General features: G+C 47.1%; 4 protein-coding genes across 6 annotated transcripts in view; 3 read left to right on the top strand and 1 right to left on the bottom strand.

The window, feature by feature from the left end:
- The first annotated feature begins 5,290 nt into the window (after positions 1-5,290).
- Positions 5,291-20,948, top strand: ZNF8 (zinc finger protein 8). 3 transcript variants are annotated; one of them, XM_063092042.1, is made up of 5 exons: positions 5,291-5,437; positions 9,987-10,113; positions 10,380-10,475; positions 15,997-17,485; positions 20,328-20,948. In XM_063092042.1, the coding sequence occupies exons 1-4, from the start codon at positions 5,372-5,374 to the stop codon at positions 17,436-17,438; spliced, it is 1,731 nt and encodes a 576-aa protein (XP_062948112.1). In that variant the 5' UTR covers positions 5,291-5,371; the 3' UTR covers positions 17,439-17,485; positions 20,328-20,948. The 3 variants fall into 3 exon arrangements, with proteins under 3 accessions (XP_062948112.1, XP_062948111.1, XP_062948113.1); XM_063092041.1 differs by lacking the exon at positions 20,328-20,948 and having other exon boundaries at positions 15,997-17,799; XM_063092043.1 differs by lacking the exons at positions 5,291-5,437; positions 9,987-10,113; positions 10,380-10,475; positions 20,328-20,948 and adding an exon at positions 10,490-10,546 and having other exon boundaries at positions 15,997-17,799.
- Positions 20,949-26,694: 5,746 nt separating this feature from the next.
- On the top strand, positions 26,695-37,782 carry LOC134373940 (zinc finger protein ZFP2-like). The gene is given in 7 exon segments (XM_063092027.1): positions 26,695-26,740; positions 27,866-27,922; positions 30,376-30,452; positions 31,801-31,927; positions 32,209-32,298; positions 35,411-36,843; positions 36,845-37,782. Coding segments are annotated over 7 exon segments (2,265 nt in total). The 5' UTR covers positions 26,695-26,721; the 3' UTR covers positions 37,307-37,782.
- Positions 37,783-48,311: 10,529 nt separating this feature from the next.
- On the top strand, positions 48,312-59,589 carry ZSCAN22 (zinc finger and SCAN domain containing 22). Its single transcript, XM_063092053.1, has 4 exons — positions 48,312-48,387; positions 49,179-49,235; positions 54,276-54,785; positions 57,009-59,589. The coding sequence occupies exons 3-4, from the start codon at positions 54,383-54,385 to the stop codon at positions 58,076-58,078; spliced, it is 1,473 nt and encodes a 490-aa protein (XP_062948123.1). The 5' UTR covers positions 48,312-48,387; positions 49,179-49,235; positions 54,276-54,382; the 3' UTR covers positions 58,079-59,589.
- Positions 59,590-69,265: 9,676 nt separating this feature from the next.
- The window catches only part of A1BG (alpha-1-B glycoprotein), a 4,581-nt gene continuing 3,136 nt past the window's right edge, over positions 69,266-70,710 (bottom strand). The window contains exons 7-8 of the mRNA XM_063092054.1: positions 69,772-70,059; positions 69,266-69,426 (exon numbers count right to left, since the gene is read on the bottom strand). Coding sequence (XP_062948124.1) covers positions 69,419-69,426; positions 69,772-70,059 — 296 coding nt within the window. The 3' untranslated portion in view covers positions 69,266-69,418. The remainder of the gene's footprint in view (positions 69,427-69,771; positions 70,060-70,710) is intronic.

Below are 70,710 nucleotides of genomic sequence, written 5' to 3' on the forward strand. Positions count from 1 at the left end.
CAGTTTGTCTACTGAGGTTCTTAACTAGAAAATCATCATTTAGGTCCCAGAAAGTCTCTATTCTTTAATTGGGTCCCCCTTTAAATAGATGAGTTGTATGGTATGTGAACTATATCTCAATAAATCTGTTTAAAAAATAATAAAGGGCTTTATATGCTGGTATGAAAAGATCTCCAGGATACTATTACATGAATAAAAGCAGGAAAAATTTAACGTGTAATAATGACCCCTTGTGTAAAAGGATGAAAAAATATTGCTGTGGATTGATTGAATTGTGTCCCCCAAGGTTCATGTATTGGAATCTTAATTTCCCACTGTAACTGCTGAGGGTGGGAAATACTATTATGGTGATTGAAAGGTGGAGCCTTGAAGAGGTGATTAGATTGTAGGACTGTGCCATAGTGAATGGATTAATAATGGTGGTCATGGGTGTGGTTCTGAGGGCTTTAAAAGGAGAGCACATGAAAGATTAATGCCTCTCTGCTCCACCATTTTCCACCATGTGAGATCCCTGCATTGCTGTAAAGCCACCTCCAAGGAAGGCTCTCACCATATGTGTTCTCTGGACTTTGGACTTCCCAGCCTCTGAAACTGTAAGCAATAAATTTCATTTTCTTATAAATCACCCAGTTCAGGTATTTCTGTTATAAGCAACAGAAACAGACTAATATAAACATTTATACATGTTTACTTGTGAACACATAAAATATCTCCTGAAGAACACCCAAGGAATGAAAAATAGTGGTTGCCTAAGAGCAGAACTGGTGGTGGGAGTCAAGGGTAAGAGACATTCATTTTTACCTTATGGATTATTACCTTCTCAAATACATACTTTTTACATTTTTAAAAACGATGAGGGCCTGAACTAAGGCAATTGTTGTGGAAATAACAAGGAAAGGGCCAGAGGAAAAGACTTTTAGGAAGTAAAATTCTACAAGCCTGTTTCACTTTTCTGATACATGTAACAAACATTCCAAAGTAGTAGTTTATGGTTTTTTAAATTTCTCAACATTCTGAGTTGAGTGGGATCAGCTGGGTAGTTCTCATTTAGGGCCTCTCATGAGATTTCAGTTAGAGGCAGCAAAAGCTGAAGTTGTCTGAAGGTTTGACTGGCTGGATATCCAAGGTGGCAATTGTTGCTGGCTGGCTGCCAGCTGGGAACTTTTCTCGAACTGTTGACTCCAGTGCTCACACTGGACCCCTTCACATAGCTTAGGCTCCTCTTGGGATGGGTTCCAAGAGGGAATGCCCCAGGAATGAGCATTCTAGGACACCCAGGCAGAATCTTCAAAGCTTATTATGACATAGCACCAGAAGTCACACATCATCACTTCTGCCACATTTTATTGGATAAGCAGTCAGGGCCACCCCAGAGTCAAGACAAGGAAAAATCTACCTCAGTGGGAAGCGACAAAGAATTTTTGGCCATCTTTAGTCCACCAGAGAGCCTCAATGACTGGATCAGGAATAATAGAGAAGAAGAAATCTAGAGTGACCCTCACATTTATGATAAAGAAAACTGAGTGGCATGGGGATGACCTAAAGGGGTTTTAAAAAGGAAAATGCAGATGGGAACAGAGTGAGCTCTCAAGGCTGGACAAAGGTGTGCAAGGGGCCTCCAATCTGTCCACTTGGGCTGTTCCACGTTTGTGTGACATCAAGTATTACTGTCTATCTCAGAAGACACTGAAGTCTCCATTCGAGGTGGCTTAGAGGTAGAGTTGGAATTCTCCACCACTGTCATATTAGCTTTTGAGTCAGGGTAGGCTATACTGATGTAACAAATGGATCCCAAATCAATTGACCCCAACGGTAAAGAAGTTGATTTCTCTGCTTAGAGCAGGGATTTCAAGGGAACAGACAGCTATCCTCCAGGGGTATTGCACAAAGGCTCTTAACGTTTTCCTTCCCGTGGACTCATTTACCAATCTGACGAAGCCTAGGGACCCTTTCTCAGAATTGTGTTTGTAAATGCATAACATAAAATGCATAAGATTACAAAGGAAGCAAATTATATTGAAGTAAGTTATCAAAATACTTAAAAAGAAACCGTTATAGTAATACTCAGGCTTCATTACTAATGCATTAAATGACATGATTTAGTGTGATCCTAATAACTACCATAATTTTATAGTGATGAGTGAAATATTTCAAAATATCTGTAATACTTTCCTGTGATATGAAAACGTCTGATTTCTGTTGGTGACAAAGTCACTGTGGCTTGTGGCCAGCACTGAAAATGAAATGGAGAAGACATTTCTAGTGTTTATACATAAAAGGTGTCTCTTCCTTGAGACTCCCACCCAGGAGACCCACTCCCAGGGCCATGAAGATGAGCTTGTGACCGGGGCTGGATCAATCATAGGTTGGCCACGCCCATTAGCCAAACTGAGCATGTGAGCCAATCAGAGTCCTCCATCTCCTTAACTATACCCATTAACTCAGGGCTTGCCAGTGACCCAGGCTGAGCCTATCAGAGTTCCCTGGTCCTCTCAGTCATGCTCACTGGCCCAGGGTTAAGCACATGGCTGAGGGTGAATCCGTCCGGATTTCTGATCCCCCCCAACCTGCAATCTGGAAGGTTTCACTTACGCGGCAAAGGACCAAGTAGACACAGAAAGAACTTACAAACTTTTAGTAATGCGTCGTGAGCTTGAGAAGCCAGATTCAGTCTCCTGGAGGCTGCCTGATCAATGATTCCCACAGCAGCCACCGCCACCTGATCAGGTGGGTGAAGATGCTTGTCCAAAGACAAAATTACAACAAATTTAGTTAAAGATATAATTGGCTTTTATTCACAATTTATGAATCGCGGCAGCCTTTATTCTGCAAAATAGAGGGAGGGCTCCCACTGGGCAGTGACAAAATAGTGGGTTTTGTAAGGTGGGAACAAGGAAAGAGAACAATAGGAAAAAAAGCTTACTGGTTATGTCACAGTCAAATAAATATATATATATCTACAAATGAATCTCTAAGAAAACGTTTTATTTGGGGAAAAGAGAATTATAGTCTGGGACATACACAGAGACGGGGGTGGTCTCTAGTATGTCCAAAGAATAAAGAAAGCATTGGGAGTTTTATTAGAGAAAGAAATACTATGTATTGTTTTGAAAGAAAGCTCATTGGCACTAGTGAAGTTTTTGGGAGTTGGCAGGCTTTGATTGGTGAGTGACGGTGGTAGGTAAAATTAATCTTGGAGTCAGCAGTTACTAGGTAAAACTAGTCTTAGGATTGCAGCAGACTGTTTCTGCAGCTGGGCTTGTAGAAAATTTTTCTTGGAGCGGGTGTTAGGTTCCCCCAGTCTTTTTACCCCCTGGTCCCTTAACTCTGATTTACTTCGGGTATAACAGGAATCACTCAATTTGTATAACCAACTTTCACAGTTAACATCAGGTTACTTTTCCTGTAAAGGGTTAAAGCAGAAGGGGCTTCCTTACTATGCTGATTCAGGTAGACTGGAATCTCTTGTTTTCAGGAAAAACGAGTCTGTTTGGGTATCTACCTGCTTCCTTAAAGTTTCACTTCGATTATGTGGCATTTAGCATGAGTGACTCCGTTTTGGTCTGGTCTGTTGGGGCCAGTGCAGGAGCTCAGTCCAAGCAATGGCCTCCCACAATTTTGTTTAACACCTCTAACATCTGTTCCTCCACCTAGTGCTGCTGACCCGGTTGGGCTGGGCCCTGTGTGGGACGGCAGGGGAGATGCCCAGCAGAGAGCACAACAGATACGGGGCCTGAGGGGAGGGAGAAAGGGACAGAGGGAAGACAGGGATGGGAGAGAGCGTGGCCATCTTGAGCCCTTTAGGAGCCAGCTGCTTCACCCGGCTGACGACTACAGTCTTTCATCCATTTAACATGGTGTAAACAGTCACGTTCGTGGTTTATTTCCTGTTCCTCCCAGCATACTGTGGGGTCAGGCAGGTTTCTCTGTTCTCTTCCCTGCTATGTGCCTGGTTCTTAAATATTTGTTGTGGTTCGAATGCATCATGTGAACACCTGCTTTTTCTTTTCTCTTTTTTAATAAACGTTTTAGTGGACTCTAAGACTCACAGAAAAGACACATCATAAAGTGAATACCCTACACGGAGAAACAGGATATGGCCAGCTCTCAGCATCTTTGTATTTCCCCTTCGGTCACCAGCTCCCATAAAGTCTATTATAAACAAAACTCTCGTTTGTTTTTCAGGGGCTGGCAGGTAAGGGGATCCAAACCCTTGACCTTGGTGTTACAAAGCTGTGCTCTGACCAACTGAGCCAACTAGCCTGCCCCTGTATTAACAAAACTCTTAAATGTTCATGTAATGTTGATGCACGTGAATATGGTTTGCCCTCCATATCCATGGGTTCTGCATCCATAGATTCAACCACTTGCAGATCGAAAATATTTTTTAAAAAGCAAACAAAAAAACCAACCAAAAAAAAAAAAACACTGCATCTGTACTGAACACATAGACTTCTTTCTTGTCATTACTCCCTAAACACAGTATAACAACTATTACATACCATTTACATTGCATTAGGCGCTATAAGTAATCCAGAGAAGACTTAAAAGTTCTGTGTATGGGAGGATGTGCATCCGTTATACACAAATACCGTGCCCTTTTATATCAGGGACTCGAGCATCCGGGGATTTTGGTATCCGTGGGAGGTCCTGTAACCAATCCCCCATTGATACCTAGAAATGACTGTATGTTTTAAGTAAACCGAGAGTATACACGGCAAAACGGGAAAAGCCCAGGCCGCCTCCTGTTCATTACCAGCTAGGCAGAGCAGTCCCCAAGATTTTAAATCAGGCCGTCTCATTCCAGCCTGTACAGATGGGCGTCTGGAAGTAGGAGTGCTAAAGCGAAGGTTGCAAGACGCTGCCGCCCTGCCCGCCATTAAAACGCTGCTGCTCTGTGCTCCCACTAACCACGCAAATGAGTAGGGTTCCGCCCAACCCCACCCTCAGCTCCTAGGATATAAGGAGAATACCCCACCCCTCCCCTCTTCAGAGTCCGCCCGTGTGTCCTCCCCGGGGACTGGGGCGCCAGGTTACTCCTCACGCGGACCTGTACCACAGGCGGTTAGTGGCCGCTGTCGCCCACCAGAACAGGCTGCTTGAGCGCTCCCATTGGCAGGAGGCCCGGCGGGCGGCGGCTCCCATTGGCCTGCGGCCAGAATGCCTTCATTTGTCGAAGTCCCACTGGGCGGAGGCTCCTATTGGTCGGGTGCTGCGGCTCGCCGCACGGCTTTCTGGGAGTTGTAGTCGCAGCGTCGCCGGCTCAGCCGCCATTGTCCGGCGGGTGGCTAGTCGGGTGTTCCCGTTGGTGGGGGCGGCTCTGTGATTTGGGGGTCGCCTCGGGCGCCTGTCCTCAACCCGTCGGTCCAGGATGGAACCCGAAGACGAAGCGGCAGCAGCGGTGATGGCCGCGGGGCCACCGGCGGCACGGCTTCAGGTGACGATAATAACAATAACGATGGTAGCAGGCTCCCGGCCAAGCGTCTTCTCCCTTTAGCCTCGCGACGCGCGATGCGGAAGACACAGCCGTTATACCCTTTACACACGGGGAAACAGGCGCAGGTTGGGGCGTGGCGACTGGGCCGGCTGGTCAGGGGTGGAGTAGGGATTCGGAGTTGGGATTCGAACCTGGGCCTTTTGGTCCCCGACTGCGCATGCTCGGTGTCGTGGCCTCCCTTTCCTCTGGTGGGGCTGGGGGTAGTTCCCGAGGAGGACTGGGAGGCCGTAGCTCCCGCCTTCAGCTCCGCCCGCGCCGACACCCTTCCCCCCGCGTGAAGGGGTCGTCCTCCGTGGCGACGGGTAATAGTAACAGAGTCGGCCCGTCGCCGAGATGGCGGGTGTTTATAGAATTTTATCAAATAGAGATGCTCTAATGTGTTGAGTCAGCCGACCCCACGGGGACCCCCGCACTACGACGCCCCTACCCTGGAGATCGGCACACCTCTTAGGGGTAAGGGCAGGTCACCAAAGACCGAGTTATTGTGTTGGGAACGACTACCACGGTCACTCCCTGCGGGGCTATGGAAGAACTACGGTCCTGGGCGGTCAGTGTGTGTTAGGGCCATCTAGCCATCAAAGCTCCAGCACTTCTAGACAAAGTGGCCGCTGCCTGCATTCTTAAAGTGCTGCCTCCGCATGGCAGGAACCAAAAATAATTCGTATTTCCACAAGTTCTGCAACTTTGAGATTATCTACTTTCGTGTGTGTGTGTGTGTGTGTGTGTGTGTGTGTGTGTGTGTGTGTGTGTGTGTGTGGTTTGTTTATGGGGATTTGCATGATTCAGATTTGGTATACAAGGTGAGACTATTGATAATCTTATATTGCAGGTTTTCAGATGTTCAGTTTGTCCTTAATGTGGTTGAGGGGCAGGGAATGAGCAGTAAGAAAGCTTTGAGAGGAAGTGTATTAGTTATCTGATGCTGTGTAACAAACAACCCAAAACTCAGTGGCTTGAAACAATGATAAATATTATCTCACAATTTCTGACAGTTAGGAATTCTGGAATGACTTAGCTGGTAGCCCAGGCTAATGAGGTTATAGTCAAGACGTCAGCCTACCTGTTGGCACCTGACTCTTGATGGAGGCTGGAGGATCCACTTCCAAGATGGCTCACTCAAATGGCTGTTGGCAAGAGGCCTTAGTTCTTCTCCATGCGGGCCGCCCTATGGAACTGCTTGGGTGTTCCTACAACGCGGCTTCTGGCTTCCTACAGACTAATGATCCAGGAGAGGGCAAGGTAGAAGCTGCAGTGCCTTTTGTGACCTGGACTCATAATTCACACTCTTTCATTTTCTCAGTACTCTATCAGTTACACAAGTCAACTTTGCTCAGTATAGGAGCGGACTGCTCAAGGCTGGGGAGCATTGGGGAGCCATCTTGGAGCCTGGCCACTACAGGCAGCAAGGACCAGAAGTGGAGTGCTTCAAGATTTAGTTATGTGTGGCTGCTGTAACAAATCATTGCAAACTTGGTGGCTCAAAACCACACACACTTATTCTTACAGTTCTAGAGGTCAGAAGTCTTTTTTTTTTTTTTTTTTTTGTGACCGGCCACACCGCACTCAGCCAGTGAGCGCACCGGCCATCCCTATATCGGATCCGAACCCGCAGCGGGAGCACTGCTGCGCTCCCAGCGCCGCACTCTCCCGAGTGCGCCACGGGGTCGGCCCTAGAGGTCAGAAGTCTAATATCAGTTTCACTGTGCTGGAATCAAGGTGTGAGCAGAGCCATCCTCCCTACTGAGGCTCTAGGGGAGAATCTGTTTCCTCGCCTTTTTCAGCCATGAGAGCTGTAGACCTTTCATTCCTTGCCTTGTGGCCCTTTGTCCATCTTCAAACCCAGCAGTGTAGCATCTTGCTTCAGTGGTCACATTGTCTTCTGTGTTCTATAGTCAAACCTCCCGCTGTCTCCCTTTTATAAAGACACTTGTGATTGCATTTAGGACCCACCTGGATAATCCAGGATAATATCCCCTAGTTTTAAAATCCTGATCACATCTGGAAAGTCCCTTTTGCCGTATACGGTAATATTCATAGGTTCCATAGGATCTGGATATCTTTGGGGGCAGTATTTAGCCTGCCTTAGTCAGGCTGAGAGGGGTCATCCTGTACTCAAAGGTTAGAAGGAGCCATTGAAGTGTTTTAAGAAGGACTAGTGTGGGGTTGGAAAAAAAAGCACTCAGGCATCTGGGGGTAGGAGTAAGAGAGATACTGAGAGCTGAACTAAGGCAATGGAAAAAAGAGATCTGAGAACAGCCTCTCCCCTCCAGACCCCAGCAGTGCTGGGCAAGTGGAGGGCTGCAGGGATCTGAGGTAGAGCAGCTGGGAAGGTCATGAGACAGAAAGGAGTGGGCTCCTGTTAGGATTCTAAGAAGGAAGCCAAGAGAAGGAGTGAAGGACCTGTGTCATGCCACTGGGAGGTCTCATGGCCTGGACAGACCAGTACCAAGTGGATCTGGTGTCTGGGCTGTCACCAGAGATCCTGCCAAGTGGGTGATAATGGCAGGTGGGAGCAGGAGGCACAGGAAACATGTATCAGGGTTGGTGGGTGTTCTGAGTGGAAGGCTAGGATGTGGGGACAGGAGTAGAAACCTCTGTTCCCAACCAAATGCTTCTGTGTGTTTCCTGTTAGAGTCACATGCCACCTGTAATAAAATTTCTTTAGTATTTTTAAATCTACTCATGCTTTTTTAAAAGGAAATACTCTTTTTAAATTGAAGTATGTGGTGTGTGGTTTTGATTTGCATTTCCCTGATGACTAAAGATGTTGAGCATCTTATGTGCTTATTTGCCATTTGTATATCTTTTTTTATATCTTTGAAGAAATATCTGGTCAGATTATTTGCCCTTTTTAGTTGGGTTGTCTTCTTATTGAGTTGTAAGAGTGTTTATTTATTTTATTTTTCTATACTTTGGTTGGGGGGGGTTGTTTGTTTTTTGGGTTTTTTGTTCATTTGGTTTTGGCAGCTGGTTGGTACGGGGATCCAAGCCCTTGACCTTTGTATTTTGTTGCATGTGCATTTGGTTTTATAGCTAAGAATCCTTTGCCAAATCCAAGGTTACAAAGATTTATTTCTATGTTTTTATCTGAGAGTTTTATAGTTTTAGCTTTCACATTTACATCTTTGATCTGTTTTGAGTTAGTTTTTAGTATATGGTGTGAGGTAGGAGACAGCAGTGGTTTGAATATGTCCCCTGAATTTCATGTGTTGGAAATTTAATCCCCAAATTCGTATGTTGATGATATGTGGAGATGGGACCTTTGGGAGGTAATTAGGATTAGATAAAGTTATCAGGGTTGGACCCCCCATAATGTGTCTGGTGGCTTTATAAGAAAAGGAAGAGAAACCTGAGCTGGCATGTTCCTGCCCTTTTGCCGTGAGATGTCCTGTACCGTGTTATGGCCCAGCAAGAGGGCCCTCACCGGAAGGCAGCATCTTGATATTGGAATTCCCAGCCTCCAGTACTGTAAGAAATGAATTTCTTTTTCTTTATGAATTACCCAGTCTGTGGTATTCTGTTACAACTGTAGGAGACAAACTAAGACCAGGGACCATCTTTGTTCTTTTGCATGTGGCTATCAAATTGCCTTGTAGGAAGAGTTTTTCAGTTAATTAATCCCTATCACAGCCTCAATGGGTGGTGCTTTGTAGACATGGAAACTGGGAGGCCAAGGGGGATTTGTACTTGGTGCCTTTTGGGGAGGAAGTGGCTGAGCTAAGACTGATCCAGAAGCATATGGCTTTCAAGCATGGACGTACCCAGCCCACAGAATGGTTCTGTTTGTGGGACGTGTTTTGGATATGTTATATCAACTTATAAAAATTAGAATTTTTTACATAAAAATCTGATCTAAATTACAGCCTCCCTCCAAAGATTGGCCATTCTGACCACATGGGGCCTATATTGCCCCACAGTCAGTCAGTTCTGAGTCCCTGCTGCCCCTTCAGTCAGGACACATACCCCCTATCACCTCCAGCCCCACCACTCAGAGGGTAAGTGCCCCTGTGGCTCTTAAACTGGCCCTCTTCAGTGATGTGGGCCCAACCGTACACTCCTCTTTTCAGGAAAGATAATGAGCCTCATTTGTGTCTAAGAATTACTGAGTATATCAGTTAGTTGTTGCTGTGTAACAAACTATACACAGCAACAACTGTGTCTTAAAACAGTAGCCATTTCTTTAGCCCACAGACCTGCAAGTCAATGGTTTAGTCCGGTCTCTGTTGGCACCCTTACCTGTCTGATCAGTTGTAGGTCAGCTGTGGTTGGCTTTGTTGATCTTGCTGTGTCCTCACACATGTCATTACTGTACAACCCACACCTACATGTAGCAGCCTAATAGGAGCTCAGTGAGGCCTGACTCTCATCACTCAGAACGTTTACTCTCTCAGGACACTGGCCTGCCTGTTTTCTCTTTCCTCATTCTTCCTCTGCCAGAGAGCACTGATGGGGACAGTGCAGCTGATTGAGGATGTGTGTGATGTTTCAGGAGCCAGTGACTTTCCGGGATGTGGCTGTGGATTTCACCCAGGAGGAGTGGGTGCAGCTAGACCCTACTCAGAGGACCTTGTATCGCGATGTGATGCTGGAGACATTCGGGCACCTCCTCTCTGTGGGTAAGGCCTGTTTCCCAAGCTGCAGTGACTGATTCTTCCTGGTCTATAGATTGTGGGGCCTCTGTGTGATGACCTGACCTTAGGTCCTCATTCCCTGTGGGGCATGCATGCAGGGGGATATCTGCCCTTTTCTGTCCCAGTGCAAAGCCTTCATCTGGTTGTGAGGTATCCTGTGTCCTGATGGTCAGGAGTCTGGGCTGGAGCCTGAGCTGGTTTTTTTCTCTCCAGAGCAGCCCCCCACTTCCTGTGTCTTTCCCTGTTTCCAGGTCCTGAGCTTCCCAAACCTGAAGTCATCTCCCAGCTGGAACAAGGGGCTGAGCTATGGGTGGCAGAGAGAGGAATCACCCAGGGCCAACATCGAGGTGAGAATGCACCAAGTGGGAGCCCCTAATGGGAACAGTCCAGGGGTCTCTGAGATGCACTTCATGGAAAGGTTGGTGTTTCCGGGTCCTCAAGACCACCTCATTCACTAGGAGCTTACAGGACTTAGTATAGAATCATGGCTATGATTGATTATAGCAAAGGAAAACAGAGCAAAACCAGCAAAGGGAAAAGGTGCATGGGGCAAAGCCCAGAGGAAACTAGACATGAGCTTCCTGAGTCCTCTCCCTGTGGAGTCACACAGCATGTGCCTAGTTTCCCCCTGACAGAGAGTTGTGACAACATGTGAGAAATGTTAACTACCAGAGAACCTTGCTAGAGACTCAGTACCAGGGGTTTTTACTGGGGGCTGGTCACATAAACACCCTCTCCTAGCACGTACCAAGATTCCAGAGTCCCAGGAGAAAGCCAGTGTTCAGAATAAGCCGGTGTTCATGTGCACAGTGTGGGTGCAGTGAACCATTCTTACCAGTTTGGGTGGTGGGAACCCTCTTCAGATCCAAGTTTTCATATGCAGCCAGGCGCCAACCTTGTAAGTAGCCCTCTTTAAGAATGGTGGTCTCAGGCCTGCCCTGTTAACTCTCTTCTGTATGGTCCTCCCTAGCCTTCTCCCCTGTGCTCCCCTGCCTCTGAGCTCAGAGACCAATTCGCCTCTTCAGGGCTTGGAATCCCTCCATCTCTGCTCTGTCTTTCTTTCCATGTGGTTCCATCTCTCACCTGCTTTCCCTGTATGCCCTTTCTGTAGGATCATTTCTGAAGTGTGAACCTGCCTTTCGTCTTCTCCATTTTGTTCTCGCATGTCCAGATTCTGTAAACCTTTCTCCACACCCCTCTTCTATTCTCTTATCAGTAACGATCGTATTTAGCTGTGAATACCTTAGAGCCAGGTTAGAGCAGCTCAAAAAAAGAGGGAAACATTTTTCTCACAAAGCAGGAACCCTAGGGCCAGCCCATGGCTCACTTGGGAGAGTGTGGTGCTGACAACACCAAGTCAAGGGTTAAGATCCCCTTACCAGTCATCTTTAAAAAAAAAAACCACACAAAAAAAACAGGAACCCTGAGTCTGCTGGAGCTGGCATAATATCTCAAGAGATGCGGGGACCAATGGTTCTGTGATTCTCCTAGGTTTTCCTTGGGGTTACTGTTTGGCTGCAGCAGCTCCAGCCATCACATCTGTGCTCCAGGCAGGAAGGAAGAAAGGAAGTGGGAAGAACAGTGACAACCACATCTGTCCCCTTTTGTCAGAACACTGGATGTCATCCATTGGGGTCTCTTTGGTCAGGACTAGGTTGCTTACACCTGCCCTGACCCTAGTTGCTAGGGAGGATGGAAAGGTGGGTCTAGATTATCATAATTGACTTAAGCAAGTCACAGTTTCTTCTATGGGGCTGGTGTGTTAGTACCTAACCACATTCTGGAAGAAGTAGGACATGGCCACAGGAGGTACAACCAGCAGTGCCTGCAGATCAGCTTCTCACCCAAATGCTTCTGATGCCACTGGGGTTCCCACAGGGAAACACATGTACCTCCATGATACCATGTGACTCATAACACTGGGGCAGGGGTACATCTCCAGCTGACCCTGCTTTGTCACTGCGGTTACCTCAGACTTGTGTGTTAGAAGCAAATCCTCGTCGTCCTGGACATGCCTTTGAGTCACAGGTCTTATGCAGTAACTAAGTCCAGGATCTAAAATAATAGGTGTGCCCATAAATGTTAATGCAAAATGTCCCATTTGCACAGGTCAGGGGTATGGGGTCAAAATCTTGACGGGCAAACTGTTTCAAGAACTTAGTATCCAGACAATGATAAATACTCCAGAAGCGGAAGGTTTTCAGGGATTTATGTCAAAACAGAAACATATTTTCCATGTGGTTCTTTGAATTAGCTTCCTACTGCTGCTGTAACAAAGTACCACAATCTAGGTGGCTTGAAAACACACAGATTTATTTTCTTATAGTTGTGGAGGTGAGAAGTCCAAAATGGTTTTGTTAGAACTGGTTCCTTCTGGTGGCTCCAGGGGAGAGTCCATTTTCCTGTTTTTCCACCTAGAGGCCACCCGCATTCCTTGGCTTGTTGGAAGAGCCTTCATAGTACATCACTCTGACCTCTGTCTCCATCATCACGACTTCCTCTCTGACTCAGGCCATCCTGCCTCCCTCCCATATCGATTCTTTTGGTGAGATGTAGGGCCTCCGATAGTCTCCCACTTTAAGATTCTTAATTTAGGGCCGAGCCCATGGCGCACTCGGGAGAGTGCAGCGCTGGGAGCGCAGTGACGCTCCCGTGCGGGTTCGGATCCTATATAGGAATGGCCGGTGCACTCACTGGCTGAGTACCAGTCACGAAAAAGACAAAAAAAAAAAAAAAAAGATTCTTAATTTAATCATATCTGCAATGTCCCTTTTGCCATGTAACATATTCACAGGTTCTAGGGATTGGGATGTGGACATCTTTGAGGGGCCATTATTCAGCTTACCACATATTTGATTAAAAAGGAGAGTAATTTTTTTTTTTTAAGAAGAATCCTCATCCAGGAGGATGCCCACTCCCAGTGCACCCACATGTTTTCGTGGGCTGAGGGCTGGCTGGGTGATCTTGAGCCCCTCCTCAGTCCTTGTTGCTCGTTTTGCTTCATTTCTTACTGTGCTCACCCAGCTTTACCCGCTGCAGGTCACTTCCTGGCCGACTGCAGTCCCAGCTCTTCTCTCAGTTCCTTTCTCCATCAACGGCTCACCTTCCCTGGATGGGGGGACACCATGGCTTCCCAAACCCTGGGCTTGATGGTTCTGGAGGTGGCTAGAGTTGTGGCCCCAGCTATGGGGGCCCACGTGGATTCAGGCTGGGATCGCAGCCTTGATACTCTCTGCTATTCCTAGCCAGGCCAGCTCACACCAATGTGCCCCTCACTAGCAGCCTCAGCTCCCCCTCCTCTGGGTCTTTCTCTGTGCTCTTCCCACAGGCAATGTCTGTCTCTGCCGGGGTTGGCAGTAATGTTGTATTTAGTCTTCAGTAATATCCTTGGTGTTGTCTCTCAGTCCATCTTCTGACTCATGAGTCCGTTGAACAAATGTTACTAAGGACCCACCATGTGCTGCTCTCAGCGGTGAGGATGCAGCAGAGAACATGCCAGATGAGGCTCTTGCTCAGCATCAGGGGAGACAGGGGTCTGAGAAACGGGTACAAGTGCCAGGTGGTGATGGGACTGTGAAGAAATTGTGCTTGGGGATGGTGGGGTGGGGCACTCATGCCTGGGGACAGGCAGGAAGGCTTCTTCGAGAAAATGACTCCAAGTGAGGACGTGAGGGAGTGAGGCCAGTGGATATCTGGAAATGGGGATCCAGGCAGAGGGAGCAGTGTGTGCAAAGGGCCTGAGGAAGGACCCTGGAGACCTTATTGGAGGGACAGTGTGGTGGCCAGCAGGAAGCAGAGTGAGCAAGGGGGTGAGAGGTAGGAGGTGAGGCCTGTGAGGGTGTGATGGAAAAGGAGGACACAGGGTCATCCATCATAAGAAGTAACGTACAGGTGAGTGAAGGAGTGACCAGGGCTGACCTGTGGTGGGGAGGAGGGTGGGTCTGTTTTTTTCTAACAGCTTTATTGAGAAAGGATTCACATACCAGAAAATTCACCTATTTAAAGTGTACAATTAGTGGTTTTGAGTCTACTCACAGATTGGAAATCATCACACCTGTCTAATTCCAGAGCATTTCATCATTGTCTTAGTAGTTTGGGTTACCATAGACTGGGTGGTTTAAACAACAGACATTTATTTCTCACAGTTCTGTGGGCTGGAAGTCCAAGATCAAGGTGCCAGCCGATTTGGTTCCTGGTGAGGGCCTCTTCTGTGTTTGCAGACAGCTACCTTCTCACTGTATCCTCACATGGCAGAGAGAAAGGAAGCAAGCCCTCTAGTATCTCTTATATGGTCACTAGTCTCATCAGGTGGGCCCCACTGTCATGACCTAATCACCTCCCAAAGGCCCCCCCCTCTGAATACTCTCACACTGGAGATTAGGGATTCAACATTTGAATTTTGGGAAGATACAAACATTCAGTCCATAGCAATCACTCCAAAAGTCACCCACGAGCAGTAGCTCCCCATCTTCCCCTGCCCCTGGCAACTGCTGATCTTTTTTATATTTCTATGGATTTACCTATTCTAGACATTTCATATAAATGGAATTTACAATATGTGACTTTTGTGACTGGCTTCTTTCACTTAGCATGATGTTTTCAGGGTTCATTCATGTAGAATGCATTATGACTTAGCTCCTTTTATTTTTTTTTCCTTTTTCGTGACCGGCACTCAGCCAGTGAGTGCACCGGCCATTCCTATATAGGATCTGAACCCGTGGCCGCTGGGAGCGTCGCTGCGCTCCCAGCGCTGCACCCTCCCGAGTGCGCCACAGGCTCGGCCCAATACTTAGCTCCTTTTTGTGGCTGAATATTCCATTGTATAGATATGCCACCTTTGTTTTATCTGTTCATCAGCTGATGGGCATTTAGGCTCTTTCCTCTTTTTGGCTGTTATAAATAGTGTTGCTGTGAACATTCAGGTACAAGTTTTTGTTGGACGAACTTGTGTTTGATACGAACCCTCTGGGTGTTATGAGAGAGAGCAGGGGGCCTGGCACCAGGCACACCTCAGCTCCTCCAGCACCTCCCTTGTGGCCAAGCTCTTGTTCATTCATTCCCTCAGAGAGTCCCTCCAGTGTTCGTATGTTTTTGAGTACCTGCTATCTGTCAGCTCTAGGCAATGGCTGTGGACGCTCTGGCATGGTGAGTTGGACCCTAAACTAGTGAACACATGACATGTGTCATGGGCAAAACTCAGGCAAGTGAGGAAGCTTGAGAGGCTGTGGCAAGCAGGGAAGCCTGGCTCAAATTGAAGGCCATGTCCTAATCCCCACAACCAGGTATCCTGGATTATTGGGTGGGCCTCATATAATCACAAGAGTCATTATAAGAAGGAGATAAGAGAGTCAGAGTCAGAAAAGGAGATGTGATGAGAGAAGCAGAGGTCACACAGAGAGAGACTGGAAGGTGCTACGCTGCTGGCTCTGGAGAGGAAAGAAAGGGCCAGAAAATGCAGGCAGCTTCTAGGAGCTGGAAGAGGTAAGGAAGCAGGTTCTCCCTTAGAGCCTTCAGGAGGAACCAGCCCTGCCGACATTTGATTTTAGGACTTCTGCATTCCAGAACTACAAGATAATAAACGTGTTATTTAAGGCACTGAGTTTGTGGTAAGTTATTACAGCAGCAACGATGAAACTAATATACTTTCACCTCTTTGCCAGGCTACAGCAGCTACGTGATAAATATTTGTCGAATGCGTGAAGCCATGTTTGAGGACAGGGCACTTAGGGTCAAAATAAGAGAAGAATCAGGGGACTCTCCCAGGCAGTTGTTAGGATCCTGGTTCAGTAACAGGCCCGAGGTCTTGGGGATTGTCCACTGTCCTTGTTTTTTTCCCCCAAAATTAAGAGCTCACTGGTTTTCTTTCAGGATGGGAGCCTAGACCTGAAGGCCAAGCATCACCCAAGGAGCAGGGCCTTCTTGCAGAGGAGCCACCCCGTGCCACAGAAACGGAAGGATTCCCAAGGGATGCTTCTTATCCCTCCACATTAGGGGAAGACTGGCAGTGTGAGGGCCAGGGCCAGGCCCTCAAGGAGGATCAGAATAATTTGAGGCAATCAGAATTTGGCCTTGAAGAAGCACCAATTCAAAATCAAGACTATGAAACTCTTAGACTTGAAGAAAGCTGTGTCCTGAGTTCAAACCCAAACCCATTCCCAGATGTTTCTAGGAGAGAATATTACTGTACTTATGACTCACAGGTTACAAACTCAGAACATAACTTGAGCTTAGTCAGTCAGCAGACAGCCTTCCCAGAAGAACAGCCCTTTGAAAGCAGTGACGGTCGCAGAGCTTCCAGTCAGGCCATTTCGATTACAGAACTCACAAAAAGCCAGGTGCAGGATAAACCCTACAAATGTACCGACTGTGGGAAGTCATTTAATCATAATGCACACCTCACTGTACACAAGAGGATTCATACAGGAGAGAGGCCTTACATGTGCAAAGAGTGTGGGAAAGCCTTCAGCCAGAACTCCTCCCTCGTTCAACATGAGCGAATCCACACAGGAGACAAGCCCTACAAGTGTGCCGAATGTGGGAAGTCTTTCTGCCACAGTACACACCTTACCGTCCATCGGAGAATTCACACAGGGGAGAAACCCTATGAGTGTCAGGACTGTGGGAGGGCCTTCAACCAGAATTCATCCCTGGGCCGGCACAAGAGGACACACACTGGAGAGAAGCCGTACACCTGCAGTGTGTGTGGGAAGTCCTTCTCCCGGACCACCTGCCTTTTCTTGCACCTGAGGACTCACACCGAGGAGAGGCCCTATGAGTGTAACCACTGTGGGAAGGGCTTCAGGCACAGCTCCTCCTTGGCCCAGCATCAGCGAAAGCATGCCGGGGAGAAGCCCTATGAGTGCCGCCAGAGGCTGATCTTTGAGCAGGCACCAGCTTTGATGAAGCATGAATGGGCAGAAACCCTCGGCTGTGACCCACCTTTGAGTCAAGATGAGAGGACCCACCGAAGTGACAGACCCTTTAAATGTAGTCAGTGTGGGAAATGTTTCATTCAGAGCTCTCACCTCATCCGACATCAGATAACTCACACCAGAGACGAAGAACCCCGTGGACGTAAGCGAGGACGAGAGCCACCCTTTGGCCGGAACTCAAACCTTGGCCGGCATCAACACTTGAATTCGAGAGAGAACCCCGTGGGTGGGGCAAAGGCAGGGCAGCCGGGAAGCAGGGCTCTGACCTTGTTTGACATCCACGAAATCATGCAAGAGAAAAACCCTGTGCACGTTATTGGGGTGGAAGAGCCTTCTGTGGGTGCTTCCATGTTATTTGACATCAGAGAATCCACATAGGAGAGAAAATCTGCAGATGACCTTTGAACCACAGGTATAAAAATGTGGTAAGTCTGCATAGTGTATTCATGGAAAGAGAGGCTGGGGTAGACTGTCAGTGGGGACTTCTAACTTGCTAAGGAAGTGGTGTTTCCCAAATACCTGAGATTGGCAGTTACCAAATATATCAAACTCAGTGCCCCTTTAACAACAGCTATTTTATGTTCCCTCCATTAAATATTCCAAAATGAGTTCAGAGGTAATATAACCTACCCATATACGTGATGTCAAAAAATCAATATACAGTATCCCTTGTAAAGGGTAATTAAAATGAAAGTAATGTATGGTAATGTAATAAAGTATTGTGTATTGGGTGGGTGTGATATCTTACCTTGTCTGTGTGGGCCCAGTTACACCAGGAGACCCAGGCCAATAGCCTGTTGCTAGCAACTCATATGGTGTATAGTGCTGACTGTGGAAATACCATGAGGGGCATTCCTGCACGGGATGTGATTTTCCAGAGTAGTGACTAACTTGCATTTCTGGAAAACTTTGGGTAAATTTCAAGCATGCAGCAATTAATTTGTGTTTATATGTAAATTCGAGTTAGGATCTCAGTTCATAAATGAGGATACTTCAAAAAGTTCGTGGAAAGATTCATATTACTTTTAATTCTGTTTTTGCCCAAACTTTTTGAAGTACCCTCGTATTGCAAACAAGTTATTTCACCCCTATGTGCCTGATCCACCGGGACCAGTTCTGTGCCTCAGGGTCTTTGCAGCACTCTTGGCTCCCACCCATGTTTCATATCCCTCTTGCCCCAAATCGTGCGACAAAGAAGCCCCCATGAAATTCTGCAATATTCATTGAAAACACTGCCTCAGAGCATCCAATGTTGCTATAAGCCCGAAGATCTCAACTGGGGGTACTTTTGCCCCCAGGGGACATTTGGGGATGTCTGGAGACATTTTTGTTTGCCATGAGTGGGGGAAGGATGCTACTGGAACCTAGTTGGTAGAGGCCGGGGGTACTCCTCAACATCCGACGGTGCCCAGGACAGCTCCTCAGAAAGAATTATCTAGCTCTGATTGTCAGTAGTAACAAGATGGAGGAGCCCTAGTATAAACCCACCCAGCCCTATAGCCAACATTTTCCAAATTCTACAAGTTGATTGGTCAGGGTTGTCCTAACAAATTATATAATTTTGTCTGTGTCTTGGGTTTTTTTTGTTTGTTTGTTTGTTTTGGCAGCCAGCTGGTACTCATATAAGTTTCATTTTAATAAATGGTGTCATTAGCTAATTTATACACAATGTACTTTGTAGTAAATCGTTTACCATTTTGCAGCATTCATAATTGATGTGAAAAAAAGAAGAGAATCCATTTATTTTTCTGAAAAATCTTTTAACATTTTTTGTGGACATTTTAAAACATGAATAATATGTTTTTGTTTTTTTTTTTTTTTTTAAAGTGTTCACAAAGACTAGCTTTATTTTTTTTTATTTTTTTTATTTTTTTTTCGTGACCGGCGCTCAGCCAGGGAGTGCACCGGTCATCCGTATATAGGATCCGAACCCGCGGCGGCGGGAGCGTCGCCGCGCTGCTAGCGCAGCACGCTACCGAGTGCGCCACGGGCTCAGCCCTGAATAATATGTTTTCACTGGTACCTACCTCCTTACCCCTCTCTGGCCAGTGGAATATTTTCACATCAGTCCCAGAAGTCGTATTATTTCATCCATATTTCTGAATATATCTCTGAATGGCAAGGACTTTAAAAATATATATAACCATGTTGGTCCACAAACACAAAACCATTTTCATAATCATTCTGAGCATTCATTTGCCTTGTTTGCTGTGCACCCATGGTACAAAAGCAACAGTGGATAAAACTGCTGGGCCAGAGTTCACATCAGGACAGTGGCCCGGAAGTTATGCTTCATATCTTCCCCACTGGGCATGGTAGTAAAGAAAAAAAAAAGTGCTTATTTTACTTAATGTCTGTAATGAAACAGAAAAAAATTTTAGTTTTATTAAACCTCAAGTAAAACTATATTGCCATTATTACATTTAAACATATCAGATATCTAGTGTTCAAATGTCCCTGGTTGCCTCAAATTTTTTTTTGTTTTGTTTTCTATTTGTTTTGTTCTAATCATGATCTAAAGGAGAGCCACACAATGCGTTTGGTTGATATTTTTCCTTCTTAAATCTCTAATCCCACTCTTTTTTAGTCTTATATTTGTTGAAAAAAAACAGAATAACCTAAATTTTGTCCACCCCCCCACCCCACCCCGCCGAGACTGTGCGTTACACACCCTCCTTGCTTTGGCCTGGTGGGATGACTTCTGATTCATCATCAAGCCACTGAGCTGTGCTGAGGGGCCTGATAAAGTCATGTGATTCCCACTGTTCTCAAAGCTCATCTCCCGACCTTGCATGGGGCCTCTGTTGGAGGACCACTGGAAGACCTTTCTCTCAGCTGTCAATGCCAGGAAAAGCCAGACTTTAATTCATGTTTGTATGTGAAGCAGGATATTCTAACATGACCATTTTACTGTCCACAGTGGGAAACTTCACCTTCATCATTGTGTTGCTTTCCTCCAAGTTTTCTCCTGAGGAAAGCAAGGGTTTCTGACCTTTATCCATGCCATTCTTGGCATAAAAGAATATTGTGCGTCAAGGGTGTGGTCCTTGGTGTCTCGTAGCACTAGGGTTATAAAAACAAAGGATTTAAACCTGCCTACTTTCTAAGCTAAAATGAAACAAATTATGGACTGTCTATAAGCCATAGCTACAGCTGAATGCCTGTTCCACCAGGACACTAAGTCATATGGTCCAGTTATACAGAACAGTTGCCTGTTAATGCACAGCTTTAACCAGGTCACTCTTTTGTTGGGTTTTCCCACTGCAGTTGCACTCTAGTGAAGTTAAACATACCATCAGCATCAAAAATTGGAAAGAAGGAAAATGGATTGTGGCATATCTCAGTATGCAAAAACTGATTCCTGAAAATGAACTGCAGAAGGAATGCCGGATTGACAGGGTGTAGAGTTGAATGGAAGAATGCTCATCCTGGAAAAATATAGCAGCAGTTCTAATAACTGTTGGAATGGTTGAGCATCAGAACTCACTGCCATCAGAACTTCCTGTGTCCGTTTTTGTTCTTTGGATGCTGGGAGTGTCACAACTGATGGGGTTTCCATTGGAGCAGAGGTGGCTTCCAGGATGCTTGGAGACAGCTTTGCAATTCATCTCTAGAGGGTCTGCAAGACTCTTCTGATGCCCCGGGTATGTTTCTCTGCACTCACCTTTTCCTCTGGGGTTGTCCTCACATGTTTCCTTTTTCAGGTTTCACTTTTCACAGAGACTCTGCCCTCATACCTTGGCCTGCACCACCTTCCATTTCATTCTCAGCAGATAACCTTCCATCTACATAGCTAAGAAAAAGTGCATCTTCAAACAAACATGCCTCAATAATAGTTTTGTGAGGCAGTACCATTTTACAGACAAGGAAAATTAGGCATAGGACAAAAGTTACTAGTAACAAAAGGTTACACAGCTAGGAAGGGGTGGAGTTAGTATTTGATGTCAGCACCCAGTTGATAGTGGCTTCAACAAATTAGGCTTTGTTTGAAGGCTGTCTTTTTCAGCGGCCTGGCTATGTCAGAGCCAGTGTTTTGTGCTTTTCTCTCAGCCTTTTCCTCATGGTCCCAGGGAGACGTCTACAGCTCCAGCCATACATCTGCGATCAAGACTGATGTTTCAAAGAAAAGGCTTTCTCAGAGCTGCCAGCACATGCCCATTTATGCCTCATTGGTTAAGGCTGGATCACAGAGCCACCCCTAATAACAAGGGGCCGTGGAAAGCTAGTATTTAGCTTTTCTAACTTCTGTGGTGGAGACTGGTAAGAGAGAAAGGTCTTAAGAAGTGGGTGATGTGTCCAGTCTCTTAGAAGAATCACCTGTACTCCCCCATTTCCTTGGTGCCACGTCACACGTCACACCGTCTATCTGCCCCTGCTACTTCACAGAAACTGCTGTGCCCACTGTCATGTGCCACCACCTCTTAGCATCATCCGTCTTCATCTCCTGGATTGTCTAGCCAGCTGACCTCCTCCTTGCAAGCCTCCATCCCCTTGTGTTCTAGGATTCCTTCCACCTCCTCGGGGGCTTCTTGTCCTCCCATCACCCCTCTTAAATATTGCAGTCCCTGGATCATTGTCTTGGGGGCACATCTTATACTCCGGTCCCTCCCGAAGTATCATGCACACCCCTGGCTTTGTGCTACCTTCTCCCAAATCTGAGTCTCTGGTCCTTCTGAGTTCTGAGCTTCAGGCCCAGACAGCAGCTGTTTGCTGCTGGGCAGCTGCCCCTTAATGTGCCATAAACTCCAGGAACCCAGCCTACCCACAACAAAACTCTCGTTGTCCCGTCCAAACCTGTCTCCATCCCCCTAGTCCCTTTCGTGGGGGCTGTTGCCACCTGCAATCCATACCATTATTGAAGCCAAAAATAAGTCTTCCTTGGCCTTTTCCCTTTCCTCACTCCATGAGAAGTTAGAGGTCCTTTTGACTTTATTATCTTGATCACCTTGGATCTGTTCCCACTAATACTGCCAATGCAAGATGGCCCCAAGAAAGAAAGTGACATGTTACTGAGTGGCCCAGCCAGGGTATGAGCTGGACAGCCTGACACCAGAACCCCACTTTTGACCATTCTTCCTTTCCACCCCACCAGGTGTGGGGTGCGGATTTGGGAATCCTCTGGAGAGGGGGCACCCAGCAGTAACATCATGGTTTTAGATAACTCTAGAAGCCTGGCCTGTGATTGCTTCATTCCCCTTCTTTGGCCTCCAAAATGACAGATCCTCAAGTGAATGTTTTGACACTTCTCAGTGTGAATGCTGGGTCAGCTGAGGTTAGAGTCCCACTGGGTAAGTTAGAATCAAGCGCATCAAGCAGAAGGAACAGCAATGGAAATCTTTGCATATTTTCCATTTCTTGTATCAGTTCACATTTTCTTTCCTTTTTTGTGGGGGAGGAGTGTAGAGCAGAGTGGCTGGAGTACAGGGATCAAACCCTGGACCTTGGTGTTATCAGCAGCACGCTCTAACCAACCGAGCTAACTGGCCAGCCTCAGTTCACATTTTCTAGGCATCATATTCCTGCTGATTTCCTTGTAGATATTTAGAAATGGATAAGAAAATCCTCAGGGGAAATTACTGTAAACTAGGGAAAATAACATGGTTTTTTTCTGTTTAGAAAAGCATCACAAATTCTTTGTAACAAAACTTGGAAAATGCAAAAAAGTGTGAAAAAGTATGAAAACATTTAACATTTAATTCTTCATACTTAAGCTATTCAGAGATGGTCATTGCCATTAAGATTTTGCTAATTTTTCTTGCAATTTTTTCTTAAAATATACATGTGTGAGTATACACATACATATATGGTACACTACATTATATATACAGACGAATATATATGTGTATAATTATCTTGTATTTAGAAATTTGGAATCCTTCTAGTTCTCTTGTAACATGTGCTTCTTCTATGGTTTGAGGATTTTTCCCAATGAATTTCACATAGCTTTTTAAATTGCCTTTCAGAAGGATTGTAACATGTGTCCTCCACCCAGTGTTTTACCAGCCTTGAGTTTTTTCAAAGGGCATAGGGCTGTTTCCTATGCATTTCCAGTGTAAGTAAGAATTGATACAATTTCTGTGGAGGGCAGTTTATCAAACCCTTTGTTTCAGCAAACCTGCCGGGAATGAATTCTACAGATGTATTTGTATATGTGAAGACTGTTTGTACATGGTTTTCATTATGCTATTGATATTAAAAGTAAAAATTTGAAAAAAAAAACTTCATGTCCACCATGGGGAACTGGCTGAATAATTTATGGTGGAATGGAGATCACAGCCTTAAAAATGGAGACCATCTTTATATATTAATGTGGGAAAGAACCCCAGGATAGTTAAGTGAAAAAAACAAGGTGTTAAACTGTATAGTATATTTCCATTTTTGTAAAGAGGAAGCAGTTGCTTATACACACTAACTCTGAAAGGGTAAAAAGTAAGCAGGGTGCTGGCCCCGTGGCTCACTCAGGAGAGTGCAGCACTGGTCGCGCTGAGGCCGAGGGTTACAATCCCCTTACCGGTCAGGAAAAAAAAAAAAGTAAGCAGGCATACTGGTTGACCTCGCGAAGGAGAAATAGGGGGACAAGGATGAGGAATAATTTTCAATCTATATCTTTTTCTATTTTTGGAATTTTGAAACATGTAAAAATATTACCAGTTCAAAAAATAAAAATCTCAACTCTTTCAAGTTAAAGCTTGATGATTTGTTTCATTGTTTACTGTCTGCCTCCCTCCACCAGAATGACCACATGAACAGGGACTGTGTATCTTGGTCACACCTGGTCTGTTTCGTATGTGTATATGTTCAATTAACAGAACCAGTTGAGTATAAAACAGCTTCAACTCCTTGATGATACCAAAGATGTAAGATAAAGTTTCCTACTTTTTTTTTTTTTTTTGGTCAGCTGGCCAGTTCAGAGACCAAACCCTTGACCTTGGTGTTATAACACCGTGCTGTAATCAACTGAGCTAACCGGCCATCCCTCACACATAAATTTCCAAGTTACTTTATTAAATTCCTTGTATTAACCAGCTCAAATTATCAGAGCACCCTACACACAAGTCCTGGCCAACAGCCAAGCCGCCTATTTCCAATGTTATCTCTGCACATCCTCTGAGGTATTCAGGTCCTTTCTGCAAAGGGTAACTGGGAAGAAATCTGCATGCAATCGGAAAAGCAATCTCCCATAGATCTCTTGTAAGAGATCCAATGTGAGCATCTGCTAGAACGCACTGTCTGATCTACAATCCATGTGTAGCTATTTAGATGTAACTTTAAATAAATACAAAGTTCACTTCCTCAGTCACTAGCCACATTTCAACTTTTCACTAGCTGTAAGACATTTTCATCATAGCAAAAAGTTCTGTTGGATGGTGCTGGTCTAAAGATAGGTGGCTGAGAAGACTTTAAATCCCCCTTGTGATTATCTGACTGTAGAGGAAAAGGGAATGGAGCAGGGTCACCCGGGTCAGCCTGCACATCAGGGATCTTCTCCACCAGGTCACACAGGCCTTCTGTGTATGGGTGAATTTTTATGTCCCTCAATGTACCCAGGGACATCCCTTAAGGGAGGTGATTGAATCACACAGGGCCTACCTATTTTTAGGGAACCACGGACATACAGAAAAAAGAATGCACAGGGATGTTTCATTCCATGTGTTTATAGTTGCTCAATTTCCAGCCATGTTTGGAGGCCACGGGGAGGAGTGAAGAAATGGTAAATTCATACAATGTAACACTATGTAGTCATTTAAAATTTTTCAAAAAAATTTTTATGAAGTGTCAGTGGAAAAAATAGTGTGTAAAGTCTGGTTATGATTGTTTTATACTCTGTACGAGCAAATGTAAATTGGAGGACATTTTGGAAAACTGGCTTGGATACACGAAAAATGTCAAGATCATTTTAAAAAAAAACTACTAAGGATCTATTCTAGATTGAAGCCAACTCAAGATGGGACAGCAGAGTGTAATATGTGGTTTATAATTTGCATTTGAATAAAATATGAAAAACATACATTATTGGGACATTTGGAGAAATTAGCAAAATGACTGGATTAAGTAATACATTTCAGCGTTGTTTCTTGGGTGGGTGGAAGAATGCACGTGTTCTTGGGGGACATCCGTTGAAGGATATGTAGGGTTCAGGGTAAAGGAGAAGATCCCCTAACTATATATTTTTATGTTTATGTGCATACCTGTATGTGTGCTTAGAGAAAAAAAGAAGTGCATACGCTGTATATTTGAAAACACACAAAACTACGCATGTCCATATACTTCCATTCCCTTGGGCTGCCTGTGCGGAACTGGCAGTTTCCCACGCTCCCTTCCTGACAGGGTCGCCCTCTGGAATACATTTCCCAGGAGGCCATTCATCCCGTGCCCGACCGGTTCCCAGCACGTTGCGCGCAGGGCCTTCGGGGAGCTGAAGTCCTGGGCAGCCCGGCGGAAGTGCGGGCCGGAAGTGCCCGCAGCCGCTGTGCGCTGTGCGGCTGGGTGCTCGGGCTGTCGCGCTGTCCGGCTGTCTGAGCAGACTGCAACTGTAATGAGTCCGCCGTTCCGGTGGTGCGGCGAATGTGAGTATGAAGGACGAGGAGGCGCCCGTGGCCCGAGTGTGTATGCGCTGGGAGTGACTGAGTGGGCTCCTGAGACCCGGGACGGGACTGCGGACCCGGGGACTGCCTGGCCGTGGGGGCGGGGAGAGTGGGCCTAGTGCGCGTGCGCTTGTGGGGTCGGGGGCGCGACCTCAGGTATAAGTCTCCTGTAGACTGTCACCGCGCTTACGTCGGTGACGGGACTTCCCGCGTCTGCGACACCGTCTGTATGTGCAGGTGTGACCCTAGGTGTGTGCGTGTGGCTGGGTGTGTCACCCCGCGTGTGCATACCAGAGTGGAGGGGTGTCCTGCATGTGTTGATACCACCTGTGTGTGCAGGAGTGACCTCAGGGGTGTGAGTGAGCCCTATAACCCTTACCCGTCACTCTCCCCCAGCCCCTGGCAGCCACTCATCTACCTTCTGTCTGTAGGTTTGCTTGTTCTGGACACTTCATATAAATGGAGTCGTGCAATATGTGGTTTCTTGTGTCTGGCTTTTTTCCCCTCAAACATACTATTTTCAAAGTTTATCCGTGTTGTAGTACGTTTCATACTCTGTTCCTTTTTATGGCTTAATATCCCGTTGTATAAATATACCATAGTTTGTTTACCCATTCATAAGTTGATGGACATTTGGGTTGTTTTTAACTCTTCTAATATTATATATAATGCTGCTGCGAGCATTCACGTACAGGTTTTTGAGAGGAGGAGGCAGTTAGTAGGACCTAGGTTGTGGAGAATCTGGCCTGGGTGTATCTGTATTTCTGTCCCAAGAGCACCTGTGCACATAGCTTTGACCACATCTGCTATTTGCTGCCTGTGATCACCAACCGTACCTCATTTTACAGAATGCCAGCCCTGGGTCCCCTAGGTCAAAGCCAGCAGCCTGGAACCCCACCACTGTGTGTGAATAGAGGGAAGGCAGCAGTGGCTCTGAAAACAAGACCCTATCCTTGCAAGAGTTACTGGAAACCTGGGACCTCTGCCCAGGACTGAGACCACGCCCCCCCCCCCCCCCCCACACACACCCTGTAGCTTGGCCAAGCAGCCTGGAGACAGAGCAAGAGGATCAGGTGATGGAACCCAAGGTAGCAGGTGAGGCGGATGGTGGGGTGGTGATGACAGTGGTATGGGTGGCAGACACAGGGCTAGATGTTTTCAGAAATGACATCTGTCTCTAAAACACACTCTGCTCCTGCCACTTTCACTTTACTGCCCTGCCCTCCTCAGCCTGATCTAGGCCACCACCTCCTCATGCGTCTTTTCCCTCCCATTGCCCCTTCCATTACTCTCCACACAGCAGGGGGCGGGGCAAGGGGTCCTTAAACCCAGAATGGTGAGGCCACCCCTCCCTTTAAACGTTCCATCGTTGGTCAGGCCATCAGAACATGGCTGGAAAATTCTTCCTCTAAATGTTTAGAGCTTTGCAGGCCCAGAGGCAAAATCAAGGATGTCATGTAGGTACTTACCTAATAAGAGAGAAAACACACATCCACACATTTTTTTTTTTTTTTTTTTTTTTTTTGTGACCGGTAAGGGGATCGCAACCCTCGGCACGGTGTTGCCCGCACCGCGCTCAGCCAGTGAGCGCACCGGCCATCCCTATATAGGATCCGAACCTGCAGCCTTGGCGCTCCCAGCACCACACTCTCCCAAGTGAGCCACGGAGGTCAGCCCCATCCACACATTTTTTTATTGGTAGAATGCAAAACTTTATTGATGGATGCTGAAATTTGAGTTTCACATAACATTATTATTCTTTTGATCTTTTTTTCCTTATTCTAATCTCTTAAAAATGTAAAGACCAGTTTTAGCTCACAGGCTATACAAAAAGAGGCCAGAGTTTGACGGCCCCTCATTTGAAACAAATCTGCACTTCTTCCCATGCCTTCCAGGTCCTGTGTTACCAGATTTCTGCATTTGCAGGCCTCAGCTACACAGCTCTCTCTCTCTGCCTGGCATGCTTCCTGCTCTCTTCTGGCAACTCAGTGGAGTCACTCAGTTGTCACCTCCTCAGAGGCCCTCCCTGGCAACCTGATCCAAAATAGGTGCCACACACACCCACATTATGTGCTACCACATTTGAAGATTTTATGCTTGTTTCCACCCATCATAGACTGAGTTTCATGATGTGGTTCCCAGCCCATAGAATATTTGTTAAATGAATGAATGAGCAGACAGCCTTCCACAGGAGGTACTATTGCCTCATTTTGCTCGTAGGAAACCAAGACCTCATGGGAAATGAGCAGCCCAGGATCACAGCAGAGAGTGGTAAAGGTGGGTTTCATCCTAGATCTGACAGACTCCATGTATTATCCATCACGCTTGGTGTTCCCAGCTTAGGAGCAAGATGGGGAGGTAGGTGTGGTGGACACTGGGAAAATCAGGACCCCAGGGGTGTGCTCAATACCCTTCCCTCTGTGGGAAGTAGCAAAAGGGCCTCACCTCAGCCCTTTTCTCCAAAGAATCTCTTTCAGGACCTGAATTTGGGACAGCCGGGACCATTGATTTTCTCTCATGAGAGCAGAAAGTATCTCACCCACCTAGTATCTCACTTTGTCTCCACACAGTTCCCATAGTAGCTTCTTGTGACCACCCTGGTGAAGCTTGGCAGTGTTGAGCTGAGGCCTCAGCCTGTTACAGAGCACATAATTCACTTTGTATGAAGTTCAAGAATAAGCAAAACTTATGGGTGGGGTCAGAAATCCCAGCAGTAATCGTCTCTGGGTCCGGGCACTTTCTCTGGCTGGGTCACTAAGGGAGAGCTGTCCGTGGTGCTGAAATGTCCCAGACCTGAGCTGTGCGACGTGTATGGTAGCTGTGATTAGCTAAATTCAAATAAAACTACAATTTCAGTTTCCCGGTCACACCAGCTATGTTTCTAGTGGTCAGGGCTACATGGGGCTGATGGACTGTATTAGACAGCACTGCTCCAGAATGTTTCCATCCACTAAGAATGTTCTAGAGCTTGATTGGATGGTAGTTTCACAGGCGTGTGCATCTGCTGAACTCACTGAGCTGAGCACTTATGCCTCTGTAAAAAAAAAAAAGAAAGAAAAAAGAAATACCTTTTTGAAGGCTCAAAAGTTCAAATCCCTGCCTGCCAGGCACTTGCTGCACAGCTTTTAACTTCTCTGTGCCCCTCTTTCCCAACCTGTAAAAAAGCGTGATGATGGTACCTCCATTTTGGTTGGTCAGGAGTGTCACCAGAGGTGCTTGCTGAGTGGCCTGACATGCAGGAGGTGCTCAGGAAAAGTGACTGGCTACTGTCTCTCAGAGTCCGTTTCTGTTGCTTGTAACAAAATGTCTGGAACTGGGTAATTTCCAAGAAAACAAATTTTATTGCTTACAGTTTCAGAGGCTGGGAAGTCCAAAGTCCAGGGAACACATCTGGTGAGGGTTTTCTTTGGTAGTGGCTCTACAGCAATGGAGGAGTCTCACATGGCAGAAAATGGTGGAGCAAAGAGAGAGAGAGTTCCTCATACACTTTCCTTTTAAAACCCTCAGAACCACACCCCAGACCACCATCATTAATTTATTCACTATGGATGTTCCTACAATCTAATCATCTCTTCAGGGCACCACCTTTTAATTACTGTAATAGGATTTCCCACCCCAACAGTTACAGAAGGGATTTAAGTTTCAACGAGGTTGGAAGGGGACATCCAATCTATAGCATCCCCTTACCTGGCTAGCAGGGTACACACTGCCACACCCCAACCCATTGTCCCTGTTAGGGAACTCAGTGAGCATCTCACAGGGAGCCCTCAAGAAGCTCACAGCATGGGTGGACTGGCAGCACAGGCAGCTGTGGCTGCCCGTGGGGACTCAGCCTAGACCCAGATGATGTGGGGTGTCTTATGGGAACAGCTCCCTGTTTTAGAGGCAGGAGTCTGATGCCTGGCCTCCAGGCCTCTTTCTATGGAGCCCCCAAGCCCAGTGACCCCTTTCCCCTGCCTGGGAGCCGGGAGAGGAAGGTAGGTGTGAATGGCATGGCTTCAGTCAGCAAGGTTGCCATGAGGTATCTGTTGTCTGTTTCACAGTCTTTCCATGGAGGGATGTCATTCTGTTCTCCTGGGAGCCCGTCCTTATTGTGCGTTGAGGAAACATGCCTAGAGCCAGGAAATGGCTAGTTAGCAGCATACAGTGGAGCCACAGCTTTGAGCTACATCCTCCCTGGGTCATGCCGGATCCACACAGGCTCCCTGGACCCCTGCACTAGTGCCCAGACAGGACACCACATCCCCAGAGTAATTCTGGGGGACATGAGTCACCCCATCACTGTCCACATGGACGCCTTCTTCACTGGGGTACATAACTCACCCCATTTGCCCACATGGACACTGTCTTCTCCACAAGCCTCACCATCTTGGCTGGAGGTCTGGTCCAGGGCAGGGATGGGGCAGGGGGTTGCTTCTCTGAAAAAGCTCAACTCAGACAAGCATCTTACCCTCTCAGTGCCTCAGTTTCCTTCCCATAAAATGAATCTCATAACATTGCCTCACTTGGGGCGGAGCAAAGATCAAGTGGGCTAATAACTATAAGGTGACCACAGCCTACATGGCACATAAGTAAATGTTGGGAGCCCTGAAGGGTGAGCAGAAGAGAGCAGGCCCAGGACACGTCTGGACTAGGATGACTGGGGCCCCTGAGAAATAGGCCAGTGTCTAGGGGGCCTGCAGGGCCTGGGGGCAGGTCTGGCCTCACTCATGCTCTCTCTTCTCCTCCAGCTCTTCTGTCTCAGGGGAGCATTGAGGAGGACCAGCCAGATGTCCAGGACACCACACACCCAGCAGATGCTGTCCACGTGAGTTTTCCCTATGCCTGTGTGCTCAGCATGCACATTAGTTTCCATCTCCCATTCTTGTGGCACTTCTACTACCCACCCCCTAGTCCTGGGGCAGGGCCCCTCCTTCTGCTTCTCCTCCAGCTAACCCCAGGGTGGGGCTTAGAGATGAGAAAATGGGTGCAGGGACCTACCTCTGGGCAGATCTGGGGCACAGGGGCTCTTTGTGACCATGCTGTTTATCAGCAACTGTCCAGGAAAGGGGCAGAGCAGTGCTTGGCATTTGTGCTTAGACCCTGAGAGAGAGCAGTAGATGAGTGAGCAAATGGTGGCACGGAACCACCGCCTTCCTGCAGCTGGTGTCCAGATGGAGGGGGGGGGCTCTGGGTGTTAAGAAAGGAATGTTGGGATTCTGAAATCACTGTTGCCACACATGAAGCGCCTTCTCCGTGGGGTCTCCAAGGAAACACCACACATGGGCAGAGGGACTGTCATTATCGCTGGGTCTGTGGCCCCAAAGCCTGAGTCAGGTCTCTGAACTGGGCTTAGACAGTTGCTATCCCAGAGCCTGAGGGTGCTGCTGCAGTGGCAGGAAAGGCTGGGTTGTGGGTACTTGCTGGCACCGAGACACACATTAGGGATGGCGCAGACACTATCCTGGCCCCTAGGCCTCCCCTGCCTAGCCCTGAAGGAGATGAAGACCACACAGGTGTGACACGATCAGAGGGGCTGGTGAGGGACATCATCTGTCCCTCGGGGGTTCGTAAAGCTGAGCACTTAGGGGAGGTGATGAGGAATCTCATGTTTTAGTCTGCTTGGGCTACTGTAACAAAACACCACAGACTGAGTGGCTGAAACCACAGACATTTATTTCTCACAGCTCTGAAGTCTGGAAATCTAAGATCAAGGTGTCAGCAGAGTTGGGTTCTGGTGAGGATCCTCTTCCTGGCTTGCAGACAGCCGCCTTCTTGTTGTGTCCTCACGTGGCACATAGAGAGAGGGCTCTGGTCTTATTCCTCTTCTTTTAACGGCAGTAATCCCATCATGGGGTTCCCACCCTCATGACCTCACCTACACTTCAATACCTCCAAAAGGCCTCACCTCCAAATAGCACCACATCGGGGCTAGGGCTTCGCTGTATGAATTTTGGGGGCACGCAAACATCTCGTCCATAATACATCATGAAGTGGGATAGCACCTAGCACAGTATCGCAGTTATAATGGCACCACCTCTTGGCATAGGTCACTCAGAGTATGAATGCCCCCATGACAGCAGGGAATTTTCCAGATCATGTCCTGCCATTCCCTTCGGGACTGGCCCTGGTCAGGCACGGTCCGTGGCTGAACTGATGTGTGTGTGATGTTTCAGAAGCCAGTGACCTTTAAGGATGTGGCTGTGGACTTCACAAGGGAGGAGTGGGGACTGCTGGACCCAGCACAGAGGATCTTGTACCGAGATGTGATGCTGAGGAACTACAGCAACCTGGTGTCCCTGGGTGAGGCCCCCCCATCTCCTCTTCATCCATGTCACTCACATGTGTGCGTATTTATCCCCTGCCTTGTCCTCAGTTACTCACACCCAGGTGTGTCCTTGCTCTGACCTGTGTTCCCCAGCCAGGTCCCCTCTGTGCAGAGACTGACCCCCTACCCCACATTACCAAGGAGAGACCTTTCCTGAGCCTCGGTACATACACTGCAATGTTCGGCCCATGTTAGAGCCTGGCTGACTTGGAATATCAGCATCAACATTTTCCTCCTCTTTTCTCACCGTTGGCAGGACTTCCTGATTCCAAACCAGACGTGATCTCCAAGCTGGAGCAATGGGAAGACCCCTGGACTATGGAGAGAGATGTCCCAAGAGGTCCAGGTAAGTGAAGTGAGGGTTTCTCTTATCAGATCAGTGGGTTTATTTCTCCTCTTCATAGATGGGGCAGGGAGATGCAGTGTGTATCCAAGGGGAAAGTGCCCCAAAACAAACCCTGTACTCATTAAGCAGTCACTCCCCCCAGCCCCTGACAACCACTAATCTGCTCTCTGTCTCTATGATTTGTCTGTTCTGGACATCTCATATAAAGGGAGTTTATATAACTTTATCACATAAATACATATAAGTTCATATATTTCTCATATAAATACATTAAGCAGTACTTTGTGACTGTTTTCTTTCAAAATTCATCCTCAGGCTGGCTGGTTAGCTTAGTTGGTTACAGGGCGGAGTTAGAACACCAAGGTCAAGCATTCAAATCCTTATACCAGCCAGCCACTAAAAAAAAAGAATATCACATCAGTTTTCAGACAGGAACCAAGGCCTCCAGGTAGTAGATAGCGACATGGGACAGACTCTCAGAGGCCCGTACACACGTGTTATCTTGAAGCATTCTCACCATAGCCCCATGAGGTCCATGGTGTGAACTCCGATAAGCTCCCAGTACTCAACCCTAGCACGGGAGCATGTGTGTTCTCTTCCCTCTACCGTGCCACCTCCCTAGGGCTCTGCCCCTGACGCTTAGTAGTCTAAGAAGGAGCACCAGGCGCTGAGGAATAGTGGGAATGGTTTTCATTCTCATGCCTGACCCAGGCTCAAGCACAGGGTCAGAGGGTGGGGCCTGGTGCAGGGTGGATGTTGATTGATTAGTCAGTGTCACTGATTGGTTAGTCAGTGCCTTATAGATTCACAGTAGGAGACATGCTGTGCACTGGCCTTGAGTGGGGGGTGCTGAAGATTGGTTTCTTTCCTTGACCTCCTCCCTCCAAGCAATCAGAACCTGGAACATGGAAAACAACAATGTTCACTCGAGGAGGTCTGTCTTATTCTGAAATGTGCTCACTTTGACCCTGTACCCACCCTCGCTTTTCTGCATTTAGGTCTTTCTTGCCTCCTATTACCACAGGGTATATTAGTTTCCTGTGGCTGTTGTAGCAAACCACCACGAACTGGGTGGCTTAAAACTACAGAAATACATTCTCACAGAAGTGACAGGCCAGAATTCCAAAATCCATATCACTGAGATGAAATTAAGGTGTTGACAGGACTGCACGCTCTCCAGACACTAGAGGAGAATCCATGCCTTGCCTTTTTCAACTTCTGGTGGCTGCCTCACTCCAGTTTCTGCCTCTGTCTTCTCATTACTTTCTCTTCTCTGTCTCTCAAAATTCTTCTCTGCTTCTCTCTTCCAAGGGCACATGTGACTACATTTTGGGCCCACCTGGATAATCCAGAATAAACTCCCTTTCTCAATATCCTTAACTTAATCACTTTTTGGGGGTGTCATATAAGGTAATATTCACTCTTTTAGCATATAAGGCAATTGTAGTGGGTTGAATAATATCCTCCAAAACTTCAGGTCCACTTGAACTTCAGAATGTGACCTTATTTGGAAATGAGGTCTTTGCAGATGTAATTAATTAAAGATCTTGAGAAGAATCATCCTGGATTTAGGGTGGTATCCTTCCAAGAGACGGAAAAGGAGAAGACATGGAGAGACATACAGAAGGCTGTGTGAAGACAGGCAGAGATTGGAGTGAGGTGGAACAAGCCAAGGATTGCTAGGACCTGCCAGAAGCTAGGAGAGAGGCATGGAATGGTTTCTCTCTCAGGGCCTCCAAAAAGAACCAACCCTGCTGCCACTTTGATTTGAGATTTCTGGCCTCTTGAACTGTGAGAGAATAAATTTCTGTGGTTTTAAGCTTCCCAGTTTGTGATACTTATGGCAGTTCTAGCAAATTAATACAGTAATATTCATAGGTTCTGAGAATTAGGATGTTAATATATCTTTGGGGGTCCATTTTCTTCCAGCCTACCACTCCAGGTCTCACACCTCAGTTAAATAGCACCGTCACTCATTAGCTGGATGATAGTGGGCACATTGCTGATGTTTCCTGAGGCCCAGGTCTCCTAAAATATCTCATATTTTTTGAGGTCACGATGTGGGCATCCTGTACATAGCTGATGCATGTTTGCTGAGAGCCGAGCCCTACTTCAATGACGGGATGGTTGTGACACAGCCACGGTGGTGCCTGACAGGTGTAGTGGCTCTAGTGACTTTGACCTGTGTTTTTCTGTGCTTCCTTCCACCACTTTACTTCCCCACTGATGTGTGTGCAGAAAAGGGGTGTTTTTTTTGGTGGTTTTTTTTTTTAAAAGATGACCGGTAAGAGGATCTTAACCCTTGACTTGGTGTTGTCAGCACCACGCTATCCCAAGTGAGCCACAGGCCGGCCCCTGCAGAAAAGTGTTAACACAGCAGACCTGAGGCTGACATCCTGAGAAAGGCCTGAGGCAAGGCTGGCCCTTGGCTGGTGTCTGTCAGCACCACGCTATCCCAAGTGAGCCACAGGCCGGCCCCTGCAGAAAAGTGTTAACACAGCAGACCTGAGGCTGACATCCTGAGAAAGGCCTGAGGCAAGGCTGGCCCTTGGCTGGTGTCTGTGAACTAAGGTTTCAGAAGACATTCCCACCATTTCCTAACTGGTAAGAGTGCCTTACTGTGTACAAACAGTGTGGTTTATGCCAAACACCTTCTTTTTGGGAGTCTGGAATTTTTGTTCATGCCAGGCGGAGAGTGCCTACCTGAACAGCCCTTGATAAAGCACTGGGCCCTGAGTCTCTAACAAGCTTCCCTAGTAGACAGTACTTCATACGTGTTGTCAGAATTCAGTGCATCCGGTGTGACTCCACAGGGAGAGATAGTTTTGCTTTGTGTCCTTTCACTGTGATCAGTCATAACTGTGAGTACAACTTTTTGCTGGGTCCCATGAGTCCTAGGAGAGGGACCCCGACCTACCTGCGCTTCTGTCCTCAGTCCCTGTCCCCTTCCTCAGTTACAGGAGCCCCTTCTCAAAGCTGCAGATTCACACAGTCTTGGCCAGCAGCCTACTCTATTGTCTCCGTCTGACAGCCAAGGTTCTGTAAATCCTCTCCCAGAGGGCAGTACACATCCAGATTGGGCCTTGAATGTGTATCTTTGCTTGTTTTTCAGACTCAAAACCTCGGACCCTAGCTGCACAGCTGACCCCAGACAAAGGCAGTCTGCCTTGGGGGTGGATGACAGTGGGACTCGAAGGGCAAGATTTCTGGCACACCATATTGAGAAAAGTTGTGGGGCGTGGAGGCCAGGCAGCAGAAAGATGCTGCCAAGTAGTGATGCTTAGCCAGGGGGAGAAGAACCTGGAGCGGAGCCTTGCAGGAAGTGTCCACTGGCCCCCGTTTGTCACTGAGCATCAGGACACTCCTCCAGCCTCAAACCACATTCTCAAAAAGGGCCTCACATGCGTTTCAGTCTTAGATCAGGGTTACTCCTGCCAAAGAGAGGATGTGTGTGGAGAAGCCTGCAGCTGTTTCCCAGACCTTAGTCGGCCACCAGGAGTCCACACTGCAGAGGGCGTCCCAGTGTGCAGTGGGTGGGAAGATGCCTTTGGCAAGAACACGTGCCTCGTGAGCTATCAGCAGGTTCCCAATGGAAGGAAGCCCTACACATGCGAGGAGTGTGGGAAGGCCTTTGGGCAGAGCACTCATCTCATTCAGCACCAAAGAACCCACACTGGCGAGAAGCCGTATGTCTGCTGGGAGTGCGGACGTGCCTTCAGCAAGAACTCGTCTCTGGTCAAGCACCGGCGCATCCACACGGGCGAGAAACCCTACACGTGTGGCCAGTGTGGCAAGCGCTTTCATGAGAGCTCATCGCTTGTCAAGCACCAGCGGGTGCACACAGGTGAGAAGCCGTACACATGTGGCGAGTGCGGGCGCACCTTCAGCCAGAGCACCCACCTCCTGCAGCACCAGCGAGCCCACACCGGGGAGAAGCCATTTGCCTGCCACAAATGCGGCCGAGCCTTCGCCGACTCCTCGGCCCTCCTTGTCCACCACAGAACCCACACGGGAGAGAGGCCCTACGAGTGCCGTGTGTGCTGCAAGGCGTTCAGCCTCAGCTCATCCCTGGCCGAACATGAGCGCTGCCACACAGGAGAGAAGCCGTACAAGTGTCGGGAATGCGGGAAGGCCTTCAGCCAGAGCTCGTCCCTCAGCAAGCACCTGAGGACACACACGGGTGAGAAGCCATACTCATGTGGTGACTGTGGGCGCACCTTCAGCCAGAGCTCGTCCCTGGCCAAGCACCAGCGGGTACACACGGGTGAGCGGCCCTATCTGTGTGAAGAGTGCGGAAAGGCCTTCAGCCAGGGCTCCTACCTGATTCAGCACCTCAAGATTCACAGCGGTGAGAAGCCCTACACATGCAGTGAGTGCAGGAAGCCATTCACCGACTCCTCGGCCCTCATCCTACACCAGCGCGTGCACACAGGTGAGCGTCCTTACGCATGTGGAAAATGCGGGAAGACCTTCAGCCAGAGCAAGTTCCTCACCCAGCACGAGCGGATCCATACTGGCGAGAAGCCCTTCGTGTGTGGTGACTGCGGGAAAAGCCTTCCTGCAGAGTTCATCTCTCACCCTCCATCAGAGAACGCACACTGGGGAGAAGCCTTACAAGTGCAACGAGTGCGGCAAGTCCTACATCCAGATGTCGCACCTCACCGAGCATTACCGGGTGCATACCGGGGAGCGGTCCTACACATGCAATGTGTGCGGCAAAGCCTTCAGCCGTGGCACACACCTCACACAGCACCAGCGTGTCCATGCAGGTGCCAAGCCCTTCATATGCCATGTGTGTCAGAAAACCTTCCAGGAGGCCACAGCCCTCATACTGCATCAGAGGACTCACTCTGGCAAGAAGCCCTTTGAGTGTCGTGAGTGCGGCAAAGCCTTCAGCCAGAGCAGATTCCTGGCCCAGCATCAGAGAATTCATTCCCGGGGGAGACCATATGAATACAGCGAGTATCAGAAAAGCCTGAGCAACTGTTTGGTTCTTGTACGTCAGTGAACTGAGCACATGCCAGAGACCTTCCCATCTGTCCTTGGTGTGTTGTCCTCTGTCCGGGGGAGGCCCTGTGAGTGTGAAGAGCTCAGGGCCTGTGTAGGGCAGCCTCTGTCCTGCCTCACACACATCTTCCTACAGGGTCACCTGGTCTGGTGAGAAAGCTGGGCGTGGGCCTTTGATTTGTCTTCCTTATCCCCGTAACCTTCAAGGGGAGTAATGGCCACTCCCAGTTCTTCTCCATCATTAGGTTCCCGTGGATGCCCACCAGGTGGCAGGAGGGCCACAAGTGTGAACGTGCTTCCTCTCAGCAGGCCTGGAACACAGCTTATTTCAAAGTTTTTGCCAAGGCAAAAATGAAATTAAAGGGGAAAAGTCTATTTTAAAAAGATGCTTTTGCAGTTTGTGCCCTGTTTTAACTTGGACCATATGGTTTTGGGGTTTATTTTTCCCCCAAATAAAGTAAGCTTTATATTCTGAAATGTTATGTGTCACAAAGTCCAGTTCTTTAAAAAGGAAATTTTGCATCTTATTTCTCAGCTTCAGCATGAGGACTTCACCAAATCAGTTGGGACAGTGATGTTAGCTAAGGTTTTATTTAGCAGGTTGTAAGCACTTTGTAGGTACTGCCCTTCACCCTCTCTGCAGCCCTGGGATGCTGAGTGTTTTTATCCCCAATCCACAGATCAGGAGCTGAGACTGGTTTTTTTTTTTGGGTTTTGTTTTTTTGTTGTTTTGGCAGCTGGCTGGTAAAGGGATCCAAACCTGTGATAAGTGTTCTAAGTCTGTGCTGTAACCAACTGAGCTAACCGGCCAGCCAGCTCAGGAGCTGAGACTTTGAGAGGTTAAATCACTTGCCCAGGCCCCCAGCTAGAAGCCACTCACTTTTCAGAATGAAAATAAAAGGCTAGAAGTGGTAGAAATCCCTCATTCCCTTTCAGCATATGCCCAGAAGTATTTACTTTGAAAGGCAGTTCTAGAATATAAAGTCCTATTGAGCATTTGGAGACAGTGGGATGATTGGATTCCACCTGTAGAAGTGGGTTAAGCCAGTTGGCTGACTTGAGGAAAAGGCAAACTAGGAACTGGGATCTGTTGCTCAATCCAGAGGTTCATTAAATGCCCACCGGGAGCCATGTACTTGTTCTCACTCTCCCACGTAATACTGCTTAAGTGTTCTCCAGCTATCAGGGTGAGTTCTGGCCTCTAGCTGAGCCCCCTGTACTCACCCACCATGCCCATCTTTCCAGGCTCATCCACTCATCCCACAGGCAGCCTGCATTAGCCAAACCCACCTCTTTCCTCTTCCCTGACAGTCTGGTTCGTTCTGGTTTCTGTCTTCAGATCAGCTCCAGGGTAACCTCTCCCTGACTGAGTCAGCACCTTCTCATGCCCCCACCACAGCACGTGCATTGCACTGTCATTGGCCATGTCCTCATCCAGAAACCACCATGGTCTGGAAGCTCCATTACGCATGTCTCAGTTGTATTTGTATCCCCATCACCTGGCACACTGAGGGTCCAAGGTAGACAGGGAATGAGTAAACCAGTAAGACTCTGAAAGTGCAAAAAGACTACTATGTAGGGGTCCCCAATGCCACCCTCAGGTTCACTGAGGGACTCACAGAACTCAGAAAAACTGATATACTCACGGTTACGGTTTATTACAGTGAAAGGATACAGATTAAGATTAAAGAGTAAAATAACAAAGGTGAAAGAAAGGTGCATAAGGCACAGTCCAGGAGAGACCAGGTACAACTGTAGACTGCTTAATTCTCCCAGCGACAAGTGACAATACACACAGTATTGCCAACCAGGGAAGCTCCCCCAACCCTTATTTACTAAGGGTTGATCACGTTGGCATGGAGTGCCCACATGACTGACCTCAGTCACTCAGTCTCCAGACCCTCCAGAGGTCAAACTGATAAAGAGTGTGGCCCCAAATCCCCACCATAAATCACATGTTGACAAGTTATCTGGCATGGTCTAAGGTCCAAAGGTAAACAAAGACACTTAACAGGCAGGATATTCCAAGAGCTGAGCAAGTCAAGTGCCAGTTCATTCTCTGTAATGTGCAGGGTTGTATCACCTGCTGAGTTAAGCCTTTACTGCACAATGACCCAACACAGTTGCAGCCCCAGGAGGCCTTGTCACCCAGCTGAGGGCCACAGCTGCTACAGCAACATGAGGGAGAGAAGCAATTCACAGCAGGAGTGAACTCAGTTTTGAAGGACAAGACCATCTCAGGGGGGTGTCCAGTCGGGACAGCACTCAGTAGCACCACCCCCGTAAGAGTCCCAAAGAGCAGGCTGAGAAACAGCCACATGGCTGGGTGCACTTCTGGCTCTGCTGCACACCCACTATGACTTGCCACAGGCTGCCAAATTTAGCCTTTGTAAAACTGGGGACAGTGCCCTTCCCAGGGATTGTCCCTGAGGCAATTCATTCTTCCCATAGGGCCAGAAGGTCTTCAAATTCTTTTGCTTTATTATGCTTTATTGTTCATCCATGTGTGTCTTATATCAAATGCCAGTAGGCATTTGAGCTGCCCAGACCCTGCATGGAGGGCAGGGCTGCTTGTTGGCATCAGATGCAGGAGGCAGAGGCTGAACCTCAGGTTGTGGGTTTCCTGGGGTATCAGGCCCAGTCAAGTGGTCCTGAGACAAGAGGCAAAGGAGAGCCCATGGGGCCCAGAGCCCTCAATTTACTCCTTAGGGTGGCCCCCTGGGCTGCATCCTAGTGACCTGAGGTGTGCATCTGCACTCGCGCACACACACTCCCTGGACGCCAAGGCAGTTGCTTGGCACTGGGAGCATCTGGGCCCTCTCCCTCAAGAGTCCGGGAGCGTGGAGTTCAGCTGACTTGCACAGGGTGGGGTGAATCTCACTTAGATGCTGAAAGGGTTTATGGGATGGAATCCATGGACATGAGGCAGCTGCGGGTCCTCCATGCAGAGTCTGGGTGGGTGGGGGAGCCTGCCTCTGTGTAGAGAGTGGGTGTTTCTGTGTGTCTGTGTCTATGTTTTTAATTACAGCTTTATTAAAATATAATTCACATCCATAAAATCCACTCCTTTAGTGTTCAATTTAGCAATTTTTAGTATATTCGCTACAAGGTGCAACCATCACCACCAATTCCAGAACATTTTCATCACCCCCAAACCCATTATCCTCCCACTTACCCTCCCCTTCCAGCCCCTGGCACCCACTTATCTACTTTGTATGGATGAGCCTTTTTTGGATATTTCACATAAATGGAATGGTAAAATATGTGACCTTTTGTGTCGCTCAGCATGTTTTCAAGGTTCATCTATATTTTAGCATGTATCAATACTGCATTCATTTTTATGGCTGAACAACATTCTATTGTACAAATGTACATTTTGTTTATCCATTCATTGGTTGATGGTTATTTGGGTTGTTTCCACTGTTTGGCTATGATGAGTGATGCTGCTATGAACATTTGTGTATAAGATTTTGTATGGACATATGTATTCATTTCTCTTGGCTATAAACTGACGAGTGAAAATGCTGAGCCACAGGGTAACTGTGTGTAACTATTTGTGGAACTGCCAAACTGTTCTCCGCAGCAGCTGCACCATCTTACATTCCCACCAGCAATGTGCCAGGGTTCTGATTTCTCTACATCCCCGCCGACACTTGTAGTTACGTCTTTTTTATCATGGTCATCCTAGTGGGTATGAAGTGGCATCATATTGTGGTTTTAATCTGCCTGATTACCCTGAGGCCTCCCACCATAGACATGGGGAAGCAGAGGCTATCACAATCAGCTGGGAGGAGGAGAGGGTTTATTATCTCCATAACACAAAGTCAGGTTTATTATCTCCATGTCACAGAAGTGGAAGTTCAGTGAAGTAAAATAATTTGCCCAAGAAACAGAGTAAGGGGCAGAGCAGGAACTTGAGATCAGCTGGGTCCCTCTGTAGCTCACACTTCCTATGGTCTTATATTGACTCACAGTCAGTGGTTCTCAGCCTTCTCTGCACATTACAATTGCCCAGGCCAAACCCAGAGACCAATTAAATTAGGATCAGTGATAGGCAGAATAATGCTCCCCCAAAGATGTGCACACCCTAATCCCTGTGAATATGTTACCTTACATCGCAAAAAGGACTTTGCAGATCTGATTAAGTAAATGATCTTCATATGGGGAGATTATCTTGGATTAGCCAGGTGGCTCCAGTATGATCAAAAGGGTCCTTATAAGTGAAAGAGGGAGATAGGAGGGTCAGAGAAGATATAACTATGAAAGCAGAGGTAGGAGTGAGGTGGGGCCACAGACCAAGGAATGTGGGTAGAATCCAGAAGCTGGAAGAGGCAAGGAAATGGATTCTCCCCTGGAGCCTCTAAAAGGAACCATGAATTTAGTCCAGTGAGACTCATTTCTGACTTCTGATCTCTAGAAATGTAACATAATAGGTTTTTGTTGTTTTAAGCCACTAACTTTTCGGTAATTTGTTACAGCAACAATAGGAAATTTATAGAGACTCCTCACACAAACCAGACCAGTTGAGCAGGCCCAACTTCACCCAGGTAGAAAACAGGAAGAATGGCAGTTCACAGAAGTGATAAAACAGAAACCAGGCAAGTTTGGGGCTCCCTTTACCAGTGGGGAGACAAGTTCTGCTCAGAGGAAGGGGGTGCCAAGGGAAATATGCAGTGAGGCATAGAGCTGGGCCCGACAGAAGAGCAGGTCTGGAGGCTGAGGAGCAGGAGCTGCCAGAGATAAAGCCTTTGGCGGCACAGGAAGAGAGGAGGTCACCAGGAGAGTTGGCAATTTGGGTTAACTACCCAGTGAGTGCACAAATGGGGCTCAGTGAAGACATGGCTTAGTTTTACAATTATCAGGGGTGCACATCGTAGGCTGTACCTTCAACAACAGAGTGTGAGTAGAAGACCGCAAGGAAGGCCAAGAAGACCCAAGGAAGTGAAGGCAACCAGTGCCACCTGCAGCCCAAAGTCCAATCCAGTGCTTAGAGAATGAGATGGGGCTTGGTCAGGAAAGCAAAGGATTCCTTAGCATAGGATGCCCGTGGTGCCCACCAGTGGTCAGAAAACGCAAAGGTGTCATTTACACAAAATGTCCAGAACTGGCAAATCCATAGAGAAAGAAAGATTAGTGGGTGTCAGGGGCTAGGGGAGAAGGAATAGAGTGACTGCAAATAGGTATAGGATTTCTTTAGGAGGTGATGAAAATGTTCTGGAAGTAGAGGGTGCTGATGGTTGTACAACCTTGTGAATATACAAAAAAACCCCACTGAACTGTACACTTTTGAAAGGTAAACATTATGGTATGTAAATCATAGCTCAAAAATATTAAAAGTTTTGAAAAGAGAAAATGGAAAGAGGACCAGGGAGAGGAACAAAGGGGGAGGAGGTGATGAAAGCCTGTGAGGTGCAGAAAGAGGGAGACGTGCAGGACAGAGGAAGACAACGTGCCCCAGGCCCCTGGGAGGGCATGGCGAGAGCACAGCCACCAGAGCTATTCCCTGGTGTGGAGTTTCTGGTGCTGGAGGAGGTACAGGCTGCAGCAGAAGGCCCTGCCATGCTTGCTGCACGCATATGGCTTCTCACCTGTGTGGATGCGCCGATTCTGGCTGAGGTGTGAGCACTAGATGAAGGCCTTGCCACACTCCAGGCAGACATAGGGCTTCTCACCTGTGTGGATCTGCTGGTGCTCAATGAGGTAGGCGCTCATGCTGAAGGCCTTGCCCCAGGCTAGGCACTTGTACGGCTTCTTGCCTGTGTGGCTCCACTGGTGCCGACTGATCTGTGAGCTCCGAATGAAGGCCTTGCCACACTGGCTGCACACATATGGCCTCTCCCCAATGGGTCCTCTGGTGGCTGACAAGCACCCTCTTCCACATGAAGGTGCACCTACACTCGCCACACGCATAGGGCCTCTCACCTGTGTGGTCCCGCTGGTGCTGGCTGAGGTCTGAGCTACCCTTGAAGGGCTTGTCGCAGTCCAAGCGCTCACAGGGCTTCTCACCTGTGTGGATCTTGTAATGCTCAATGAGTGTGGAACTTTGCCCAAAGGCCTTACCACACTCAGTGCAATGATATGGCTTCTCACCGCTGTGTGTCCTCTGGTGGCAGATTGGGAACAAGCTCTACCTAAAGGTTTTCCCACACTCCTGACACTGGTAAGGCTTACTCCCATGTAAAGCTAGGGCTAGGGCTCACAGATCCCTTGAGTCCGTTGCACAGACTGGGTCACAAACCCTCCACACACAGGTCTACAAGCTAGGTAATAGGAAAAGGTCCTGGGAGCCATGGGTAAAAAATTAATAGGCTTTATTCAGAGCTAGGAGTAGCTGTCCTAGTGACTTCTCTGAGAGTTCTGAGAAGCACCGTGTAGCTGAGCTGTTAGTCCTTTATACTTAGGTCCATAACCCTGGACACCTGGGTGCCCATATGCAATTACATTAAGTAGTAACCAAGGAACACCTGAGGATATTTACAGCAAATGCTCAGCAAAATTCTGAACATCTGAGGGGCCCTGACCATTTTCCTATATTTTCCCAACACCCTGGTGTGAATCTGCTGGTGTTTCCGCAGGTCTGAGCTTCCCTGGAAGGCCTTGCCACATTCCCTGCACTTACATGGCGTCTCTCCAGTGTGGGTCCTCTGGTGCAGCATGAGAGTGGAGTTCTGAATGAAGTCTTTCCTGCACTCTTGGCATTTGTAGGATTTCACTCCAGTATGGATCCTCTGGTGCTCAGTGAGGTTGGACTGGCACCGGGAGACTTTCTCACAGGGACTGTACAGATAGGGCTTTTCCCCAACGTGAGTCCTCTCATGCATAGTGAGAGCCAAGTGCTTTTTGAAGCTCTTCCCACACACACTACCCCTGCAGGGTTTCCTGCTCACACAGGCAGCTTGTGATGCAGCTGGCTTTAGAACCTGCTCAAAGCTTCCTCCATGTGCAACTAACGTATGTGGTTTCTCTTCTACATCAATGCTTTCTTGTTTAATGAGACCAGGAGGAATCCTGACACTTCTAGCAACTTGACTGCCACCACAGCCTCTCACCACACTAGGAATTCCCATGTTGGGGACTGTTGCTTAAAATCTCCTTCCTAGAAGAACAAATGTTCCTCCATAACCTTAGCAGGATTTCTGTTCCAGTTCCTTGAGCAGGCATCCGGAGTGCCCATGTCTGTGAAGGCAGAGAAGACTCTTTTCTGAAAACCTCCATTTCTAGCCCTGTGATGAAGTGCAGGTCTTTGAATTTGCCCTGTAGTCACCTTCCTTGAACTGAAAGAAACCAAGATCACCAATGATTTTGTTGACATTCTACACTGAAAGAAAAGAAACCAGAAAGATTATAGAAGTGGATGGAATTACTAACTCTCTAGGCCTCAAGCCCTCAGGTGTCTCTGCCATCAGTATGAGATGAACTTTCCCTATTAGCCCTGCAAGAAAAGTGCAGCAGACACGGACTGGACCTGCACCCTGTGGCCAAGCCCACTGAGCCCAGCCTGGATCAGCCAACCCCCAGACACATGACAGAAATAAGCACTTTTTGCTGTGGGTCACTGAGCTGTTGTAGGTGTTTGTTTTAGAGCAACAGCTGACTGATATAATTCCCAAATTAAAATGAATATTCCCTGAAAAAGATGAGGTTTGAAATTTGGAGAGAGTATGAGAAAGAGCCAGAAGCAGAGAGGAAGGGAGCAGAGTCTTCTCAGAGCACTGATTGAACAGAGAACAAGCACAAAAGGGGTGGCCAAGGGAAAAGGGCATTCCAAGGTCTAGGATACCGTGGCCTTAGCTATGAAAACGGCAGGACTTCTCCCAGCCCTAATAGCACAGACATAATCTGGGCAGAAAAGAAGCCACTGAGGAGAGATTCCATCAACTTTTCAAGTTACCCATTCCTGTTAACTGTCAATCGGGGCTCGCCTTGCTCTCCCTGGCACCTGAGTCTGCCAGCTGCTACACTTTCTCTCCCATCTCCTCCTTAGGAACCTCTCCAAAAAGAGCTCCACCCTAAGTATCCCCACACCCACACCAATGCCCCTTCACTCCCTCCTCTGGACTAAATTGTGTCCCCCCCCCCCCGCAAATTCATATGATTAAATCCTAACCTCCAGTATACCTCAGAATATAACTATATTTGGAGATAGACCCTTTAGAGAGGTAATTAAGGTTAAACAAGATATAGGTGGGCCTTAATCCAACATGACTAGTGTCCTTAAAAGAAGAGAGGGACTATTGGGAAAATATAGGAAAAATGGTCAGGGCGCCTTAGATGTTCAGAATCTTGCCGGGCATTTGATGTAAACAGGCACATGCACTCAAGTAGTTCCTTGGTTATCGTCTAATGTAATTGTGCATGTGCATCTAGGTGTCCTGGGTTACGGAGTTAAGTGTAAGGATGAGTGACTCTGACCCATGGTGCCTCCCATCCCCGGGATGCCCCCCCCCCCACTGGGGGGGCACAGGGAGGCCACTACTGCTGCTGGAGGCTGCTGCTGCTAGTGCCCCCGGGATGTCTGCAAGGCCACTGCCACTGCTGGACCTGTAAGCTGCTGCCGCTGAGGGAGCTGGAGACTGAGCTCATGTCATCTGCCAACAGCTCCTGGAATCTTTCCCAATTACCTAGCATGGGCCTGCATGTAAGGGGTCTGGGACCCAGTCTGTACAATGGGTTTGGAGGGTCTGAGCCTTAGCTCTGACAATATAAATAGAAACGTATGGGCCGAGCCCGTGGCGCACTCGGGAGAGTGCGGCGCTGGGAGCACAGCAACGCTCCTGCCGCGGGTTCGGATCCTATATAGGAATGGCCGGTGCACTCACTGGCTGAGTGCTGGTCACGAAAACGACAAAAAAAAAAAAAAGAAAGAAACTTAGTATAACTAAAATAATGAAACATTTTGGCTTTAGTTATGATTTGCCTTACTTTACAGGGACACAAACAGGGGGAAGGCCATATGAGAACACAGTGAGAAGGCAGCCATCTGAAATCCAAGGAGAGAGGCCATAGGAGAAACCAAACCTACTGACATCTTGACCTTGGACTTCCAGCCTACAGAAATGTGAAAAAATAAATTTCTGTTGTTTAAGCTACCCACTCTGTGGTATTTTGTTATGGCAACTCTAGCAAGCTAATAAACTAATACAAACACAAACACACACACACAGAAGTCCCCCCCTACCACCATGATCAGAGGCCACCCTCAGGCACCCAGCTGAGCCTTGCCCACCCCTTGGTTGCTGCAGTTCAACCCATCAACCCTATCGGCTACACCTTCCAAACAGATCCAGATCTTAACCCTTCTCAGTACTTCCACCACCATCACACTGCCACCCTGACCTGTAGCAGCCAGAGGACTCCTATGAGGAGTTAAGTCATGTCACGGCCCTCCTCTGCTCAAAGGCCTCCCATGGCTCCCACCTCTATCAGGGTAGAAATCAAAGTCCATATATGGCCCATAAGCCCTTCAAGATCTTCCACTGGGCCGGCCCGTGGCTCACTTGGGACAGCGTGGTACTGACAAAATCAAGTCAAGGGTTAAGATCCCCTTACCGGTCATCTTTAAAAAAAAAAAAAAAAATCTTCCACCATAGGCCTGTCTGTTCTGACCCAATCCCCTCCCATCTCCTTCCCTTGATCTACCCCAGCCCACTCTCCTCACCCATGCCCACCTCCTGGCCTTGGCATTTGTGTTCCATCTACCTGCAACATACTCTCCTTGAGTTCCTCCCTCTAGTCAGGTCTCAGCTGAGATGCCAACTCCACATAGAAGTGACTTATTTCTTTATTTATCATCTCTCTCCCCACACAATAAAATTAGCTTTATGAAGGTCCTTGTCACTGCGGTATCCAATCTGGAATGGTGCTGGCCCCCTGTCGTGGATGCTCCTTATGTAACTGTGGGAGAAAGATATGCTCATTCCAGCTGCTGGCAGCCTGCACAGGAAGGTCTGAGAAACCACAGGGGAGGTGGCCACAGGCTGGAGTCAATGAACACCACCAGCACCACCAGGCAATCACACAGGCACCCTCCACAGGGCCTCACCGGCACACAGGCTGGGCAGCTACCCTCCATGTCCTGAGCCCCCAGCCAGAGTCTCCTGCTCAATGTCACACACACACACACACACACACACACACACACACACACACACACACACACACACACACACACACACACACACACACACACACACACACACACACACACACACACACCGTTCTCACACGCAGTTACATGTCTAGGCACCCACTGTGTCACACAATCACACCCACAATCACAGTCACTATAACAACATCACGCAGGTCCTCCTCACCACCTGCATATCTCTGTCTCACAGACACCATCGCACATGGTGAAGTCACACACAGCTGCATGATTATCACATATGGTGATAACCCGCAGATCACCCACACACAGTTAAGCACACAGAACTACCCTCACACACGGTCACAGAGTGACACACGCAGCCAGACCCTCAGGTCACATACAGTCACACACGACAGACATGTTAAATGACTTTTACGTGTGGTCACAGTGAGCCACACAGCTACAAACGATACACACCCCTCACACCAGCACCCACGCCCTTCATCCCTCACAGCTCACACCCACATCGACATCCCTCGTGGCACCCTCAGCCCTCACCCCTTCACACACCGCTCACCCCCACGCACCAAGCACGGTCCCGCCTCCACCGCACCCCGCAGCCGGGAGCCTCCATTCACCACCACCACCGCCCCACCAAGGCCCGACGGCTTTCCCTAGGGCCAGCCGGGACTACAACTGCCGGCGTGCCCCGGAAAGCTCAAGGGCGGAACGGGGGTTGGGGGCTGTGCCTTCTGGGAATTGTAGTCCAGGTGGGCGGGCGCGTTATCAGTGGAGCATGCGGCGCGGGGCATGCTGGGAGTTGTGGTCCCCATTAGCGGGCGCGCGGGCTGGCTAGTTACTGCGGACGCCTCCGGAAGTGTCCGCTGGCCGCACGGGTGAGGTGGGTCTGGGTAAAGGTCCCGGCCCGGCTTGGATCCGGAGGGGAAAACCGCAGGCCCCGAAGGCGCGAACGCCTGCGGCAGCCCGAGCAAAATGTGCGGAACCGACCGGCGGACGGGGAGTGAGAGGCTGACCGGGGGCTGGGAGTGAGGGCTGACTGACGGACAGACCAGTAGAGTATGTGACGGACTGACGGACGGAGGGTAGAGGAACAGATCAAAGGTGGGACCAGCGGACTGAGATGGAGGGTGTGCGACTGACTGACCAGTTGTATGTGTCGGATAGGTTGTGCTTCTGTGTCTGACACGTGTTGGTGTGTGATCGTCTGATACCTTGAGCGTCTAGCTAACCGATGGAGTATGCGACTGACAGAGATGGTGGTTGTTTAAAGAGTTTATAGGTGGTTTCTCTGATACTGTGAGAGGGTGGGTGTGTGACTATCTGTGATTTCAAGTGTGACAGATTTTCTGTGTCTGGTTGACATGGTTACTAAGAGATCATGAATGACTGTGACAATGATGCTGTGTGATGGAGATGCTGTGAGGGCCTGTGTTTATTGACTGCTCATGGGTGACACTGAGATATGTTGTGTGCCTGGGTATATTTTGGAGTATGACTGCAGACTGTGCCTGAAATAGATAGCATGTGTATGTATAACTAACTGTGTGATAGAGATTTTGTTGGGGGACTGAAAATTGGGTGATCCACAGAGTTTACCTACTGTGTTGACAGAATTTGTGCTTTGCCATGTTTGCTGCTGAAATTGGGTGACTGGTGGTTGCCCAGCAGGGCTTATGGATACATCCACCAGTTTGGGATTAAGTGTGTCTGAGGGCCGTGGAGTCACCAGAGCAGACGTTTAAACTGCATATTTCCTGTGTTCCAGGCTTGTGCTGGATGTTTGTCAAGGATCACCTCTGGTAACCTCATACAACCCTCCGAGGTAGGTATCATTATCAGGCTGGGTTTGCTCGAAGGGCAGGAGATAAAAACCACTCTCCTCAGTTGGTTAAACAGCTGTGGATGAGGTCCCTTGACCTGATATGAGGTCACATGTCAGGGGTAGGCTGGAGGCTGAAGAAGGTGCGCATGTGTCTTGAAGACTACCATCAGGGAATTCCCCAGGACAAGTGTCCCAGGGGTGCAAAAGGAAGCTCGGAAGCTGTCTCTGCATTTATCATGATTCTTGCCACCCCTGCTCCTCCTTCGCCTCCCTTGTACAATGATTTCCTTTATTTGTGGGTGACCGTGCTCAGCCATTCCTGCTGTCTTTCTTTGCTTGGCTCCTGTTTACTGTGCACCTGCTATAGGGCAAGCCCTCGGTACCATAGCTCCACCACGCCCAGACTTTCTGGGGAAACAAAACAGTTACAGTACAGAGCCGGGGGAAGAGAGACCTAGGGCACCCTGGGAAGGGGTCTTAGCCTATGACCAGGTATCTGGGACAGCTGCCAAAGAAGGTGGCAACTAAAAGGAGGCCTGGAGAACCAGCAGGAATTAGTCAGATGCAGAGAGGGATTTCAGAAGAAGAGAATAGCAGGGGCAAAAGCTGAGGCACTGGGGTAACAGTAATGGCGATGCAACAAGAAGCCCAAGTGAGATTTACAGCAGAGTTAAGGGGCTTCACCAGAGTTTAGCAGCTTCGCCAGAGGTTGCCAGATGCCACTGAAAGCTTTCAGAATTGGTGTCTTGTTTTACTAATGTTCTCTTCTCCCTGTTCTCAAGGCCATAGCAACTTCTCAGGCCTCCTCTGTCTCTCTCTGTCTCGGGTAGCTTCCCTGAGCAGGGTCTCCAAGAAGAGTGAGTGTCTAGGTTGACAATGAAGGGGAGGAGAAAAAGAAGAGCATACAGACCTACACCTGTGGGGTCATGGACTGGAGAAGGAGAGGCCAGGTCCTTGAGTAAGGGGTAGCATGTGACCAAAGCAAAGAGCTGGGGTCTCCTAGGAGAGGTTATATTTTATCTGTTTTGGTTTTTTTCTCCCTTACTATAAAAGAAAAATGGTTTACTGTGGAAAGTATAGAATGTATAGAAAATTAATAATATAAAAGACCTTGGCAAGGATGTAGAGAATCGGAACTCTCATTCACAGCTCGTGGGAATGTAAAATGATGCAGCCATTTCAGAAAACACCTGGCAGTTTCTTAAAACGTTAAGCATAGAGTTATGCTATCACCCAGGAGTGAATCCTGGTATATACCTAAAACTTATACACCAATATTCACAGCAGCAATTTTCCTAATAGCCAAAAAGTAGAAACAACCAAATATCCATCAATGGATGAATGGATTTAAAAAAACGTAGTATATACAATGCAATATTGTTTAGTCATAAAAAGGAATGAAGTACTGATACATGCTACAATGTGGATGAACCTAAAACACATTTTGCTCAGTGAAAGAAGCCAGACACAAAAGGTCCACATATTATATTTTTCTATTTATATGAAATGCCAAAAATAGGCAAACCAATAGACACAGAAAGTAGATTAGTGGTTGCCAGGGACTGGAAGGAAGGGAAATGGGGAGTGACTGTCAATGGGTATGGGGTTTCTTTTTAGGATGATGAAAATTTTTTTGGAGTTAGATTTTAGTGGTGGCTGTACCATCTTGTGAACACACAAAAATCACTGAAAGGGTGAATTTTATGGTATGTGAATTTTATATATAAAATATCCCCCTCCTAATGTCAGTAGCGCCCCCATCTAGAAATGGGGCTGGATTCTGAGAAGTAGAATCTGAGCTGGGGGCATGGTCATTTTAAAGTTCTTACAACATATTGCCAAATTGTTTGCCAAAGATGTTCTAATTGACCGCCCCACCAATAGTGCATGAAAGTGGTTTCTCACCAGCCTGATCAGCATTAGATGCTCATGGTTATTCTAGAGTTTGGAAAGGCTGTTGTGAGAGGCAGCCCCGTGTGGAGAAAAGACCACAGCACACTAGGTAGCCTGAGTTCAAGCCCCAGCTCTGCACCTACTGACCAAACCACGCTGGTAGCTCAGTTTCCCAACTTTTAAAATGGGAACGATAATATTGACTCACAGGGTGGTGGCAAGGGTTGAGTGCGTTAACAGATACAAAAGGCTAGTGTGGCCCAGCACCTAGTCGGTTCCCATCGACTGTTCCCATTTTCTTTTATTCCTGTTGCACATTGGACCCACCCTCATCACAGTGTTTATCTTAGCATGTGTCTGTCTGTCTCCTTCCAGTGAGGGCATTGAGCACAGGACCCGGGTCTTCCCAATTTTTGCATCCTTAATACAGAGTTGGGCACAGAATAGGGACTTAATGGGGTATGTTGAATGGAATATTATTGATGTATGTGTCCAGCAATGCAGTACACACAGGGGATAAAGTAATGAGCTAAACAAAAACTCCTGCCCTTAAGGTGCTGACAATTGTGTGTTGGTGGAGGGGACGGGCAGGTGGATAATAAACAAGCAATCATATAAGTGTATCAAACATCAGGAGGTAAAGAGTAATAAAAAATAAAACAGGGTAGGGGACAGAGTCTCTCTGATGAGGTGTCTTTTGTGTAGAGACTTGATTTAAATGTGTGAGAGATCATCCAACAATGACAAAATGCACATTATTTATTTATTTATTTATTTTTAATTTATTGAATCAAAATTGATTATACATACTTTTGGGTTTCACTGTTAACCTATGTTGATCAAATCAATACTAGTAGCATATATATTGTTACAAATCATACTTATTCTTTATGCCCCTTGTCCAATCTCTCCCCCCTCCTCCTCTGCCCTTTAATTACCCTAGATTTCTTCTCTCCTTCTGAAAGAGTAATGGTTACTCTGTTGATTTTTTGCCTAGATGATCTGTCCAATGCTGAGAGGTGTGTTCAGGTCCCCCAATATTATCATAGAGCAGATGCTTCTTCTGTCACTCTAGAAAGGGCTTTGTGGAGAGAGACATCTTCTTCCTTTCTTTGGTCTCTGCTGACTAAATGCACATTATTTTTTTAAACAGCTCTATTGAGATATGATTCATATGCCATAAAACCCACCATTTTAATGTGCACAATTCAGTGGATTTTAACATAGTCACAAGGCTGTGCAACCACCACCACTGTCTAATTCCAGAACATTTTCTCCATTCCAAAAAGAAACCTTGTACCTTAGCAGACGCTTCCTATTCTTCTCTCCTCCTCAGCCCCAGGCAGCCACTAATCTGCTTTCTGTTGCTATGAATTTACCTATAGTGGAAATTTGAATATCCACTATAGGCAAATGGAATTTGAATTGAATAGAATCATACAATATGTGGTCTTTTGTGTCTGGCTTCTTTTACTTAGCATAATGTTTTCAACGTTCATCCATATTGTAGCATGTGTCGATACTTTATTTCTATTTATGGTGAATAATATTTTATGTATATACAGTATTTTATCTATTGCTTGGTTGATGGACATTCGGATTGTTTCTGCTTTTTGGCTTTTATGACTAATGCTGCTAACATTTATGTCCAAGTTTTCATGAGGACAGATATTTTCATTTCCCTTGGGTATATACCTAGGAGTGGAATTCCTGGGTCATGTGGTTACTCTGTGTTTAACCTTTTGAGGAAGTGCCAGACTATTTACACAGTGGCTGTGCCACGTTTTTTATTTTTGGTGGCTGGCCAGTACGGGGATTGAAAGCTGTGCCATCTTACATTCCCACCAGCAGGGTTCAAGGGTTCCAATTTCTACACATCCATGCCAACACTTACATTCCAGTAGGTGTAAAGTGGTATCTCATTTATTTGTAATTCCCTGGTTGTAAATGACATCGAGCATCTTTTCATCTGCTTATTGGCCATTTGTATATCTTCTTTTGAGAAATGTCTAGTCAAATCCTTTGCCCGTTTTTAAATTGGATTATTCATCTTTTTATTATGTAGTTGTTCTAGATATGGGTCTCTTATCAGATATTTGATTTGCAAATATTTTTTCCCATTCTCTGGGTTGTCTTTTCACTTTCTTGATGGTGTCATTCAAATCACAGAATTTTTAATTTTGATGAAGTCAGTTTATCTAATTTATCTTTTGTCACTTATGCTTTTAGTATATTATCTAACGATGCTTTGCTTTTTTTGGGGGGGGGTGGCTGGCTATTACAAGCATCAAACCCTGGACCTTGGTGTTATCAGCACTGTGCTGTAACCAAGTAAGCAATCCAGCCAGCCCCACTTTTCATTATTTTTAAGGGTGTGTGGAATATTAACCAAAACTAACCGTATACTTGGTCACAAACCAAGACTCAGCAAATTTCAAAGGATTGAAATCCATCATAGCACATTTTCTGACCACAACAGATTGGCTCTAGAAATAATAATGAAAGACAACTAGAAAAGCCCCAGTTGTTTGGAAATGAAGGAGCAGAATTCTAAATAACCCTTGGGTTAGGAAGAAACCACAGCAGATAGTAGAAAATATTTTGAACTAAATGATAATGAGGATACAATATATCAAACTTGGGATGTGCAGATAAAGTTGTGTTTGGGGGAAATTTATAGGATTGAATACATGTGTTAGAAAAGAGGAGAGGCTGAAAGTAAACTAGGTGAGTATCAGTCTCAGACACTACAAAATAATGAGCAAATAAAGTGAGGGAGTGGTTATGTGACTTACCTAGGGACAGTGGGTGAGAGCTCGGGAAAGAGACCTGGCTCTGTAGGGGAGGAGCACACCTTAAACAGTCTGGCTATGGGTTTGCCTGGGTTTGGAGCTAAGCTCCCCACCAACCCTTCATTAGCTGGGAGACTGGACAAATCTTTTCCTCCCGTTTCTGTTTTAGTGTCTATAAAATGGGAAGAAAGTTCCCACCTCCCTGAGTTTGTTGCAAGTTTTAAATGAGTTATTTCATGCAAGCAACAAGAACAGTGCTCGGCATCAAGTGGGTACTGTCCTCATTGCTATGATGGTCTCTGTCTCTGTGAGAGTGAGTCACATCTCACAGGCCCTAAGCTGCCCTTCTCTGCAGGTTCAAGGCAGGGCCCCAGGTTCCATGTGACGATGAAGCTCTAACATCCCTGCAGACCCAGTTCCAAGGCTCCAGCCATCTTGTTGCTCACTGAGCACAGCAGCCCAATGGCCATCCCCAAGAGTCCCCAGAGCCCAGTGCCTTGGGACCATACCAGCTTCCTTCGAGTGAAGGTGGAGGAGGAGGAAGTGGCTGGCCTCTTCCAGGGCCAAGAATCCAGCCTCAGCCACACTGCCCATCCTGAGGCTGCACGCCTGCGCTTCCGGCACTTCCGCTATGAGGAGGTGTCCGGCCCACATGAGGCCCTGGCCCAGCTTCGAGAACTGTGCCGCCAGTGGCTGCACCCCGAGGCACACTCCAAGGAGCAGATGCTGGAGCTGCTGGTTCTGGAGCAGTTCCTGGGCACACTGCCCCCCGAGATCCAGGCCTGGGTGGGGGCCCAGTGCCCCAAGAGTGGAGAGGAGGCTGCTGTGCTGGTGGAGGATCTGACTCAGGTGCTGGACAAGAGAGGTGAGGGGGAGTGACAGCAGGTGTCCACAGCACACTGGGGGCAGAGGCTGTACTGGAACATGGGAGTACAGGGCTCTGGTGTGGAGTCTCACACACCCAACTGTCATGTTTGTACCTTACCCAAACCCTTACACTTGGTGCTAGATGGGTCTGTTTGGTTGCAAGTGACCAAATACAGCTCAAACCAGCTAAAGCAAAGAAGAGTAAAGAGGTGTCAGGTATGGCTGTGTCCAGTTGGTGGCATCAGGACTCTTTCATCTATTTCTCAATTGGGTTTTCCTACATTAGCTTCATTCTTTTTTTGGCAGCTGACTGGTACTGGGATCCGAACCCTTGACCTTGTGTTACAAGGCCACCCACACTCTAACCAATTAGGCTAACTGGGCAGCCCTATATTAGCTTCTTTCTTAAGTTAGGTTCTTTCCCCACGGGTGACATAGATGGCCCAGCAACCCCAGGCTTATGTCTTACCAACGTAGACACCCTGGGGGAAGAACAGTAAGAGGCCCCTGGTCCTAGTCCCACTGAACTGGTCGGGGGCTTGTGTTTGTCTGTGGCCAACCAAATCCCAGAGACTGAGCAAGGGATAGTTCCCCAAAGGAAAACCAAGATGCTGGTACAGACAGGTGGCTGGATACTTGGGGTTGGGGTGGGGGGTGAGGAAGACAAACACCAGGTGTCCCCTTGCACCCTCTCTGGGCCTGCCCCATGCTGGCTTCCAGGATCTGGGTGGGTCAGACCCACCCTCAGCTGGAGTGGGCACTGTTAGTCAGGGAGACCCACACAGACATCCCAGCCCAGCGGGTCCATGGAACGCAGGGAGGACCCATCCTTAGGACAGTCCAGAGCCAGAAGCGAAGGCTCCTCCCAGAAGGGCTTGGCCTGGCCTGTAAGTAGCAGATGGCAGGGTGGGTGTGACAGGCACTGGGGGGATGTGTGCAGTGGACAGGAGGAACGTTGAGTTTGGACATGAATGAATCATCAAGGCTCGGTAGATCCAGCCACAGCTCAGCATCCTCCTGGCCATGTGACTCTCTTGTGCGTCAGTTTACTGGTGGGAAAAATGGAGATTGTAGTCAAAATACCCACCTTGGTGTCCTTGAGAGTTGTGAATGAGGGAATTCCTATGCAGCAGCTGCAGCAGTGCCTGGCAAAGATTACAGAGGAGGTAAAGGTAGCTGTTAGGACAATTTGTTCAGCTCCTTGAGAAACAGACTTCTCTGGAAGAGGTTGGTCAGTCCCTCCCTTGGCCTCATCAGCTGTGTCCAGGAGGATGTCACAGGGACAGAGAGAGGAGGGAAGGAGTGGCCCCACGGGGTCAGCAGAGGCTTCAGAGAAAGGACAAAGAAGAGCCAGCCATCTAGACAGGGGGGACAGTGGGGGTAAAGGTATGATTTGGACCAGAGAATTCTGAGAAGAGCAAGTGGTATGATGTTTCTGGAGTAGAGGCAGAAAGGGGGAGGCAGGGCCCAGAAGGTGTCTGAGAGGGGCTGGGGGGAAGGACGGGAGACTCCTGGAGGAGGAGATTTGGAGCTGAAATCCGGACTTGGCCGCTAGCTGTGATTTTGCACAAGTTACTCAGCCTCTCTGAGCTAATCATGTGATCTTGTACCAGTTACTCAACACCTGTCCTCAGCTGGGCCTCCTGGGGGCTTGGGAGGCCAGGTGGGGCATCATCCACTCGCCCCCAGCAGTGATTGTCTACCTGGGGTTCTGCCGTGGGAGATTTCACAATCACGGCATCTGGATTGATTCTCTCATTCAGCCAATATTCACTGAGCACCTGCAGACCCATCCAGGCCCAGAGGCAAGGTGCTAAGTGTAAGGGACAGAGCCCCGACTTCACAGAGCTTGGGGCCTGCCTGGGGGGAGCACATATGCAGGTGCCTGACAAGGACAAACTCTCCCCATCTCTTGCTGTCTTTCATATCAGTTCCCCTTCAGGGTTTTCCTTCTGACACTTGAGACAAAATCAGGAGTCTTGAGGGATGGAGAGTTTGGGGGTAAGAGGGTCAGAACCCATGATGCAGTTTTAGATGGTGTGGTTCAGCCCTGCACCCTTTTGTCATCTAAGACACAAAATGAGAAACTTCCCTTTGGAAATGGAATCAAATATCAGGGGTGATTCACGTTTCCCCTTACAGAGTGTGGCCAGGGCCCTAGGCAGAGTTGGGGAGGCTGGGTGTGCTAGGAGTAATGACTCTGTGGTTCGGATTGTTTCAGGATGGAAGCCAGGAGCCAAGCCCGCAGAGGCAGTCTGCAAGCAGAGCCATTCCGAAGAGTCAAAGCCGCCAAACGTAGCTGCAGAAACCCACATGGGAGGTGTTTCCGCCTTTATCAATGCCTGTGAACCCAAGGGCAGCTCAGAGAGGCCAGCAGGACTCTCAGGGGAAAGCTGGACAAAGGCTGTCACCCAAGACCTGGATTTCAGGAAAACTTCAGGGCCTCACAAGGACGCCCCCACAGACCAGCCTGGCCATGAATCTGGTGCCTGGGAAGACAGTTCCAACATGTGGCCAAACTTCACCTCCCAAGAGAAAGCTGCTTCAGAAGAGAAATTTGATGTATTGGATGGATATGGGACAGAGTCTCCATACACATTGTCAGAGACGAAGTTCTCCAAGTGTGGCGAACGTAGGAAAACATTCCAGAGCGCCGCAGCCCTTGAGGCACACCAGAAGAACCGCTCTCGGAAGACGCCTTATGCCTGCAGCGAGTGTGGGAAAGCCTTTGGCCGGAGCACTCACCTAGCCCAGCACCAGGTTGTCCACACAGGGGTGAAGCCCCATGAGTGTAAGGAATGTGGAAAGGCCTTCAGCCGAGTCACCCACCTGACTCAGCACCAGAGGATTCATACCGGAGAGAAACCCTATAAATGTGGGGAATGTGGCAAAACCTTCAGCCGCAGCACCCACCTCACCCAGCACCAGCGGGTGCACACAGGGGAGCGGCCCTACGAATGTGACGAGTGTGGGAAGGCCTTCAGCCAGAGCACCCACCTGACTCAGCACCAGCGCATCCACACTGGGGAGAAGCCCTACAAGTGTGAGTCATGTGGGAGAGCCTTCAGTGACTGCTCAGCTCTGACTCGACACCTGAGAACCCACTCTGGCGAGAAGCCGTATCAGTGTAAGGTTTGTCCAAAGGCCTTTGCGCAGAGCTCCTCCCTCATCGAGCACCAGAGGATCCACACAGGAGAGAAGCCCTACAGGTGCCGCGACTGCGGGAAGGCCTTCAGCCGCAGCTCAGCCCTCACGGTTCACCTGAGGATCCACATCACGCTAGTGCAGTGATGGGAAGTAGTTCCTCACCTCTGGGGAACGACTCTGCATTTGAGGGCTCAGACAGAGGCCCCTGATGAACACATAGTGATTCAGGCCAGCTGGAGAAGCTTCTGGAAGATTCTTGCTGCCCTCCATATCTCACTCAGGCCTGTCCCAGAGAGAGAACAGCTGAGCTGAGGATTTGGATTAGTTCTCAGGGAAGGCAAGTGTCTGTCACAACCCAGTCCCAAGATGCTCTGGGCAGGGAGACTCCAGCTCCTTTTTCTCACATGGCTGCTCTTCTCACCTGTTCCTCTGCTGTTTAACCCAGAAGGGACGCCTGCCATGCCCACCTCTGTGCCTTCACACCTACTATTTCCACTCCACCCTATTTTGTGCCCAACTCCAAGGTTGACTTTTGAGGCTGCCTCTCCCGTGAAGTTTTCTTCAGACTCTCCGTCTCTGTCATGTTCTCTCTGTCCTAATCAATGGTGCTGCTTGACACTTGTCCAACATCTGTTTCTCCCTCCACTCTCCTTCCACATCCCACCAGTCACCAGCCCTGTTGGTTTTACCTAAAGCTCATCTCTAACCCATCTTCTCCTTCTCCACCACCATTACCTCATGTGAGCCCTCGTTGCCTCTTGCCTGGATTACAACAGGGGGCTCCTTCCTAAACCCTTCCTGCCTTCATTCTCTTGCCCTGTTTTATTCTCCAGGGGGCTCTTTTCATTACCCAGATCTGATTGTGTCACTCCATGGTGGAAAGCTCTCCAGTACATCACCTATAGCAAAGCTTCCTGAATGGGTTACAAGTCTGCCAAGATGTAGGTCCCTTTAGGCACCGAGTAACCCTCCAGTTATCCTCACATGTGCATATGAATATGTCTTTTTTCTGTGCGTGCAGTGATGTGAACATGGTTTCAAAGTACTGCCCTGTGGGATAAACCGAACTCCTTCACCTGCCATTCATGATCATTTGTGACCTGCATGCTCTAGCCTTATCTCCCACCGCGGCCCCACCTTCTGAATGCCAGCCATACGGAACTGTGTACGTGTGGTTCCTGAAGAAGTCATACTTTTCCCTATCTATGTGCCTTTGTACATGTGCCTGGAACCCTCCTCTCCTCTTTCCCTATGACATTTCAAATGTCCCTTCCCAAGGAAGCTTCCTCCACTTCCCCAAGCAGGCGTCAACTTGCCCTCTCTGCTTCCATAGCACCTCGTACTTACCTCTCTTACACCTCCTACCTGTTGTTTTACTCATTTACTCCATGCAGAGCTCATAGTCTGTATTTCCCAAGGATACTGTGAGTGCCTGAGAGCAAGGGCTGTGTGTTACTCTCAGTATGCACACACACAAGACGCAATAGGCCCTGAGTGATGTGTCTTGGACACGTGACTGGTGCCTTCCCTGAGGCAGTCACCATGCTCTGCCTCACATCATTCTTACATATGTTTACAAGGATGTCTCCCCACCAGCTACGGACTGTGCAGGGCAAGAACAATCTGATTTTCCTAGGGCCTCAGCGTCCAGACAAGCCTGGCATGCAGTGACCTCAATAAAATGTTGTTATTATCGAGTCTTCCCTTTCTGTAGGCCCCAGGGCCCCCTGGTGCCATGGACTCGGTGGTTGCCAGCATTCTGTCAATGCGCTCTCTGGCCTCCTCTCACAATTCTGCATCCCTGTCCCACTTTCAGGGCCTGTGTTTGTAGCTGGTTGTAGCAGCTTCATGTGTCTGTTTCTCTGATGATCCCATCATGTATGAACCATTTCACCTTCCGTGTTGTGTACTAGTCACTATCACCGTCCCTCCCTGTGTATCTTTGCCCTGTGTTTTAGACTCATTCCCTGTGTCACAAGTAAACACAGTCACAAAGACTGAGGAGAGAGGTTGAGAACATGGTGAGACCCAGGGAGATAAAGACCTTGTGTCAGTATCTTTGAGAGAGTCCCAGACAAAAGCACAGACTGCCACACATAGTGTGGCAGAGGTTGAGAGACTGAGAGGAAAATGACAGGCTTAGGGAAAAACCTAGAGATGAGAGATGCATGTTCCCAGTGAAGTGATGGATGGCACAGGCTTCCGCAGGCTGCAGAGAACAGACAAGGCATGGACCTGAAGTCAGGCTGCAAAGCCCCACTCCTCCCTGGGGCCAGTTTTGGGACCTCAGATAAGTGCCTTCCCTGAACCTCAGTGACCTATTCATCTGTAAAGCAGAGACAAGACCCACTTTGTACAGTGCCTGACCCAGAGCCTGGCCATGGGCACTGGCTCTGACTTGCAATAATTGTCTCCACCTCTCTCTGCCCCCCACTTGCTCAGTCTCTGTCACTGAGGAGCTGAATCTTCATACCTCTAATGCTCTCACCATGTCCACCACCCATTTTGTCGTGAGATATGTGTCTGCCCATGTCTAAAGGGGGAGGAGATCAGGAGGGAAAAAGAAATCTATTGAGGGCCTACAGTCTACCAAATAATTTTCATGTGTGGTTTCATTTATTCAGAGGGCAGGACAACCATCTATCTATCTATCTATCTATCTATCTGCATATATATAGAGAGAGAGAGAGAGAAATAGGTGGTTTTGATGTTATAGGTTTTTGGCAGCTGGCAATACAGGGATCAAACCCTGGACTTTTGTGTTATCAGCACCATGCTCTAAACAACTGAGCTAACCAGCCAGCCTGCCATACCCATATTATAGAGCAGGAGTTGAAGGATTGGAGAATGTAACTGACTGGCCAAGTTCACATTGCCAGAAACTGGAAGCACTGCGATTTGAGAGCACACCCAAATACAAATATGTCAGCAATTTCAAAAAACCTAATTCTCAACAAACCAAGTAAAAAGACAAATACCAACAGATTGAATTTCTATGGAATCTAGACATAATGTTATTTATTTTTTAAAATTTTTGTTTGTTTATTTTAGCTGATGGCTGGCTGGTAAGGGGAACTGAACCCTTGACCTTGGTGTTACAAGGCTGTGCTCAGACATGTGTTTTTTAAAAGAGACACACCTAAAACAAGGATATGGGAGAGTTGAGGGTGAGGGAATAGAAAGATATACAAGGCAGGCATGAAGCTAAAGAAAACACATGGAGCTATATTAATTTCATGCAAAATAGACATTAAGGTAAAAAAGCATTACAATGGTCACAGGGTCACTATATAAAAGAAACAATCCACTGGAAGATGTAATAGTTAAAACCAGACACACCATAAGAGCCTTGTGTAACAATCACAATGAGAAACTGATGAAACCTTAAGTGTACTAAGAAATGCTAACACATTCTTTATGATGATAGCAGAAAAAATATTTGAAGAAATAGATCTAGAAACCCCAATTTTGGCAAAAGATGTAAATTTACAGGGTCAGAAAGCTCAATTAACCGAAAAACAGAATAATCTCAAAAGAAATTCATGCACAGACACATCATAAACTGCTGAAGATTAAAAACAAATTGTTAAATCTTGAAAACAGCTTCAGAAAAACTATGCATTGTATTAAGGGGACAATACAAAAGATCATGAGTTTCTTACTAAAAACCATGGAGGTTACAAGGCAAAGAAACTAAAGTGCTGTAAAAAAAGAACTGTCAACCCAGAATTCTATATCCAGTGAAAATACACTTTGACAATGAAAGTAAAGTAAAAACCTCAAATGAAAACTAAGACAATCTACTGCTGGTAGGACTGTTCTAAGAGAAATGCTAAAGGACATTCTTTTGGTAGAAGGGAAATTATACTAGAGGGAAAGCTGGAACTTTGGGAATGAAGGAATAGTAATAGAGATTGCAAATATTTTATCTTTAAAATATGTATGACTGTTGAAAGCAAAAATTATAACTATTGGTAGGGTTTTCATTGTAGCATATATGACAACTACAGCAAAGGGGGGAGGGTAAAGAGACCTATACAATGATAAGGTTTCTACAGTCTACTGTAAGTGGTAAAATATTAGTTCTAAGTAGATTGAAGAGTTGAGTATTCATATTGTAAGTCCTAGAGAAACCACCTTAAAAGCTACACAAAGAGAAGTGACAAGAAAAAAAATAACTCTCGATAGATAAATTAAAATGGAACTCTAAAAAATACTTAAATAATCTGGAAGAAGGCAGGAAAGGGGAAACAGAGGAATAATAACAGAAGAAATAAACAGAAAACAAATAAAAAGGTAGACCCAAGTCCAAACATATCAATAATTACATGTAAGTGGTCTAAACATACCAATTAAAAGTTTGCCAGAATGAATTAAAAACAAAAAACAAAAAACACCCCACTTAAAATATAATAGTACAGATAAGTTTAACTAAAAGGATGGAGAAAGATATGCAATAACTAGTCAAAGAATGCTAGAGTGGCTGTATTAATGTCATTCCAAGTAGACTTTAGAACAAGGAAAGTTACCAGGGATAAAGAGGGACATTACATAATGATAAAGAGTCAATTTACTGAGAAGACACAACAATTCCAACTGCATATGCACCTAACAACAAAGCTTTAAAACACGAGAAGCAAATACTGATAGAACTGAAAGAAGAAAATAAACAAATTCACAATTATAGTTGGAGACTTTAACACCCCTCTCTCAAGAATCAATAGAACAAATAGACAGCAAATTAGTAAAGATATAGAAGAAATGAACAACCACCAACCAACTGGGTATATCTGACATTTATAGAACTCTCCCCCCAACAACAGCAGAATACACATTCTTTTCAAGGGCACATGGAATATTCAACAAAGTAGACCATATGCTAAGTCATTAAGCAAACATTAGCAAATTTAAGAGAATTAAAATAACAAAAGGTATGTTCTTCGACCATAATAGGCTCAAACTAGGAAACAATAACAGAAAGAGAGGAAAATCCTCAAAAATACACCTCTAAATAAGCCATGAATCAAAGAGGAAGTCCGAAGGTTAATTGGGAACTATTTTCTACTGAATGGAAATGAAAACATGACATATCAAAATTTGTAGAATGCAGCTAAAGCAATGCTTAGAAGGAAATTTATAGCATTAAGTGCTTACACTGGAAAAAAGAAAGATCTCAGATGAAAAATCTAAGCCTTCACCTCAACTAGAAAAAGAAACCAAGATCAAAAAGAAGCAGTAATAAGGATAAGAGGGAAATCAATGACATTGAAAATAAAAACCAACAGAGACAATCAGTGACACTAAAACCTGGTTCTTTGAAAAGATCAATATAACCTTTAGCCACGCCGACATTTAAAAAGTGAGAAGGAACAATTTCTGATATCAGGAATAAAAAAGGGCACATCGCTACAGATCCCACAGATAATAGAAGGATAATAAAAGAATAATTTTAATACCTTTATACACTTCAATTGATTAACTTAGATGAAATGGACTGTTTCCTTGAAAGCCAAAAACTACTAAAATTAACCAAAGAAAAAATAGATAACCTGAGAAGGCCTATATCTGCTAAAAAAAAATTGAATTTATCATGCATTGCTTCTCGGCCTTTTGGCTAAGATCAAGTGAATTGATTATGCAAAGACTGAAAAACAAAACCATAGGCCCAGGTTGTTTCACTGGTGAGTTCTACCAGACTTAAAGAAGAAATAACATCAATCATACACAATCTTTTCCATAAAACAGAAGAGGAGGGAACACTTCCCAACTCATTTTATAAGTTAAGTCTAGCATTACCCTGACACTAAGACTACACAAAGACAGTACAAGAAAAGAAAACTACAAACAATATACCTCATGAACGTACACATAGAATCCTCTATAAAATATTAGCAAATCAAATGCAGCAACACATAAAAAAGATAATACATCACAACGAAGTGGCATCTATTCCAGGACTGTAAGGCTGGTTCAATATTCAAAAATCAAACAATGTAGTCCACCATATTAATGCTCTAAAGAAGAAAAATCAGGTTCATATTAGTTAATGCAGAAAAAATATTTGACAATTCAATGTTGGTTCGTGATAAAAACTCCCAGCAAACTAGAACTAGAAGGGGACATCCTTAATCTTGTAAAGAGCATTTACAATCCTCTGCTTTTATCACACTCAGTGGTAAAAAACTGAATGCTTTTCTCCTAAGATTGGGAGCAAGGCACTCTCATCACTCCTATTCAACATCACACTGGAGGTCCTAGCCACAGCATAAAGCAAGAAAAAGTAAACCTCGTGCAAATTGGAAATACAGATAGAATTAAATCTGTTCCTACTCTCAGATGACATGATTGCCTATGTAGAATCCCAAGTAATCTGCAAAAACAAACAAATGAAAACCTCTTAGGACTTTTAAGTGACTTTAGTGTGGACATAGGATATAAGATCAGTTTACAAAATCAATTGTGTTTCTATATACTAACAAAAACAATTTGGAAAACAAAATTACAAAGTGATACCATTTAAAATAGCTCCTCCCGAATGAAATACCTAGAAATAAACCTGTGCAAGAACATGTGCAAATCTGTATGCTGAAAACTACAGATACTGAGGGAAGAAAAACAAAAAGATCTAAATGCATAGACAGACGTGATGTATTCACGGATTGGAAGACTTGCCATGCTCAAGGTGTCAATGGAAAATATGATTCCAATAAAAATCCTAACAATTTTTTGTAGCTATAAACAAGGTCATTCTAAAATTTATATAGAAAGGCAAAGGAACTAGAATAGACAAAATAATTTTTTTTTTTTTTGTCTTTTTCGTGACGGTAAGGGGATCGCAACCCTTGGCTTGGTGTCATCCACACCACGCTCAGCCAGTGAGCGCACCGGCCATCCCTATATAGGATCCGAACCCGCGGCGGGAGCGCTGCTGTGCTCCCAGTGCTGCACTCTCCCGAGTGTGCCACGGGGCCGGCCCCAAGATAATTTTTTTTTAAATTTTTTTTTTATTTTTTAAAGATGACCGGTAAGGGGATCTTAACCCTTGACTTGGTGTGGTCAGCACCCCGCTCACCCAGTGAGCGAACCGGCCATCCGTATATGGGATCCGAACCCGGGGCCTTGGTGTTATTAGCACCGCACTCTCCCGAGTGAGCCACGGGCCGGCCCACCCAAGATAATTTTTAAAAAGAAGAAAGAGAACTCACAATATACCATAAACCTAAAGTAATCAAGACAGTTTAATATTGGTAATGGGATAAGCACATAGATCAAGGCAACAGAGTAGAGTTCAGAAATAGACCCACACAAATATGGTCCATCGACTTTTTACAAAAGTGCAGCAGTGATTTTTTGTAAAAAATGGATAGTCTTTTCAATAGCTGCAAAAGAAAGAACCTCAAACTAAACCTCATACTTATATAAAAATCACCTAAAAATGGATTGTAGACCCAAATGTAAAATGCAAAACTGTACAACTTTTAGAAGAAAACATAGAAGAAAGTCTTTACAACCTTGGGTTAGGCTAAGAATTCTTAGATATGACACCAAAAACAATCCATAAAAGAAAAAAATAATAAGTGGGCTTCATCAAAATTTAAGATGTTCTCTCTGCAAAAGATAGTAAATGGAATGAAAAGACAAGCCACAGACTGGAAGAAAATACTTGTATTTGCAAATTATAACAAATGACTTGTATCCAGAATATATAAAGAACCCTCAAAACTCAACAATAAGAACACAACCTGATTTTTTAAATGGGCAAAAGTTTGAACAGGCATTTCATCAAAGAAGGTATACATATGGCAACTAACCATATGACCCAGAAATCCCACTCTTAGATATTTAACCTCAAGAAAGGAAATCTTATGTTCACACATACAGAAAAACTTGTACACAAATTATTATAACAGCCTCATTTGTAATTGCCAATAACTGGAAATAATCCACTTATTCTTCAATGATTAATGCTTAAACAAATTTCTGGTACATCCAGACTTTGGAATACTACTCAACAATAAAAAGGAATAAACTACCCTATCTGACTTCAGATCTAGTTAAATAAATTTTTTTTAAATTTAAAAAGGAACGAGGGCTGGCTGGTTAGCTCAGTTGGTTAGAGCATAGCCTTGTAACACCAAGGTCAAGGGTTTTGATCCCCATACCACCCAGCCACCAATTAAAAAAAAAAAAGGAATATGAATTATAAAGACCATTCTAAGGAGGTTTCAGATAGAAATGAGGAGTTTATTGGAAATTTGCGCAAAGATCACTCTTGCTGTGAACTTGCAAAGAACTTGGCTGCATTCTGTTCATGGCCAAAAGTTTTAAGAAATGTGGAACTTTGAGGTACTGATCCAGGGTATTTGGTGGAAGAAATTTCTAAGCAGCAAAGCATTCAGGAAGCTGCATGACTATTTGTAACAGCCTACGCTGAGTTACGGCAAAAAAAGGCCTGAAGTAAAGGCAGAATCTATAATTAAAAAGAAAGCAGAGGGCAAAAAGTTGGAAAATTCTGCCTGGTCACATAAAGAGTGAGAAAGTCAGTTTGATGAAGGAAACTAATGGTGTAGCCCAGTGATCATTTGCTAAGATTAGTAGAGAAGAACAGGATTATCAAGAGAAGAAAAAAAAGACCTTGAAGGCATTTCAGAGATCTTCCAGGCTGCCTTTTCCATCACAGGCCCAGAGGCCTAGGGAGACAAGATGGTCTCGGGGTATAGGCCTGACGCTCCCTCCTTGGGCTTGCTGCCCAGGGCCATCCCAAGATGCTGCTTCCTGCACCAGCACCCTGGCTGCTTTAGCTGTTCCAGCTGTGGCTAAATTGGCACCAGATGTGTCTGGACCCGCAGCTTTGGAAGATATAACCCAGAAGCCTCGGCAGTGTCCACATGGTGTTAAGTTTGCAGACTCACAGAATGCCAGAGGTGTGGAGGCTCAGGAGCCTCCAGCCCAATTTCAAAGGGTGTATGGAAAAGCCTGGGGACACAGGAAGAGATCTGTCACAGGGGCAGAGTCACTGCAGACAACCTTCACTAGAGCAAAGTCGAGCAGAAAGGTAAGGTCGAAATTGCAGCAGGAAAAGCCCACCAGCACCATGCCTAATGGAGCTGTGAGAGCAGGGCCACCATAGAGACCCCAGAATTGTAGAGCTACCAGCGTGCAACACTAGCCTGTGAGAGCTAAAGCATGGCCAGAGACCAGGAAAGCCAAAGGAGTGGAGTTTCTGGAGGGCTTGGAGTCCCAGCCCCTGCACCAGCGTGCAGAGAATGTCAAACATGGAGTCAAGGTACATGATTTGCAAGCTTTGAGATTTGATACCTGCCCTGCTGGGTTTCGGATTTGCTTAGAACCTGTTACCCCTTTCTTTTGGCCTATTTCTCCCTTTTTGAATGGGAATATGTACCCTATGCTTGTCCCACCATTATATCTTGGAAGTAGATCAATTGCTTTGATTTCATAGATGGGACTTTGGACTTTGGACTTTTGAGTTGAAACAAGTCAAGATTTTGAGAATGAAAAATACAAAATGTATTTGTATGTGAAAAGAACATGAGTTTTGGGGGCCAGAGGTAGAACATTATGGATTGAATTGTGTCCCCCAAAGTTTAATGTGTTAGTGTTGGATTGAGCAGGACTGAAGCCATGTCGTGGGGGGTGGAGGATGTGGGATTTTAAAAAAGACTTTTTTTTTTTCTCTCCACTCTTCCCATCCCCTGACTTTCTTATCTTGCTTACTACACAGGAAAACAGGATGAGAAGCTAATCAGTACTTTGCAAAGCTAACAATTTTCTTTGAGTCTTACAGAGTTTTGAGAAGAGATCAAGGCCAAATGACTGGAAGCTGACCTTGGGCACCAGCCAAGTCAACCAGAGCTGTGCGAAGCAAAACTACACAAAAGACTTTGCTGAAGAGTTGATTCTGCTCCGGAGCAAATCAGAAGCATACAGTGTCCTGAGATAACAGCAAAGATGAGAACAGAAACCAGACAAAGCCTTGGCGAGACCCTGTACCTGATTCACATACAGACTCCTTGTAGCTCAGTTACCCTGCTCTCCTGCTTTTCTCCTCCCACATTCCATTCTCAACTCCTCCTTTAAAAACCCCTCAGTAAATCTAAGTCTTTGAGATGGGACAGCCTACCCTCTCCTTCAGCTGAATACATCTGCTTTTTCTAACACCAACCATTTAACTTCTGAGTCTTTTTTTCTTTCCTTCTGAATCGGGCAGGCAGCCGGACCTCAGTTCAGTAACATTAGAGGTTTGGTCCCCATCGTAACAGTGTTAAGAGGGGGGAGATCCTATTATGGCAATTGAAAGATGGGGCCTTGAAGAAGTGATTAGATTGTAAGGACCATGCCCTAGTGAATGGATTAGTCAGTTTGATGGTTTAATAGTGGTTATGGGTGTGATTCTGTTGGCTTTAAAAGGAGAGGGCATGAAACACTCTCTGTCTGCTCTGCCATTCTCACCATGTGACACACTGCATTGCTGTAGAGTCACCTCACCAGATGTGTTCCCTGGACTTTGGACTTCCCAGGCTCCAAAACTGTAAGAAATGAATTTCATTTTCTTACAAATTACCCAGTTCCAGCTATTTTGTTATAAGCAACAGAAACAGGCTAATACACTATGGTAGTAAATCAGGCTACTTAGATGAAATAGGCAAATTCCTTGAGAAACAAAACGTATCAAGTATTAGTTGATAACACTAATAAACACCTATCATGTGCCAGGACCCCGAGGGCCAAAGTCCAGGCAGGGACTAAGCAATGGTCCAGGAAGATGTCAGTTGGGGCAAAGGGGGCTCAGAGTTGAGGGACAGCAGGGAAGAACAGAGAGGAATCCAGCCACTTCCCTGGTTCCAAGCTCTGATGTGTTGGAGGCCAGGCGCAGTCCAGCAATACCACTCTGTGGCCACTTGGACTAGGGGGACAAGGCATAAAATACAGCCTTTCACAGCTTCTTCTTGTTATCATTTCTTTATAAATTACCTAGTTTGGGGTATTTCTGTTATAAGCAGTCAAATCGGACTACTAGAGTTGGGTATGTCTGGAGCCTCAAGATACCTAACCACACCTGCTGAGGACTAAGCAGAGGTGCATGGGAAGTAAGAAGCAGCTTGATGGAAGAGAGCAAAAGTGGGGGGGGGGGTTGAAAAATGTGGGCCCAGGTGCCAGACCTTGTCCCCTCCACCCTCAGGATCCTACTCAGAAGCCATCTACTTTCAGGACACAGGATCCCAGCCCACTTCTCAGCCCTGCAGTCCAGCCCCCTGGACTCAGGGGCTGCTCTGGATCCAATGGCCAAAGACATTTTAAACAAAGTCTCTCATCATATTTATTAATTCCTGGGAGGAATGAGGGAGAACCCTCCAGCACCCCATAGGAAGCCAAATCTCCAACTGCAACAGGAGGGATAGGAGCCAGGCCAGTATTCCCGATACCTCCCAAGGATACCATCAGCACCCTGGGTCCACAGCTTGATCAACTTCCTAGACAAATTTGACAAAAGAGAAATGGTAGGAAAGGAGAGGATCCTGTGCCCTCCTCCCTGGTGAATTCAGGGCAGACCTCCCTGATGCCCCTCAGGAGGAAAGTGGCTTGGTCAGCTGCCCCCCACTTCCCTCCAGATGCTCTACCTGAGCAAACCTCTCTCTGCCTCAGAGCCTTTGCACATGTCCTTCCCGCTCCTGCAATTCCCCCCATACACCTGGCTGAGATCAGGCATACTCATCAACGTGCCAGGAGGCACAGGAAAGGGGCACTCCTGGTGGAGGGCACAACCCAGGCAAAGGCCAGGGGTGGAACCCAGCTAGCAGGACCTAGGGAAACTTCACCTGCAACTAAGAGCTCCACGGGGTCGCTGAGCTCGGACAGGAAGGGTTTGGGCCACGTGGAGCCATAGCGGCAGCTGTAGTTGCCTGCGTGTTGGGGTCCCACGTAGGTCAGCACAAAGTCCACTGAGTTGTGGGTGCTCCAGCGCATCATCCAAGGCACAGGCTCCCCATCCTGCAGCAGCTCAAAGGTGACTTGAGGTCTGTGGCCCTCGCAGTGCAGAACAGCGTCGCGGCCCGGGGTCACTGCTCCGTTCCACAGGGGCCGGAGCTGCGGCTTATGAGGGGGTTCTGGGCATAGCAGCCAGGTCAGTCAGGTGAGGCCCTCGCGTCGGACAGTGGCTTCCCAGCCCACCTCTGCCTGCCTGGCCCCTCCACGTCTCCAGGTTGCTGGCCCCTGTCCGTGGCCATGCACATAACCCTCCTCCCCTTTTTTCATCCTGAGCTGAAACAGCACTTCTGGGAACCCCCTGTCTGGGCTCATCCTGCTGCCCTCACACCCTGGTCATTCTGCACTGTAACTGTCTGTCTCTTGTGTCTGTGTCATCCCCTCCCCCAGGACTTTAGGAGTCCCCAGACCCGGGCCTGCTCTAAGGCTTTTTGGGGTCCCCAGCATCCGGCACTCAGGGCTCAGGACGCGTGAGGGGAACAAAGAAATGATCAGGGAAACGGTGTTCCTGGCAGAAGACACAGCCCGAAGGTCTGGAGGCAGGACCTGTGCCCAGCTGGCTCTGCATGGCCTCCGCCCCCGTGGAGACCGTGATGAGGAAATCAGAACAAACAGACCCCAGGGTCAGCGAGGGCTTAAGCAGAATTACACATTAACCGTCCGCCTGCGGGTCAGAGGCCAGGCGGTGGCAGGGAGTAACAATTCAATATGTGACAACGACTGACATGCATGTAGCACGTGGAAACTGAGGCACGAGCGGGTGCAAAGCCGAC

This window comes from Cynocephalus volans, chromosome 3 (assembly GCF_027409185.1).
Source record: "Cynocephalus volans isolate mCynVol1 chromosome 3, mCynVol1.pri, whole genome shotgun sequence".
NCBI classification, from domain to species: Eukaryota; Metazoa; Chordata; class Mammalia; order Dermoptera; family Cynocephalidae; genus Cynocephalus; species Cynocephalus volans.

Coding starts and splice junctions, on each gene's coding strand:
- ZNF8 (XM_063092042.1), top strand. CDS start 5,372: ATGGAACCCGAAGACGAAGCGGCAGCAGCGGTGATGGCCGCGGGGCCA. Junction 5,438..9,986: donor CACCGGCGGCACGGCTTCAG/GTGACGATAATA, acceptor GTGATGTTTCAG/GAGCCAGTGACTTTCCGGGA. Junction 10,476..15,996: donor CACCCAGGGCCAACATCGAG/GTGAGAATGCAC, acceptor GTTTTCTTTCAG/GATGGGAGCCTAGACCTGAA.
- ZSCAN22 (XM_063092053.1), top strand. CDS start 54,383: ATGGCCATCCCCAAGAGTCCCCAGAGCCCAGTGCCTTGGGACCATACC. Junction 54,786..57,008: donor TCAGGTGCTGGACAAGAGAG/GTGAGGGGGAGT, acceptor GGATTGTTTCAG/GATGGAAGCCAGGAGCCAAG.